The 72,089-nt window shown below is 44.9% G+C and overlaps 2 long non-coding RNA genes across 2 annotated transcripts; one reads left to right on the top strand and one right to left on the bottom strand.

The window, feature by feature from the left end:
* Positions 1-27,752: 27,752 nt before the first annotated feature.
* LOC117068295 lies at positions 27,753-28,702 on the top strand. The gene is made up of 2 exons (XR_004431057.1): positions 27,753-27,809; positions 28,241-28,702. It is a non-coding gene; the product is annotated as an uncharacterized LOC117068295 (long non-coding RNA).
* A 6,047-nt stretch (positions 28,703-34,749) lies between these two features.
* On the bottom strand, positions 34,750-52,150 carry LOC117068883. Its single transcript, XR_004431270.1, has 3 exons — positions 52,022-52,150; positions 49,889-49,966; positions 34,750-35,049 (listed from the first exon to the last, which is right to left on the bottom strand). It is a non-coding gene; the product is annotated as an uncharacterized LOC117068883 (long non-coding RNA).
* Positions 52,151-72,089: the final 19,939 nt, after the last annotated feature.

The raw sequence follows: 72,089 nt of genomic DNA, 5'->3' as shown, positions 1-72,089 counted from the left end.
CTCAGCCTGGAGTCTTTCCTTTTAGTAATAAAGGGTACAAGTAAACCCAGTGACTTTCTCTGTTGCTGGAAGTTCAGCAGGAATCATTGCAGAAGCACCCTTCACAAATCACAGATTCGTTACTAAACATATTTCAAAATAAATGTCCGTTTTCCAGTCCTAGAATAGAAAATCAATACCACAGTCGTGCTCAGGCAGATGGCTGATTTAGGAGCTGACTTCGTCATATTCCTTGATCAGAAAGGTCACTCAGGAACCTCCATCATAAGCACACCCCCTCTCCAACCCAAGCTGGGGAGGGATGAGAAAGCGGTAATTTATACATGTAATTATCCTCATGCAGTGAACAGATGGGAGATTTTCTCCAGGGGACATGGTGTACAACATCTCATTTCTCATGGGGGCAGCAGGGACAGTTCCAATTAGCCAACTTCCCGCGAACCGGCCCCCAGCAGAACTCAGAGGAGGGAAAGGAAAGAGAAAAATGATCAAGGCTTGCATTAGCTTCTGTCATAGTGCAGTGCCTACTTGAAAGCTTAATGTTCTCGCCACTGTCAGAAGCAATGTTCTTGGGTTTTTAGAGTCAAAAAGAATCTGCAAACGGTGCTCATGTCAACTACAGCCCACAGTGGCCTGACCTGTCCTCTGCTAGGAGGCAATTGTGATGGGTCCTTGACAGGTTTCTCGGCCTTGTAGTGGGAGCACAGGAATCAGTTCTGACCTTGGGGACTGTATGGTATAACTGGGAGAGATGTGTTATCTCTCTCCCAGTTAACAGGAGAACTTTCCATGATCATTCAGTGATCACTTACTCAGGCTACCTGGGTCTTCCATGAGAGCACAGTGTAGCGGAGAGGGCAGACAAGTGGAACAAACTCAGGTTTACATTCCTGCTGAGTCTCATAGTTAACCATGACCTTGGCAAGTCATTACTGCCCTCTGAGCCTCAGTTTCCCTGACCTACCAAGATATTCTGTCTGCAGCACCATGGCAAGGTTTTGAGCTGACATAAGTAAATCATTTCATTAGATTCTTTTCTTCTCTTCCTTTTTCACTTTAGTTTCTCAGAAGGGGACAGGCAGCCTATGCCCTAGGGATAAAAAGGGAAGGATGCTGTGGTGTGCAGTGAGTCGAGCCTTAAAGAAAGGCATGGCAGATACTGCTAGTTGCCCAGTATCCACTTCTTTCTTTCAACCAAAGGACCCAGGCTTTGTTCGAAGTGACAAAATGCCCAGCTAAGGCACTCACTTTCCCAGCCTCCCTTGCAGCTAATGGTGGTCACATGGCCCAGTTCCAGCCAATAAGATGTAAACAGAGAGCTGCAGGAAGGTTCCTGAGAATGCCTTCCTACCCCAACTCCCTTCTTTCTCCTTCCTGCCTACAGGTGAAGCAGCCATTTTAGAACCAGACAGCAATGCACCTGTGGGTGAAAACCAGTGCACTGAGGATAAAGAGCAGTAAGACAGAAAGTCCCAGGCCCCTGAAACATCAATGATTGACACAGCACTGGTTCAGGACTGCTTGTCTCTGGGTTTCTTTATTTAAACCACCTTTAGTTGGATTTCCTGTTACTCGCAACTAAAAGGATTCTAAATGGTGAACCATTATGATATTTAGAAATAGGTCAAGCATTCTGCAGGAGGAATGACTGAAGCAAGTGGAGGAAAGTAGAAGAGCACAAAGCATGTGCAGTGGCCAGGGCTGTTGGCTCCCCAGTATCCAGTCGGTGCCAGATGAGACCAATCATGGCACCCTCACCACCCTTCCTGCCCATGACTAGGAAGGTGTATGTGACCCCATAGTGGCCAAGGAGACCCAATGCAGGATCTTCTGGAAGATTCCAGAGAATATTTTCAGGCTTCTAAGAGGATAACCAAGAAAGACCAACTCCTCCTTTTTCCTCTCTCTCATACATTTCTCACATCTGGATCTGCCTGGAACTGTGATCAGCCATCTTGTCAACAGAAGGGTTGGCCTGTGGATGGAACTGACGCCCCAAAGATCACAGAACAGAAAATGAGAAAGAACTAAGTTCTTTACTTATGTCTTTGAGCCCCTGGATTAACCAACCAGCAGCTACCTGAACTCCTAGGTGAGTAATACTAATCATCAAAGTCATGGTTGTTGAAAACACTTTGAGTTGGGTTAACTGTTATTTACAGCCAAGATCATCCTAATTCCATTTATTTGAGGGAGAAAAGCTTGATTGATCATCATCAGTTAACTAAGCAGATAGCATGTGTTTGTCTTAAGTTCGTGCATACATGGCTTCTTTTTAATCTCCCAGAGTAAATCACAAGCACTTGCTTCAGGGCAAGAACCTATCTGTCTTTGATTAGATCTATATCATATTGGCAGGCAGTACAGCATGACAGTAAGAACATCAATTGTAAGCCAGACTGCTTAAGTTTGAATTTCAAGTTCTGTGACCTTGAATGTATTATTTCAACTCTCTTTACTTTGCTTATTTTAAAAAATAGAGATAATAATAGCACGTTCATGGTGGGTAGGGTGGTTGTAAGGATGAAATGAGTGAGCCCACGTGATGAGCAGTTCCTGGCATGTGGTAAGGACTGTGTAAGAGCTAGCTTCTGTCACACTGATACACAGGCAAACAGCATTGTCGATCCAGTATGTCCTCCCACTGTTACAGCAAAAATATTCCAATCTTGCAGATAAGGAAATGAGGCACAGAGCATTAAAGTTCTTTGTCAAAAGTTCACACAACTGGTAAGCGGAGAAGCTTGGATCCAAGCCCAGGTGGTGGGGCCCCAGGTCCCGATTTCTTAACCACTGTTCTATTCTAGATCTTTTTCACGGTGGTCAAATTGAATGAACCAGGCAGCTCACCGAGGGGGCTCATTAAGCTGGCTGGAATCCATCTTGCTTTGCTGGTCCGTGAATACAGCTAAGTACCAGTGGCAATGGTGTGCTCCTTCTTTGCCAGGCTGCTTGCCATCTCCCAGCTCCAGTCATTTCAGAGCACCATTATCATTTCTCTCTTGCACTTTGGAACCTCTGAATGGGTCAGCGGGCTTGCAGATACAGAGGGAGCTCCGCCAAAGCCCCACCATCTGGCACAGGCTGAGAGATCGCATATGCCATGGCCTTCTGCGTGAGGTATCCTTCGCAATGAGTCCAAATGAGGTCCTAAATGCTCCCGATCAAGGATCAAAGCGGGTGGTCCGCAAGGCCCCTGTTGAGAAGTGCCAGCTCTCCACAGATAACAGTCCCCCAGGCCCTAGGCCTTCTTCAGCTCCTGGGCCAGCAGCCCAAAAGAGAATCAAGTGTGGTGGGCGACAATCTCCTACTTCTTCAGCCTGAAACAGCGCCCTTCAGGTGGGAGGCAGGAAAGAAACAATTCACATGAGAGCAGACCACAGGCGCAGGGCACCTATGTGGCAACTCACAGGACCAGGCACTTGCACGGAGTGCCAGGAGCACAAAGGTAAATAAAGCCTGGTTTGTGCCCTGAAGACACTCACAGTGTTGAGCGTAAGACAGGCAGTAAACAACTAAGATGAGCCAATGTGTATTGATCGCTTCCCGTGTGCCAGACACTGTTTAAAGGATGAACAGATTGGTTGGATCTCCACACCTACTCCATAAAGTGGCTCCTATTATCATCTCCATTTTCCCCAGGAAACTGAGGCACACACAGAGAGGTTAAGTCACTAGCCCAAGGTCACACAGCTCATAAGCAGCTATAGCCAGGGAATGAACCCAGTCCTTCTGGTTCCAGAGTCCAGCCTCTTAAGCACCCACTCTGCTTCCTGCCTGTAGCACTCAGAAGAGGCGTGGCATGTGCTTTAAGTAAGGACTGGGTGCAGGTGCCCTGGGAGCCCCAAGTGGAAAGCAATGATTCCTCCTCCCACTGGAGAGAGGATGCCCGGAGGGAACAGGAGCCATGAGAGGCGGACAGACATGGACTTTGCCAGATGATGATGATAATGATAAAAATAATAGTAGCTAACATTGATCGTGTGTGCACTAAGTGCCAGCCACTCTTCTAAGTGACTCATCCGTGTTTTTCTGTTATTCCACTCAACACACGTAAGGGGCTACCATCATCATCTTAATATTATAGACAAGGCATCTGAGCCACAGAGAGATTTAGTGACTTGCCTAATCTCAGAAGAGACAGAGTCAGGATTTGAACCCGCGGAGTCTGTCTTCAGAGCCAGACTACAGAGATGGGGAAGATGGTTTGGGCAGAGGAAGCTCCCTGGGCAAAGGAGGGTGCGTGGGGTGGTGCCTGAGCCTGGAGAGGGAGCATAGCATAGGCACGGTGTGGTGCAGAAATGTGCTGTGGGCAAAGGGGCATCGGGGAAAGGGGGTTTGAGAGGATCTTTCATTCAGCACGAAGGAGAAGGGGCCTCAGCCTGAAAGTGGTTGAGTGGTGTTGATGCTTCCTCCAAAGCAAGATGGTGTGTTTGATGGAAGGGCAGGAGACTGAGTCCTGATCCTGGCTCTGCAGCACCATGTAACCATGTCCACGAGACTCAGCTGTCTCTTCTGAGAAGTGGGCACATCACAGCCAGTAGTAACATAAAAATTTCAGTATACAGAATAGCATAAAAGGAGGAGCAGTGAAAACCATACAGTTGGCATATACTTGGAGTACAAATGTGAAATGAGGGCACCAGAAGGAGAGGCTAGAGGGGCGAACAGGCAGGCAGGGGAACCAATGAAAACTTGTACATAGGAAGAGTTTGTATAGGAGAGTGATGTGATCTGTATCAATCAGTCTGCTTCACTGCAAACAACAGAATCCACTCTGGCTTATGCCAAACAGAAATTCATTAAAGGGTAGCAGGTGGCACAGAGACTTCCAAAGGGCCAGAGCATAGATCAGGAAACACACAGCTAGGAGCTGCATCCAACCACCGGGCACTAGATGCCAGAAAGTGCACCCGTTACCCCAGAACAACCAGATGCTTCCACTCCCTTGCTTTAAGAAAACCTCAGTTCTGTCTGTCTAAGCTGGCTCCATGTTCCCTCCCAAATCATAGCCTCAAATGAGAGGATATGACTGGAGAAGCCAAAGTCACATGACTGCCCCTAGCAGCAAGGGAGTCTGGATGAATGTCTTCTGGTTTCTCTCCTGGAGAGGTAGAAACTGCACCATGGGAGATTATCTCTACACCAGGTGGACATTCAGAAGATGCTGGGCAGCTTCAGAATGTCTCAAATGTCCCTTACATGGTTCTATTTGCATTTTAGTTGGATTTCTCCAGCAGGATCCTGGAATTGGGATTTTAGGAGAAGGCTGGAGACAGGGAGATCTGCAGCAGATGGCAGCAAGAGAAACAGGAATCTGAATGAGGGCAATGGCTGCAGAGAAGGGGGTGCACATAGGAAACATTTGGGAGGCACAAGTATCGGGGGCACAAGTGGAATCAAAAGTATCAGCAATATCTAAAGCATTGTACCCCTATTTATGCAAAACCAAACTCTAGGGAAGGATACAAACCATCGGCAAGGCTGCCTTTCAGGGAGGAGAGTGGAAGTGAAGGGGAAACTGGGGCAAAGAAGGGCTTTCATTCATGGTTTTATTCACAGGACATTAATCTTATTGAGCTTCTTTGATTCCTTTGCAACAAGACTGTGTGCTTCTTTTTTTTTTTTTTTTTTTTTTGACAAGATCTCTGGAAATGGGATTTTTAGGACAAGACCGGAAACAAGGAGATCAGTAGCAGATGACAGCAAAAGAAAACAGGGACCTGAATGAAGGCAGTGGTCGAGTGCAGTGGTGCAATCTCAGCTCACTGCAGTCTCCACCTCCCCGGGCTCAAGCAATCCTCCAGCCCCAGCCTCCTGGGTAGCTGGGACCACCAGCATGCACCACTAAGGTCAGCTAATTTTTTGTATTTTTTGTAGAGTCTGGATTTTGCCATGTTTCCCAGGTTGGTCATGAACTCCTAGGCTCAAGTGATCTGCCTGCCTCAGCCTCCCAAAGAGCTGGGATTACAGGCGTGGGTCATCACGCCCAGCCAAGACTGCTTCTTAGTTAGCCTTCTTTAGCTGTTCTACTCAGATGCTGCTTTTCAAGGAAATAAAAGCCATAGGAGCTTGGTTGGAATGGGCACCAAAATCTCTGAGGGGGCTGAGATCCATGTTTTGTTCACCTTTTAGTCCCAGAATCTTGGCATGAGGACTGACCCACCACTGGCACTCAGCAATGGCTGATTGTGGATTGCCACATTGGCTTGAGTTAGAGCTTCAAGAAGGTCAGTCACATTAGAGAAATAAGAAGGAAAGAAATGTTGTTCTGTGTCCCTGACCATCCTTTTAGGCAATGATGTTCTCCATATATTCACTCAATGAGGTTTTATGACACCTCCTCAATAAGCCAGCCAGGGATCTGGGTGGGGTAGAGGCCACAGGACAGACCTGTCCTCATTAGCTCTGACAACTACGAGATTTATATTTTTTCAAACCACTACAGGATTTAAGCTTGGTGGTAAAATGGAAGTGCAGAAGGGCAGAGAGTTCCTAGCCTGGGAGGAAGGGCGGGAGTTCCAAGCCTGGCTCGATTGTTTACCAGGAGTGGGACCTAGGCAAGTTGATTAAACATCCCTTGGTCTCAGTTTCATCCTTTGTAAAATGAAGAAGAAAATATCATGCCCACCTCAGGGGTGAGGGTTAAAGGATTTGACACATAGGAGTGCCAAGAACCATGCCTAATGCACAGTAAGAACGCTGTGTAGCTCTTAGGATCATACGATTTTTCTTAGGAGATTGTGCCAAGCTTTCCTGCCTCTGGGATTTTGCCCCTGCTGTTCCCTCACTGTGAAAGCCTTTCCATGCAGCTTCCTCTCCACTTGCAGATTTTAGCTCTGATGCCAGCTCCTCTGACCACTCAGCATAAACTAGCCTTTCCCACAGTGGGCCTGCTTGCTTTCTTCAGAGGACTCACCACTCTCAGAAAAATATCATCTTTTTTGTTTGTTTGTTTTTAACTTATTGTCTGTTTTCCCACATGGGAACTGCCAGCACCAGAAGGTAATGCTGACCAGGTTGTTGCATCGCCTTATCCTCAGAGCAGGAACAGTGCCCAGCCAAGGGCAGGCTCACCTTGCCTACCTGCTGAATGGGTGGGCAGAGCTTAGACTCCATTCCTTCCCACCCTAGGTCCCAGGAGTCTGCCTCTGTGTCTTGACTTCATTCTTCTGAAGGGCACTGGTGTGTTTGAGGGGAATTCTCTGGATTCTTCCTCCAACCTGGAAGAGCTGATCTATAAGTTAGGCTGCTGCTGCAAAGACCCAAAGTGACATCAACATAGGTGGTAGGGCAGCTCCACTCTGCAATGGAGTCAGGCAGGCACCAGGCTCCCTCTGTCTTGTGGTTTCTGTCCCTAGGGTGTGCCCCTCTTCCACATGGCCCATGACAGCTCCCTGATGTGTCTGGGTTCCAACCACATGAAAGGGAGAGCTGCCATCCTTGCCCTTTGAGGGCTCCAGAAGGGAGTCACATTCACCACTTCTGCTCAGTCTCATTGGCCAGAGCCTGGACACATGGCCACACCCAGCCCCGAGAAGGCTGGGAAATGTAGTCTTCACTCTGTGCAGCTGTACCCCCAGCTAGAATTCAGGAGTGCTATTATTATGAGAATAGTGAAGAATGGAAGACATTCCTAGTTTCCAACCCACCTACCCCCACCTTCTTCCTTGGGCCCTGTAAAATCGATGTGCTTGTTAGAAGAAAGAGGAGAGAGGGAATGAGCCCAGGAGAGGGTCCCGAGGAATCTATTCCCACTTTGAAGTTGTGGGGGGATTTGAGCTGCCTCCTTGTGTCTTTCCTCTGCCCCCTCTTACTCTCACCCACTCCAGTCATGCTTAAGGATTGTATCTGAGTTTCTTCTGCTGATGGAGTCAAAGTACAGTTGGTCTCCCCACCAAGGTGCTGATGCCCTGGCGTGCCTCAGCCGTGGCTGCCTGGTCTTGCTTTTCACACCCAGTGCACAGAGAGGCTGGCTTTGTATGGCTCAGAAGGACACTGGGCCAGGTGTTTCACACTCAATCCCACTGGGTCACGCCACTTGGCATGGACCTTGAGAAGCTCTCAGCTGCTAGTACTGGCAGCTCTGCCAAATGCCAGTCTCCTGGCCAGAGAGAGAGGACAGTGCCACCACTCAGTCTCCTTAGGGCAGCAAGTGGGCTGCTTGTCCGTGAGGGTGTGGGCATGCGGTCATCTCACTGGGTTGTCCAAGGATAGAGGGAGGCTGGGCTTCCTATCACTGCGGACATCTCCTGCCAGCCCTAGGTTCAACCTGGCTGGGTCTCGAGCCCCTGCCTGTGAGGCCTCACTGCCCTTTCAACAGGCGCAATACCAGGTCTGCAGAAGGATCTGGCCAAAGGTGCCCTGTCCCCCATCATTCCTTGGAAGCTACACAGAACAGGTTTTCCATCATCTGTTGGCCTCTGCCTCATTCTTGTGCCTGAGCCCAGGAACCTGGTGTCGCCTTGTCCAGTGGGTCTTACGGGGAAGGAGCACTGGCATGGCCTTCCAGGTTTTGTCTGCCCTGCATGCATTCTGCAGCTTATGGCAGCAGCAGTTGTCTTTCCCTCTGGAGAATCACCTCTTCTCCCTGTAGTTAGTGTGGGGCTGACCCCACCCTTGGCCCCAGGAGTGGACATGTGACCCCAGCCTGGCCAACCAGAGTCATTCATTCTGCTGGGCAAAATTTTGAATGGAAGATGGTCACATGACCATGCCCGGCCAATGAGAGTTTGCACTGAGAGGTTGGCCAGCACTCAGTGCTCTGAGCATCTGGGCTCGCTTCCTTTTTTTTTTTTTGAGATGGAGTTTCACTTGTTGCCCAGGCTGGAGTGCAGTGGCACAATCTCGGCTCGTGGAAACCTCCACCTCACAGGTTCAAGTGATACTCCTGCCTCAGCCTCCCAAGTAGCTGGGATTACAGGCACCAGCCACCACACCTCGCTCATTTTTTTTTGTATTTTTAGTACAGATGGGATTTCACCATGTTGACCAGGCTGGTCTCTACCTCCTGACCCCAGGTCATCTGCCTGCCTCAGCCTCCCAGGGCTGTCTTTCATACTTCTGAAATTGCTGGGCTGTAAGATGTAGCCTAGAGCTTCTTGTGACCATCTCTGCCATCATGAGGGAGAAACCTGCCTACAAATTAAGCGAAAACAGTGGAAGAAAAGCAGAGGGATGGAATGAGAGAGGCGGATTCCTGAATGCAGCTGTACCCAAAGCCTGTCTTATTCCTTGATGTCTCAGTCTCATGAGCCAATGAATTCCTTTTTGGCTTGCAGCAATTTGAGATAGCTTTCTGTCTCCTGAAACGAAAAGATTTCTTGCCTATGATCTTCTTCCCAAATCCACAGAGCAGCCCTCGATGGACAAGGCCTAGGCCCACGCCAGGCATTGGGAGGGAGGCTGGGCTTCCTATCACTGTGGACGTCTCCTGCCAGCCCTAGGTTCAACCTGGCTGGGTCTCAAGCCCCTGCCTGTGAGGCCTCACTGCCCTTTCAACAGGGCTTTGCCCCCAGCCCTGGCCCAGCTTCCTTTCCCTCCGCCCTGGTCAGCCGCTTCTGGCTGTGTTTCTCACTCTCTTTTCTCCCTTTACATCTCCTTTGTCTTTTTGAAGCTGAGACCCCTTTAGCCAACCCCTGAAATAGTCCCATAGTTGCCAAAGACCACTATTGTGTTTTATTTTACTTTATAATTGTGGCAAAACAATACGTTTAAAAATTAACCATTTTCCCTGTCTCTACTAAAATTACAAAAAAAAATTAGCTGGGCATGGTGGCGGGCACCTGTAGTCCCAGCTACTCGGGAGGCTGAGGCAAGAGAATGGTGTGAACCTGGGAGGCGGAGCTTGCAGTGAGCCGAGATCACACCACTGCACTCCAGCCTGGGCAACAGAGTGAGACTCCATCTCAAAAAAAAAAAAAATTAACCATTTTAACTTTTTTTTTTTTTTTTTTGAGACAGAGTCTCTCTCTGTCACCCAGGCTGGAGTGCAATGGCGCGATCTCGGCTCACTGCAACCACCGCCTCCCAGGTTCAAGTGGTTCTCCTGCCTCAGCCTCCCGAGTAGCTGGGACTACAGGTGCCCACCACCATGCCTGGCTAATTTTTGTAATTTTAGTAGAGACAGGGTTTCATCATGTTGGTCAGGCTGTTCTCGAACTCCTGACCTCGTGATACACCTTCCTCAGCCTCCCAAAGTGCTGGGATTATAGGTGTGAGCCACCGCGCCTGGCTCATTTCAACAATTTTTAAGTGGACAATTTGGTGGCATTAAGCACATTCCCATTGTTGTGCAACCATCACCACCATTCATGCAGAGAATCCCTTTCATTTGCAAAACTGCAACTCTGTATTCATTAAACACTAACTCCCCATTGTCCCTTCTCCTGGCCCCTGGCAACCACCCTCTCCTTCCCGTCTCTATGAATTTTCCTGTCCAGGTACTGCATATGTGTGGAATCATCAGCACAGATGGTCTCGACTCACAGGATTTTTCAGCTTTACAATGGTGTGAAAGTGACACCTATGCAGTAGAGCCCCACTTCGAGTTCCCATACAACCATTCTGTTTTCACTTTCAGTACAGTGTTCAATAAATCACATAAGATGTTCAACCTTGTATTATAAAATAGGCTTTGTGTTAGATGACTTTACCCAAAATTAGGCTAATGTGAGTCTTCCAAATAAGGTAGATTGGGCTAAGCTATGATGTTCTGACACTTAGGTATATTAAATGCATTTTTGGTCTATGATATTTTCAATGTATGATGGGTTTACCAGGACATAACTCCGTTGTAAGTTGAGGAGCGTCTACATTTGTTCCTTCATAACTGATTTCTTTTATTTAGCATTATGTCATCAAGGCTCATCCATGTCATAGCATGGGTCAGAATTGCCTCTTTTTTTGAGACTGAATAATGGTTCATTGTACGTATATACCACATTTTCTGTATTCGTTTGTCATGAGTGGCACAGGTCAGACATAACCAGGTCAATGCATGCTTGTGTCTTTCCACAAGGTCAGACTTTTATTGATCCTATGTCAACCACAAAAGCCAGAAGCTACATGGAGTTCCCAAGGAGGCAATTCTCCTTAGTACCCCCACCCTCCGTTCACTTGGTCATCAAACCCGTGGACACACACATTGAAGACGATTCGCACATCAGTGAATATTACAAGCCGTACATAGTAATATACTTAAATATATAAATGCTATAGGTTAAATATTCCACATCAAACAAAATACCATTTGACATCAAGAGAAAAGGGGATGGGGAAAATGGTTAACAAACCAGTCCAAGGAGAGTGGCATGGACAAGAAGAGTGTCCTGGCCTGATCTGGGCGGGTATCAACATCTTGCAAAGAAGAATCTTTGATTTAGGCAGTCCTTCAGGGGCAGATCCTGGGTGCTGATCACAAGGGACAGGAAGACAGTGCCTATTAAGATGGCTATCTTAAGCTGGCGAAGCCCTGCCCTTTTTACAGCTCCAGGGTCCCCTGGTGATGATAGTAAAAGGGCATGCCCGGTTATGTTCTTATCTGATTGGGGACAGTCTCTATTTATTAGGCAAATATCTGGTCCCTGTTGACACGACACTATTTGAAGTATAAGATGGAGTCTTTTCCTAACATGGAGTCACTTATGTCAAGGGTGCTGTCTACCTGGTTCATTTCTCAATAGACTCTTGTGTTACTTATACCTTTTGCATATTGTAAATAATACTGTTTTGAACACAGGTGTACAAATCTCTCTTCAGGTCTCTGCTTTCAGTTCTTTTGGGTACATACTCAGAAGTGGAATTCCTGGATCATACAGTAATTCCATTTTTAATGTTTAGAGGATCTTCCATAGTGGTTTTCATTGCAGCTGCACCATTTTACACCCTCACCAGCAGGGCACCGGTTCCAACTTCTCCTCATTGTCACCAACACTTATTATTTTCTGTTTTCTTGTTTCTTCCTTTTTTTATTTATTATAGCTATCCTAATGGTTGTGAGGTGGTATCTCACTGTAGTTTTGATTTGCTTTTCCCTAATGATTAGTGATGTTGAGCATCGTTTCTTGTGTTTTATGGCCATTGGCACATCTTCTTTGGAGAAATGTCTATTCATATCTTAGAGCGTTCTTTACTCATTTTATTCATTCTGTAGTTTATTCATCCATCAGTATTTCTCGAGCGCCTACGATGTGTCAGGTATTGCTCTGTGTGCTAAGCTACAACGATGACAAGACAAAACAAACAAACAAACAGAAAACAACCAAACAAAAAAGAGCTGCCAATCTTAATCTATTTATAACATAATTCTTACGTTGGAGGGTTTGTCACGAGAATGAAATAAAGTGATGTCTATAAACCCCCAGCAGAGGATGGGGCCTCAGTCAGCTCCTCCCTGCATCTCTTCCCCTCACTTCCAGGATGTCCACACTCTCTCTCTGCTCTTCCTCCATTCTCTCTGCCGACTTCTCTCCCCACCTTGTCCTGCATTTTTCCTTTATTGTGTGACTTTCAGTATCTGGTGCATCTCAGCGCCAGGGCCATCTCCAGGGTCCTGGTGGGGGTTTTCTGCCCCTGCTTCAGCTTTTCTTCTGAAATATCAGAACACATTTTCAAAATACCAAATGTTCATTGTTAACCCTTCCATGGAACCACTGTATGTCTAAGCCCAGATGGAACCTCTATGAAGAAAGCTGCCATTTCACGATAACAGACTTTTTCTTGATTCCTGATACATGTATTAGGAATCTTTGATGAAGCAAGAGATATGTTGAGGCTGGAAACAGAAGAGAACTCAAATATCTGCAAGGAAGATGGATGCAACGTGTGAATGGGAGCAATGGAGCATTGACCCTGAGTCATGAACAACTGGCTAAAATGCAGGCGACCATCCATCAACTACTGGAAACTTCTTCCAGTGGAGTGGGTCTCTCAGCAGTGGCCAAACAAGTCTTCTCGTGTCCTTAGGAAGAGGTGAACAGGGCCCTGATAAATGGCCCCTTCTTCTCCAAACTTCTCCTTGGGGCTCATTTCCATGTGTCTAGTGAGTGGACGGGCCTCAGAAGCTGCCAGGTTTCCCCTTTCTCTGGAGGGGTGCATTCCACACTGTCTGCTACTCCTGGACAGAGAAATTCGAGACGGGAGGGAAAACATGTGAGGCTGCCAGCCCTGGCCTCCTCGTCCATCAGGAGCTCCTCAGGCCCCTGTGTCCCGGCGCCAAGCAGCCCACACAGATGGGTTCTGTTCGCTTCTCTCCGGGCACACAGGCCCCAGATATTGGATTCATCACTAGCTTTGATGGATGGTGATGGGAGCTGGGACTCTGCCAGCCACAGATGACTTGGAGGTGTTCAGATGACAGACGACTCTGGGCCTGGGACGGGGCAGGCATGAGCCCCACAGTGCACCTTTCTACTGGAACAGGAGCATCCCCAACAGTCTGAGCACAGCAGAAAAATGCATCCCTCTGTGAAGATGTCGGGGAGGGACTGTGGCTGCAGCATGTCCCCATCATACTTCTCTTCATGGCCACCTCCCAGCCTCCTTCTAACAGCCTTGCTCCCCACCTGTCCCTCCACCTCCAATTCCCAGTTTCCTGGGGTCCTGATCTTTGTCCCTCCTCCTGGGCTGCCCGTCCTTAGTATGAAAGTTTCCTGCCTTCTGCCCCATTGAAACTTCTGTTTTCTTACATCTCGTAAAAAAGACAGATGCTATTGTTAGAGCTTAACTAAACTGGTAAGCGAAGGTTCACCAAGTATTGAAAGATGCATGGCTGTGCAGTTGAGTAACTGGAATTCTTGTTCAGACATCATCCCTAATTAGCATGAAAGATTAGGAAGCTATTGTTTCCTATGATGATAAGACATTGTTCGCACCCTACTGAGCATCTCTTATTGGCTTAACCAAAAGGATGGAAAGGAAGCAGAGAAGGAAACAAGAAAGATGGGAGCTTCATCAGTATGTGGTCCACAGTCTTTTTTTTTTTTTTTTTTTTTTTTGAGATGGAGTTTCACTCTTCCTCCCAGGCTGGAGTAAAATGGCGTGATCTTGGCTCACTGCAACCTCCGCCTCCCGGGTTCAAGCAATTCTCCTACCTCAGCCTCCTGAGTAGCTGGGACTACGGGTGCATGCCACCATGCCTGGCTAATTTTTGTATTTTTAATACAGACAGGGTTTCATCATACTGGCCAGGCTGGTCTCAAACTCCTGACCTTGTGATCCGCCCACCTCTGCCTCCCTCAAGCAGTCCTCTTGCCTCAGCTTCCCAAAGTGCCTGGATTACAGGCATGAGCCACCACACCTGGCCCAATTGTGTTTCTGACCCTAAATTCTGATGGTAGGAGGCAGAGTTTTAGCAAATCTCCAGATTCAGGTACCCACTTGAAGCTGGGCAATCCAGACCCCACCAGAATAATTGCAGCTGCTGTGTATTGAACACGTGCCATGGGCCAGGTCTTATGTCAGGCACCAGGCGCTCTAACATACATATCCCACTGACCCTCATTATAACACTGCTGAGATTCAGATTTATCAGCCCATTTTTCAGATGGGAAACTTAAGTTCAAGGGCTTGCCAAAGGCTGCACTGCAAGAAAGGGGCCTGGGCAGGTTGGAGCCTCACTGGACTCACACGACCCCAGGGTCTGTCTTCTCTCTGTGGCCCACGCTCCTTCCTTCTTTGTGCTGGACTCTCCATGTGGTGAGAATGTGTGTTCCAAATAAGCCCAGCTTGAGGCTTTGCCGTGTTTGTAAAGGGATTTTCTCTAAGGCTTACAGAGAACTATATTTTCTTAGAGGCCAGAATTGCCGTATCTCCTGATGTATCATTTGACCACTCAGCATGCTCCATCGTCATCCCTCCTTGCCTTTCCGCCTTGTCCTCTTCTCTCCTGACCACCCAAATAAAAAGATTCTTTATTACAAGAAGCAAAATCTCCAACCCAAAATGATTTAGAAACCTGTGAAGAGAATTGCTGGCTTTTGTCATTGAAAGCTGCAGCAGTAGGGCTGGCTTCAGGTGCAGCTTGATCAAGTTGTTCAATTGATGCCATCAGAATCTGGCATCTCTATGTCTTAGCTCAGACAGACTTTCCTTTTGTGGCTATAGTATTTTTCATCTCTTCTTGGATTCAAGGCTTCTGGAAAAGAGTGATTATTTTTGTACTAGAATTCATTTATTGATTCATTCATTCAACAAATATCTAGGGAGTGTTACTTTGTTCCAGAATTTTTCTAGGTGCTAGGTATACAGGAGGTAAAACAACTGAAAATCCCTGCCCTCCTGGAACTTTTGGTCCAGTTGGGGGAAGTAACAATAAATGAATTGACAAATAAATATATCAAAGATGTTGCATTTGGTTGGTGAAAAGTAATTGCTGTTTTTGCCATTGCTTTTAATGGCAAAAACCACAATTACTTTTATACCAACCTAATATTTGTCCGTTTTCACACTGCTATAAAGAACTGCCCGAGGCTGGGTAATTTATAAAGAAAAGAGGTTTAATTGGCTCACAGTTCAGCCTGGCTGAAGAAGCCTTGGGAAACTCACAATCATGGCAGAAGGGGAAGCAGGCACCTTCTTCACAAGGCGGCAGTGTGAGCGTGAGGAGTGAAGGGGGACGTGCCCCTTATGAAACCATCAGGCTCCTGGGAACTTACTATCACAAGAATAGCATGAAGGAAACCGCCCCCGTGATCCAATCGCCTCTGGCCAGATTCTTTCCACGACACGTGGGGATTATGGGGATTACAATTCGAAATGAGATTTCAGTGGTGACACAGAGCCAAACCATATCATATGTGAAGTGTAGCAAAGAAAATTAATGCAAGGCAAAGAAAAGAAGGCGGGGTGGCTATTTTAGAGTGATCTGGAAAGGCCCCTTGACGAGGTTAATTTTCAGAAGAGACCTACCTGAGATGAGCCCTGTGGATGCTGACAAAAAGAACATTTCAGGCAGGGGGCCAGCATCTGCGAAGGCACAGAGGAGAGACCATGCTTGGCTCATAAGCCTGGAGGTGGGTGTGGCTGGGGTAGGAGGCCAAAGGGGAGGGTGCCAGGGGGGTGGAGAGTTGGGCAGGAGGTCGATCTACATGGCAGACTCTGAAGGAGTCTGGTGTTTATTTTAGGTGTTGAGTGAGTAACCAATGGAGGAGAAGAGCAAGTGAGAAAGTCTCCTGTACACCTAAAGGACCCTGACTCTTACCAGCTACATGGTCATTTCTGGCTCCACTCAGGACGTGAGCCCTGGTGGGTCTGAGCTGAATAGTGGGCAGAAGGGATTCTCAAGAGAAACATCCGTTACTGCCAGCAAATCGCAGGGCTCTGCTCCAGCAGCCCTGGTGCCCACTCTGGGGTCTCACCTCCATGGCCCTTCATGAGACTCCCCTCTTCCTTCATGTGGACCCGGCAGGCTCATACAGATGGGGCCACCACAGGCAACATAAGGCAGCCATGGCCTCTGTTCAAACAGCCGTGTCTTCTTGTCATCTCTGCTAGATCAGGAATTGGCCAACCATCTCCTCAGGCTAAATCCAGCCCACTCAGCCCATTTTTGTCCTGCCCCTGAACTAACAATGGTTTTCACAACACACACAAACACACACACACACAAGAATACATGGCAGAGACAACACGTGGCCCTCAAAACCTAAAATATTGGCCGGGTGTGGTGGCTCACGCCTGTAATCACAGCACTTTGGGAGGCCAAGGTGGGCGGATCACGAGGTCAGCAGATGGAGACCATTCTGGCTAACACGATGAAACCCCATCTCTAATAAAAATACAAAAAAAATAGGCGGGCGTGGTGGCAGGCGCCTGTAGTCCCAGCTACTCGGGAGGCTGAGGCAGGAGAATGGCATGAGCCTGGGAGGCGGAGCTTGCGGTGAATCAGGATCGCACCACTGCACTCCAGCCTGAGTGACAGAGCGAGATTCTGCCTTTAAAAAAAAAAAAAAAAAAAAAAAAAAAACTAAAATATTCACTATCTGGCCCTTTACAGAAAAAGCTTGCCAATCCCTGCCCTAGATTATAAGCTATTTGGGAAGGACCCTTTTTTCTCCCCCATCTCTGTGTCACTAACAGAATTGGTTCCAGTGGCAACATCTGATTTTATCATGATACGATCAGCCTTCCGTGATCATCAGTAATTACACAGTGTTTTAGAGAGTGCAGAAAGAATCCTGTTTTGCCGACAAGTCTTTTGTACAAAGGAGCCATAATAAATGGTTGACCTTGAGAGTTAAGTTGGACATCTGCCATTTGTCTCTGCACAACATCCCTTCTATTTCTCTGGATCACAGCACCCCCAACCCCAGCACTCATTCTACCTCTCTGGATCACAACACACCCCAACCCCGTTTCAGTTGAGCAATACCCACTTCTCTCAGCATTTGAGTTTCCTGGGGCATCAGCCGAGGTTCCAAAAGGGAGTCCTAGACCCACACTGGGCCAGTGAGCTGAAATTCTGATTTCTATTGAAACTCTTAGCCAGGAGATGTCTCTTCTAATTGACTTTGGAAGTGAAAGGAGCTCAGCCCGGGCAGCCTGGGGCTACAAGTTCCCCCTCTGGAGTAGGACCACCTGAAGGTGATCCCAAACAGGAAGGCAGAGTTGAGAGATGGAGAAGGAGGGAGACAGTCTAGTAATGTCATCGAACCTCATAAGTATGTCCTGGTCATCCAAGCTTCTCTTCCTGGCTGTATGACCCTAGTAGAATGATGATCAAATCCATTGACTAAATCAGACCTCTTTTGAGAATAAATGGGGGTGTTCTTTATCATTACTTTGGACAGCATTATGTTGGGATTGTCCCAGGGAAGCCAGGAGGGATGGTCAGCCTAGACCTGGGCAGGTTACTTTAGGTCCCTTTATCACATATTCTTCATCCAAAGAAGACCGATCTCCAAAGGGATGTGGTGAGGATTAAATTAATGGACACAAGATCTTAGAAGACTGCCAGGCATTTAATAAATGATTGAAGTGTGTTCGCCATTGTTGTTAATATTGTCTTTATTATTGTTTGCCCCCACTTAACTCTCCTCTCATGTTTACAGAATTTTCCATCTTATAATTTCATGTCTTTCTAAATGAAAAATTAGCGTCCAATAAGGTATTTTGTACTTAATGAGCTAGATTGAGTTCTCCTGCTTGTAACTAAGACTCATAATGGATAAAACCCCCTAGATGCAAACATGCCTGCAATTGTCTTCTGGACTTTTTATTTGAATAAACCAATCATCCACTTCCATCTTCTCTTATCTTCTAATGCAGTTTGATTTAGATTCCTGCTACTTACAGCCGAAGCTTACTAATGAATACACATACATGCTCTCAAAATTGGGCAGGCAGGAAAGGTGCTTGGAATAGAAAAAGAAAAACATCATTCTTGTGGCCAGGCATGGTGGCTCGAGCCTGTAATCCCAGCACTTTGGGAAGCCGAGGCAGGCAGATGACTTGAGGTCAGGAGTTCGAGACCAGTCTGGCTAACATGGTGAAACCCTGTCTCTACTAAAAATACAAAAATTAGCTGCTTGTAGTGGTGTGCACCTGTAGTCCCAGCTACTTGGGAGGCTGAGGCAGGAGAATCGCTTGAACCCAGGAAGTGAAGGTTGCAGTGAGCTGAGATCGTACCACTACACTCCAGCCTGGGCAATAGAGCCAGACTCCATCTCAAAATAAAACAACATGGCATTATTCTTGCATAAAACTTTAAACTGCAGTTCCTTAAACACCCCTCTCTCCATTATTTAATATTTCCACCCTCACTCACCAGCCATTCAAACAGAGTCCCTAGCTACCTAAAAACAAAGCTAAACATAGGCAACGGGTATTTCGTATCTTACTACCTATATTTCTTTCCTGATTGCTGGTTGAGAAAATGTGAATAAAGACTCTGGTCTGTTGCTGTTTCCTTTGGGAGGACTCTATGAATACACTGAATCTTTGTGTATGCTTTGAACAGTGATTGTCTTCTCAAGAGCCTATCTTCCTTCTCACCTTGGACTTGCAGTTGCCCGATATCCAGAGTGCTTTGTGAATACATAAAGGGAAAAGAAAATACAGCAAATTCAAAATATCATGTAACCCACTGGCACCTCCCACTCTCTAGAAAATGCACAGCCCCAAGAAAAAGAGGTTCTCTGAATTCAGACCTTTGTGAAAACCCCTAAGACGTATCCTCTTATCAACATCCCCAAATAATTTATTTGGATATGATTGAGGGTTTCAACCCAAGAGAAAAAATGTATAAACATCTCTGGAAATAGAATTCTCATTCATGCTCAAAGTTGACATTCTAACATTATTTCCATATGCCCGGTCAGAACTAGGAGGAGAAAGAGGAAGAAAAACGAGGCTTTAAAACCAGGACTTTGCTTGTACTGTACTTTTATAGGCAGGAACAGTGTTCAATACCGCCTTTGAAGTGAGGGCTGCTGGCCTATCCTTCTGCAGAAATCCAGGCCATGCCTGGGTGAGACTGGGGCCAGTGGGGCTGTCCTTGAAAAAAATAAATAAATAAAGGGAAACCCAACTAACGCTTTCAGAGACATCAGTTTTGTGTGTGTGTGACCTTAAATGCTATTTAAAAAATTATTATACAATAAAACTGACCTTTGTGTGGTGTGCAGTTCTATGAATTTTAATGTGCGTATAGGTTTGTGTAACCACCACCATGATTAGGATACAGAACAGCTCTATCCTCCCCCCAACCAAAAAAAAAAAAAAAACACGGCTAGCTTCTCAAAGTCACCCCATCCTCTTTCCCATATAATCTCACACCCTTCTTGTATTGTATGGTTTCTTTCTCCTTGAGAAAGTCCTATAAATGGAAATGCACAGTAAGTAATCTTGAGACTGTTTTCTTTCATTCAACATAATGCCTTTGAGAATCAAAGAAGTTGCTGTGTGTATCAATAGTTCATTGCTTTGTATTGCTGAGTGCCATGACCCCAAAAGTATCTGAAACAGATCTCAATCAATTTAGAAAGTTTATTTTGTCAAGGTTAAGGACGTGCCCGTGACACAGCCTCGGGAGGTCCTGATGACACATGCCCAGTGTCATCAGGGCATAGCTTGGTTTTATACATTTTAGGGAGACATGAGACATCAATTAATATGTATAAGATATACATTGGTTCTGTCCGGAAAGGCGGGACAACTCGAAGCGGGGAGGGCTTCCAGATCATAGGTGGATAAGAGACAATCGGTTGCATTCTCTTGAGTCTCTGATTAACCTTTTACTGAAAGCGCAATTCACGTGTGAGAGGAGGGTAGAGGAATAGTCACTTATGCCTTAGTCTGGCTTAGTGAAGTCATAGGGCAGAGGAAGCCATCAGATATGTGTTTATATCAGTGAGCAGAGGGATGACTGAGTTCTGTCTGATCTTTGTCCACAAGGAATTTCCTTGTAGGCAAATTGTGAGGAAGGTGGGCAGGCTTTCTTTTTTTTTTTTAATCTTTGTAGCGATCGTATTTAGGAACAAAATGGGAGGCAAGTTTGCCTGATGCAGGTCCCCCAGCTTGACTTTTCACTTTGGCTTAGTGATTTCAGGATCCCCAGATTGATTTTTCCTTTCACAGTGCTCTCACACCTGCTGTTTTTACCCTAGCACCTGATAAAGGCCATTTGGGTTCCTTCCATGTTTGAGCAATTACGCAGAGAGTTGCTATAAACATATGTGCACAAGTTTTCATGTGGATATAAGTTTTCTTTTCTCCGGGGTAAATAGCCAGGAGTGGGGTTACTGGATCAACTGGTAAATGTATGCTTAACTTCATAAGGAGACGCAAAGCTGATTTTTCACAGTGACTGTACCATTTTGCATTTTCCAAAGCAACGCATGAGTTCCAGTCGCTCCGTAACCTCTCTAACACCTGGTGGTATCAGGATTTTTATTGCACCCATTCTAATTCTAATAGGTACGGAGTGGTATCTAATTTTGGCTCTGATTTGCATTTCCCTAGTGATTAATGAGACAGAACATTTTATCATGTGTGTGTCTGCCATCCATATATTCTCTTTGATGAAGAGTCTATTCACATCTTTGCCTCTTCTTTAATTGGGCTGTTTGTTTTCTTATTGCTGAATTTTGGGAATTCTTTACACATTCTGCATTCAATTCTTTGTCAGATACATGATTTGCGAAGATTTTCTCCCAGTTACAAACTTGACCTTTTATTCTATTAACAGAGTCTTGCATAGAACAAAAGTTCTTAATTTTTATGACAAATAAATATTAATTCTATCAATTTTTTAATGGATTGTGCTTTTGGTATCATGTCTAAAAGTCATTTTCCTAACAGCAGATCCCAAAGATTCTACCTGTTTGCTTAGAATCTATGTTTCCATTTGTTCCATGAGTGTTCATAATTGCTTACTGGAGGATTTTTTGTTTGTTTGTTTGTTTGTTTTTGAGACGGAGTCTCGCTCTGCCGCCCAGGATGGAGTGCAGTGGAGCGATGTCGGCTCACTGCAAGCTCCGCCTCCCGGGTTCACGCCATTCTCCTGCCTCAGCCTCCCCAGCAGCTGGGACTAGAGGGGCCCGCCACTACACCCGGCTCATTTTTTTGTATTTTTAGTAGAGACGGGGTTTCACTGTGTTAGCCAGGATGGTCTCCATCTCCTGACCTCGTGATCCGCCCGCCTTGGCCTCCCAAAGTGAGGATTTTTATAATAGCTGCTTTAAAGTCCTTGTCAGAAAATCTCCATGTTTGTGTTATTTCATTATTGGAGCCTATTAGTGACCTTTTCCCATGAATACTGAGATTTTCCTGGTTCTTAATAAGCAAGGAATTTTGGATTTTATCCTGGACATTTTATATATTATGTTATGAAACTCTGAGTCTTGTTCAAATATTGCCCATCAATATCATAAGGTTGCTTAAGAGCTTGTGTGTTCAGAGTTGGTTCCTTCCGATGGCTTCGTGATCTCACTGATTCAAGAATGAAGCCAGGGACCTTCGCAGTGAGTGTTACAGCTCTTAAAGGTGGCCCAGACCCCAAGAGTGAGCAGCAGCAAAATTTATTGTGAAGAGCAAAACAACAAAGCTTCCACAGCATGGAAGGGGAACCCACCACATTGCCCACGCTGGCTGGGGTGGCCAGCTTTTATTCCCTTATTTGTCACTGCCCATGTCCTGCTGATTGGTCCATTTTACAGAGTGCTGATTGGTGCATTTACAATCCTCTAGCTAGACACAGAGCAGTGATTGGTGCATTTACAATCCTGTAGCTAGACAGAAAAGTTCTCCAAGTCCCCCCTCCATGGAGGAAGTCCAACTGGCTTCACCTCTCACTTGGGCATGAGGGAATGGAGAAAAGAAAAAAACAACGGAGATGTCCATGCACTGAGTGTTAAAAGTTCCCTGAACCAGAACTAGAGGACATCTCCAAAGTGCCCCTGGAGCTCTGTCTTTGCCCCAGTGCTCACTTCTGAGTTTCAGGATCAGGTCCAGTGACACCAAAGAGCAAAACACGGCAAATTCACCACCAGTGCATATGGTTTGGTTCTGTGTCCCCACCTTCTCATGTTGAATTGTAATCCCCAGTGTTGGAGGTGGGGGCCCGATGGGAGGTGATTGGATCATGCCGGTGGTCCTTCATGAATGGTGTAGCACCATCATCTCGATGCTGTTCTCGTGATAATAAGTTCGTGGGTTCTCATGAGGTCTGGTTGTTTAAAAGTGTGTAGCACCTTCCCCCTCTCTCTCTTCCTCCTGCTCCTGCCATGTAAGACGCGCCCGCTTCCCCCTCACCTTCCACCATGAGCAAAAGCTCCCTGAGGCCTCCCCAGAAGCAGATGCTACCATGCTTCCTATACAGCCTGCAGAACCATGAGCCAATTCTTTTCTTGATAAATTACTCAGTCTCAGGTATTTCTTTATAGCAGTGTGACAATGGACCAATACAATCAGTTTAGTGACACTTCACATTCTGATCTTATTCCGTGATTCACCTGCAACTATTTACTTTTCAGAGCACTCGAATTACTTCTCTGTGCTGTCTTTCCAGGTTCTATATCTTCATTTGGTGGGAGAAACATGGTAGAGTGTATATGTAACATCTTACCTCAACCAGAATCTGTAAATATCAGTTTTTGATATAGAACTTTTTTTTTGAGTTGGGGTCTCATCTGTTGCACAGGCTGGAATGCAGTGGCACAATCATGGCTCGCTGCAGTCTCAAACTTCTGGGCTCATGCAATCCTCTTGCCTCAACCTCCCAAGTAGCTGTGACTACCGGCGTGCACCACAAGGCTCAGGTAAGTTTTTCTATTTTTTGTAGAGACAGAATCTCACTATATTGGCCAGGCTAGTCTCAAACTCCTGGCCTCAAGTGATCTTCCCACCTTGGCCTTCCAAAGTGCTGAAATTACAAGCATGAGCCAATGTACCCAGTCAGTTTTATAGAATAATGATTCATTCATTTATTTAATATGTTTATTACAATTATCCTTGCGTCACAACCCCATGTATGTGTGCCACCTCTACCTCTGGGATGTGAGCTTCTCCAGTTCACCTCCCTGGTTTCATTCCTTCCAAGTCTATCCCAGGACTAGGCTTAGGATGAGACTTAGAATAAACCCTTATAATAGTACTTAACATTAGTATGTAGCAAAAGTCAGAAAATCTAACTCAAACTTGTTTAAACATTTTTTTCTTTGCACTCATAACAGAGAAGTCCAGAGGTAGCAGGCTTCATGACACGTCGAATCCAGCATTGTACATGTTTTAATTTCTCTCCTTCATCTGTTTTCGGCAACATTGGCTTCATCTGTGGACTTTAACTTCGCACAATTCTGAGTTGTCATCTGTGGCAATAAAATGGCTCCTGGATGTCTAGAATGCAGATCTTCACACCACAAAAACTAGGGGAAGGAGAAGGGTCTCTTATTGTATCTACTGCATAAGTCTTGAAATTTTTACCATTTCGATAGCCTTAATTGAGTTTTGTGTTTATCCCTAAACCAATTATCAAAGCCAAAATAATAGAATATGCTGAGTGGTTTAAGCTAAACTGTCATATAGAGCTTAGTGTGGTAGAAGGCCCACTCAAAAAATGTGCCTAAGAATATAGGAAGTTTACATTTCCCAAAAGAAAATTAGACAATAAGCAATGGCAGAAAGAATAGATGGATGCTATGGAGTAAATCATGTAGATTAATTTTGAATGTCAACATCAAAAATATTAACTCGTCCTGGCTTAATTATTTTAAGTAATCTATTGGTTCAGGTAAACAATAAGTCCAGAAATTTGGACATCAGGAGCAGCTTGATCAAGTTCCCTCTCCAATTTATCTTTTATCCTCTGTATTGGGCCCTTCTCCTCATCCTCAACCTGGCTTTCCAAAATGACCCAGCGATTCTGGGATCCAGATAACTGTGTCTTTCACATTCAGAAGGAGATTTCCAAAGAAAATATGAGTTTTTCACTGATTGGGCCACCCTGTGGGAGAGTATTACATGTTGATTGGATAAAACCTGGTTTCACTGAATGAATCATTGGTTCATTAAAGTAGGATTACTCTAGTTATCTTAGACCAATCAGGGTATACTGCTGTAGTTGGGGGTGGGGTCAGTTCCCCTCTGAGACATGGGCTACCTGGAAGACAGGTGAATATCCACAGAGAGTATTACAAGGAAGGGGCATGGGTGATTAGATACAGGGTAGGCACATAACACACATAGAAAAACTGTGAAAACTACCAAATGTAGCTACCACATCTTTCCAAAGCAGATAATAAATCTTGTTCATTTTGAAATTCCAGAATGTTCTGTGTATGGCACTTAGTAGGCACTCCATTAATTTTTGATGACTGAATTAATCACTTAAAACAACCAGGCTCTAAGGAATAAAATTCTAATCACAGTTAAAAATAGGATTCACAGTTCTAGGACTAATTCCAATTATAGGCACTATCACTGAGAGACATACTTTGCTATAGCTGTGTCTATGAAGAACTGTCAAAATATTTTGAAATTAGGTAATAATTTGATATCTATTAAGATTCTATCTTCAAAAGTCTTTTTTTAGTGAATACAGAGTATTGAGGACAAAGCAAACCAATGTAAAAACATTTATTTTATGTCATCTTATCTTGGCTTCCAGGCTAGGGGCTATCATAAATTGACACTTGTCACAAAACTCAAAACATGGACAGTTCTTAGGAAGGAAGATGATGGTCATTTATAACACTGTGCCCAATAATGGATTCTGATATCAAAGGCCATAGAATTCCAAAGAGGGTAAAAACTCTTCAGAATTCTTGGTCAAGGTAAGATTTGAACAGAGTACTGAGGATCAGTAAGATCATCCTTAAAGTCAGGGCTGGTGTCAGGTGTTAGATGAGATGAGGTGTTGGTCCAAAGCAAAGGCTTAGAATCCAGAAAAGGCAAGGCATGTGGTACCCAAGACCACTCACAGGACTGATGACTGACTGAGGATTCACAACCCTCAGCGTGCTATCATCCTCTTGACTATGATGTATTGCAGAAAAAAGCAAAATCAGCAAAGAAAAATGGTGCATGGGTGAAGTCTGGGAGAAGTCAGGCCCAAGCTTCCAAGGGTCTCTCCCACTGAAATCACACAAGATGTGCTAAATTCCCCCAGCAATGAGGTGTGGCAACGCCTGGAAAGTGTTGTCCACCAGGGAAGATGATTAGAGACTTGGTGCCTGGGATTTTTACTGGGGGCTGGTTATGGGGCAGCCTCAGCCAGGGATGTACCAAAATTCCAGACTCCCAGAAGAAAAATGTGTTCACCAGGAACCATGCTGTTTTGTGTAAACAGTTTAGGCACAGTGAGATGTTTCAAATGTCACATGCTGCCTTGACATCGTTGAGCCTCACAGAAACCCAAAAGCCTGACCATGAGTTCTCCTGCCCTCACCAGATATGTCGCCCACCCAGAAGGAAAGAGTCTCTACCCGGACAGTTCCCCTACCAGCTCCACCAGCTGTACCCCATCTGGTCCTCAACCTCATGGATGCACCTCCCTGTCAATCCACAGAATTATTGAAACAAGCCGAATGCATCCTCCTGCAGGGACCACGGGCACCTCAACCTCTTATTGCTACAAAGCCTGCCACCCACAGCCCTGGCTGGTTTTATTTGCTCCCCAGCATAACGCTGTGTGGTCCTGCATGGCGTGCGATGTCCTCCTCCCCCAGGGTGTTAGTAGACATGACCGATGAGCTGCCGCCAAGGTCATCTGCCCAGTGTTGGGCACCGTGTGTTCAGTCATCTCATATGCTTTGGGATGGGACATCCCTCACTAACCAGTGGGATACATAAGAGGTAATTAAAACAAGCACTGTGGTTGCCACTTGGATGCAGGGTGTTCCTAGGAGCGCACGTCATCACATGGGGTGGGTAATAGATGGGAGGACTCATCTCTTTATTTCAGGACAAAGGCCAGGGGTTGAGGGTGGTGGTGATCAAAGTTCTTTTGTGTCCACAGCACAGAGTGGTGGGAGGAGTCAATAAAAAGTCTATTTTTTATGTTTGACTATTGGGGGGAGGCAGGCACCATGATGGGGCGACAGCCTCCCCCCCCGTCTCTTGTCCCACCCCAGGAATGTCATGTCTGTGGAGCCCCAGCAGGTGGTCCTGCCCAGCCCTGCTGGTGAATCTAGCCATGTCATTGTCAAATTGCCCTTCGCTTTGATCCGCTTTAGTTGCCTTCAGCTACAAACTCTTGGTTCTAAAGATCTACTTTGAAGACAATAGGGTGTCTCTTGTTAAATTTTTATTCAAAAGACACTGGGTTTCATGCAAGGAGTTTATTCCTGGGGCTGCAACAAGGTGCAGGATGAACACAGAGCATGTTGCTCTCCTGGGTGACTCCAGGAAGTAAACACTCTGTTCCTCATCAGGCCAGGCGTGGTCTTGCCTCGGGGTCTTTGTGCAGCTGTGCCTTTTGCCTGGAGCACCTTTCACTCTCTTATAAGCTTGGTTTGCTCCCTCCCTTCCTTCAGGTCTGTACTTGGCTGTCACATCCTCAGAGTGGCCTTCCCCAGAGGAACCCCCCAGCTACTCTACTTAGCTTTCCCCTAAAGAGCTCATGGTCACCGGATAGAGTGTGTGTCATTCCTGATCTCTGTTCTTCCACGAATCCTGAAGAACAGGAAATGCATTTCTTCACTGCTGTATTCCCGGCACTTGCCACATCACGGAAGCTCAGCAAACATAGGCTGAAGAAAGGATGAGGCCACGATGTCTGAGCCAGAGCCCCCTGTTTTCAGAGATAGGAATGGGGGCTTAAAAGCAATCCTCCAGGGAAGTGGCGCTTGGAGCAAAGAGAAGGACATGGGACTGAGATTCGAGAGATCCGAATGTGGCTCCTGCTCCTGCCTTGGGCCAAGAATTGGGTAAATTGTTGTTATCCTCTGTGATGGTTGAGTGTCAACTTGATTGGATTGAAGGATGAAAAGTATTGTTCCTGAGTGCATCCGTGAAGGTGTTGCCAAAGGAGATTAACATTTGAGTCAGTAAACTAGGAGAGGTAGACCCACCCTCAGTCTCGGTGGGCACCATCGAATCAGCTGCCAGCTCGGCTAGAATAAAACCAGGCGGAGGAATGTGGAAGGACTAGACTGGCAGAGTCTTCTGGCCCCATTTTTCTCCTGTGCTGGATGCTTCCTGCCCTCGAACATCGGACTCCAAGTTCTTCAGCTTTGGGACTCTTGGATCTTCTACTACAGACTGAAGGCTGCACTGTCGGCTTCCCTACTTCTGAGGTTTTGGGACAGGGACTGGCTTCCTTGCTCCTCAGCTTGCAGATGGCCTATTGTGGGACCTCACCTTGTGATCATGTGAGTCAATACTCCTTAATAAACTCCTCTTTATATATACATCTATCCTATTGGTTCCATTCCTCTAGAGAACCCTGACTCATACAGATTTTGGTACCAGGAGTGATTCTAGAGGAACAGAATATTAAGGATGGATTTCTTTTGTTGATTTGGGAGTTTCTGGAGTTGGCTGCTTAATATGATTAGACCCAAAAATGCTAAGGACTCTACTTCTAATAGTATGGAGAACACTGATAGTCCTTGCCAAATAAATGCATTTGATACTCCTGATTCACTGCTCATGAGAGGCAAGGAGTTTAATGACTCTATACCTAATATCTTTGACCCTCCGTGGAGAACCAAGGAATATATTGAAGTTGGTTGGTTGCTCCTAAGTTCACTGGATAAAGTGATGAAAGAAAAACAGCCTCATTTTCTTTATCTGAAAACAGAAACAAGGTCAACCAGCAAGTGGCTGAGCTGGTTATTCTACAAACAATGAACCCAGGCAAGATGTGACAGACCTGCGCCTCCGGGAGGTGATGATCATCGCCTTGTGCCTGCTTCCTCCTCAACAGCCCCTGATTTAATGCAGAGATAGAGACAGGGGAGCATCTGAGTCTGTTCAGGTAGCAGCAAGACTCCTTCCCACCCACACCAACCCCAGCTAGCCTCAGAGAAGGCTATACAGCCTTGCAGAAAAGGAGAAGGGGCTGTGAAATTGGCTGGATTTATTCCTTTCAAAGCACTTTACCAGTGTGCACACACAGTCCCTCCATTCTCTCAGGAAGATCAAAAAACAGCCCGGATGAGCTGAGAGGGATGAGTCTCGCTAGAACAGTGCACAATACCTAAGGTGATCAATACAGTGTTTGTAGAATAACCAAGTGAATTAATAAATAAATGTGTGAATGAATGAAACCATTTTTTGAAAATGACTTCCATTGAGTTCCACAGAGCAGAATTTGAAAACTCAGTGATTTGTCAGTTGTTGCCAACCCATCTCCGTCGTTCACAATAAGTACTAATTCTCACACGCACCGATTCACGGATGGCTCATGGCTCTGCGATCCAGGCAGGGCTGTGCTGGGTAGGGTGCAGGCTGTGGATTGGACTCAGATCTTCTCCACACGTGTGCGCACTGGACCCAGTATAAAGGGACAGTAGCTCTTGTTGTAAAGAGAGCACACACTCATCACAGCAGATTCCCAGGAGCAAGAGCGAGCCAAGCTGCACATTTAATCCCTTTGCTCTCATCACTTCTGCTGACTTCCAAATGGCTAAAGCAAGTCACATGGCCAAACATCAGCAGGGTGGGAAGTGTTCTCCACCTGCAGTGTGAAGGGGAGGGAGTGAATATTTGCTTAATGATAATCTAAACTGTCACACAAACCCTGGCCCTAGAGAGTGGCTCGACCAGCTTTAATGTTGTGATAGGTCATGATCTAAGAGGCTCTGAGATTGCTATAGCTTTAAAATTAATTAATAAATGAAAATAAATGCCAGAATCCGACATACCCTGAGGGATGAGTCACAGTGACAGCTAGTGCAGGCACACCCCACAGCCATCTGCCAGGAACTTCAAGTCTCAGAGGCACCAAGCATGTTGGGCAATTGACCTTGGGGGTTCTGGCCAACTCAGGGATGGGAGATTTGAGATCGTCACTTACCTTCTGCAGGTGGATCCAGCACATGCTTTAGTAATTCCAAATTCAACTTTAAACTGCAGCTGCTGACATCACCTGGGGACCCTTATCTTTTTACATGTTATTGTAGATCAGTTGCCCGCTGCTGCAACAAAGAATTCCCAACGGGTTGCCTGGAATTTCTAACTCAGTGCTCAAAACAACCTGGTGGGTAAATCAGATGGGCTTTTGTTCAAGGGTGGTTGGTGCTAGATCAAGCAGACAATCACGGGGTCTTGGCTTCCTGGAGGCAGCCCCCACGGCACCCATGAGCTCAAGGGAGCACATTTGCCTCCCCTGCAAATGGGGGCAGTGTTGGTGTGACCGGGCAGTAGTAGGGATGGAAGGTGCTGGACAAACACCATGCTGTATCGTGTTCACCTGTATCATCTGGCATTTGTGAAAAGGCATTTGCCAGCTTTCTTTCATGCTTGTTTTGTTCCCAACCATGTCCTTACCACTGTACAGTGAAGGGAACAGGGTGGTTGGTCAGGCATTAGATCAGCCATCATCTCATAATCAAAAAATCAAAAAATAATAGATGGCATGGATGTGGTGAAAAGGGAGCAATTCTACACTGCTAGTGGAATGTAAACTAGTGCAACCACTATGGAAAACTGCGGGGGAGATTCCCTAAAGAATTAAAAGTAGAACTACCATTTGATCCAGCAATCCCACTACCCGGTATCTATCCAAAGGGAAAGATGTCATTATACAAAAAAGATACTTACTCACACATGTTTACAGCAGCACAGTTCACAACTGCAAAACTGTGGAACCAACCCAAATGCCTGTCAATCAATAAGTGGATAAAGAAACTGTGATATACTGTGAGATATATATATATATAGTGTGTGTATACATATATTTATGTGTATATATGTATATATACCACTCAGCCATATAAAGGAATGAATTAATGGCATTTACAGCAACCTGGATGGGACTGCAGACTATTGTCCTAAGTGAAGTAACTCAGGAATGGAAAACCATACATTGTATGTTCTCACTCATAAGTGGAAGCCAAGCTACAAGAATGCAAAGGCATAAGAATGTCACAATGGACTTTGGGGACTCAGGGAAAAGGAGTGGGAAGGGAGTGAGGGATCAAAGACTATATATTGGGTTCAGTGTATACTGCCAGGGAGACGAGTGCACCAACATCTCACAAATCACCACCAAAGAACTTACTCATAGATCAGCCATCATCACATTGGAGTACTCACACCTGGCCATCATCACATTGGAGTACTCACACCTCGCCATCATCACATTGGAGTACTCACACCTCTGGCCATACATGACAATTTTTTTTTTTTTGAGATGGAGTCTTGCTCTATTGCCCAGGCTGGAGTGCAGTGGCGCAATCTCAGCTCACGGCAAGCTCTGCCCCCTGGGTTCATGCCATTCTCCTTCCTCAGTCTCCTGAGTAGCTGGGACTACAGGCGCCCACCACCATGCCTGGCTAATTTTTTGTGTTTTTAGTAAAGATGGAGTTTCACCATGTTAACCAGGATGGTCTCGATCTCCTGACCTCGTGATCCACCTGCCTCAGCCTCCCAAAGTGCTGGGATTACAGGCGTGAGCCACCGTGCCCAGCCTACATGACAAATTTTTAAGGATTCACAGGCATAGACAGTTTTAAGATCATCAATTTCCAGACCCTCTACCCACATGTATCCTATTTTTCACTTCCTCCTTCACAAATACCCTCTTTCATTATATTAAAAGTGGGAGTTGAACAATGAGAACACATGGATACAGAGGGGAACATCACACATGGAGCCTGTCGGGGGGTTGAGGGTAGGGGAGGGATAGCATTAGGAGAAATACCACATGTAGATGATGGGTTGATGGGTGCAGCAAACAACCATGGCACGTGTATACCTATGTAACAAACCTGCACGTTCTGCACATGTACCCCAGAACTTAAAGTATAATTTTAAAAAAATGGATTTATCAGTCAGGATACTAACACAAAACAGAAAGCACACTTGAATTGGGTAATTTGAGGAAAGTTTAATACAGGAAATGTTTATAAAGATGTGGGTGAAGTACAGAAAGCCACAGAGGATAGTGCAGCTCTCTGGGGATAGTGGGGCCCTGTGCAGAGTTAGAGAAGAAAGAGGTTTCTAGAATCTGGAGACAGGAGAGGCTATGTAGAAAGTGAAGGAGCTGTGACCTTCCTGAGAGAGATGCAGCCACCCTGGGTCACCCCACAATTGGAGCCCAACTTTATTCTTCCCTGCCCTGACCTCCAGCCACTGTCAGGGACCATAACCTGGAGGCAGCAGGGAAGGGAGCCCATGGCTGTGGTCCATGCAGCCAGCCTCCCAGGAGAGAAGGAGGATGGGGAAGGGTGGATGGTGGAAGACGTCCTCAAACAGAAGCCATCACCCAGCCTGCATCTTACAAAGGCGCCTTCCCCGGCTGGGAAAAGTCCTTCAGGGCACCAGGCAAAGACACATTTTGAAATATTAGCAGGCCAGGCGCGGTGGCTCAAGCCTGTAATCCCAGCACTTTGGGAAGCCGAGACGGGCGGATCACAAAGTCAGGAGATCGAGACCATCCTGGCTAACACGGTGAAACCCCGTCTCTACTAAAAAATACAAAAAAACGCTAGCAGGGCAAGGTGGCGGGCGCCTGTAGTCCCAGCTACTCGGGAGGCTGAGGCATGAGAATGGCGTAAACCCAGGAGGCGGAGCTTGCAGTGAGCTGAGATCCGGCCACTGCACTCCAGCCTGGGAGACAGAGGGAGACTCTGTCTCAAAAAAAAAAAGAAAAAAGAAAAAAAAAAGACACATTAGCCTGGGCATTGAGAACACAAACCCCTCTGACAACTGGGTATCCCATCTGGGTATATAACTGGAACCACATCCCTTTACAGTCAGATTGTTTTCAACTCTTCACTTTCACTGAAACTGAAGAGGAACCTAATAGGGATGTCAGCTCATAGATTATCGAAAATATTGTTATGATAAATCATTGTGTGATTTTTGGCACATAACCTGGAAGGAGTCCAAACAAGTGCATGGCTTCCAACCGAAGGCCCCCCTTTCCCATCTGCCTGTTTATGTGAACAAATGCTCAGTGCTTACGCCAATAAAACCAAAATGGTGTGAATAAAATTGATGATGAAACTGCCTCCTTAAAATAACAAGTAATATTCATGAATATACATTAATGGCAAAAAAATCCCACCTCTCATACTAAGAGAAGAATAGCCAAAGAATTTTACTTTTTTCAGATTAATAATTCTTTATCCAGTGCTCTGCCATACTTATGCTGCTTTGATCAACTGTGCTATCTGAACAACTGGAATGATCATCCATAATGATAAGTTTTTTTAAAAAAAACTTATTTTAAAATGTAAAGACTTATAGTCAGAGACATTTTTTAAATTTAAATTTAAATGTATGAGCATATTTTTGTTGCAGTCAGTGGTATGTGATAGAGTAATCAATAAAAAAAAATTCCAAGAATAAAACTATGATACATTATGATCAAATTCTTCTAGGGCAGTACAAGTTCAAGGGGAAAAAAGAACAATGCAAAGTTCCTAACCATGTGAAGCTCCTGTGTGCACTTTTTAAAAAATCATTTATGATAGGTATCAAATCACATCGGTATTGAGCCTCAGTTGGACATACTTTAAGTTATATTACAGTTTTCTCTTAAAATATCCAGTTTTTACAACATGCTGGAAATTTCACCCATTTATTTATTTATTTTACATAAGTAAATATCTTAAAATATATAATACATATGTAATTTATAAATATATAATTATATCCAAATATAAATTTAAACTTATAAAAAATTTAGTTGCTAATGGCCGGGTGCGGTGGCTCACACCTGTAATCCCAGCACTTTAGGAGGCCGAGGCAGGCAGATCACAAGGTCAGGACATCGAGACCACCCTGGCTAACACGGCAAAATCCCGTCTCTACTAAAAATACAAAAAAATTAGCTGGGCGAGGTGGTGGGCACCTGTAGTCTCAGCTATTCGGGACGCTGAGGCAGGAGAATGGTGTGAACCTGGGAGGCAGAGCTTGCAGTGAGCCAAGATCACGCCACTGCACTCCAGCCTGGGCGACAGAGCAAGACTCTGTCTCAAAAAAAAAAAAAAATTTAGTTGGTAGCTTAGGAATGCTGGAGTATAGACATGATTTTTCAAGTTGAAAGAGATGCTAGGAGATGTGTCTGCAGAAGTCAACAGGGTCAGATCTGTTTTTTGAAGGGCCTTGTTTGCCCATTTCTTGCTGGGAAAACAAGGAACGAAATAAGATAAAAGTCACAGAGGATGTCAAAGGATGTCTACTTCAAGTGCCCAGCGACAAGGTACTAATGTGCTGTCGGAGAAGGAAAAGATTGCCGTGGACCAAGGTGATCACAATGGGAGGCGAAGGGGCACTGAGGTTAACCCAGGACTTGGAGGAGCATTGAATCGATCTAGTCTTGGAGAAAAAGTTGCCAGGGAAGTGGAGAAAAATAGAAGTGACTTAAGGATCCTGGAGTCCTCTCACTGGCAAGCAGATCAGCTGGTTGACACCCAGTTACTCTCAATTGTGATAACAGTAGTAATATTACTAGTCGATATTTATTGAACACTGTTTTTAGGCATTGGCCTGAGACATCTGGATATACAGATATAGGCTCTGGGATTCTAGCACCCGTCCTTGGCCGCTATTCCACGCTACTTCTCTTGTGTTTCCTGGGCTGTTGTTGATGAAGTCTTTCTTTCTTTCTTTCTTTCTTTCTTTCTTTCTTTCTTTCTTTCTTTTCTTTCTTTCTTTCCTTTCTTTCTTTTCTTTCTTTTTCTTTTCTCTCTCTCTCCCTCTCTCTCTCTTTCCCTCTCTCTTTCTTTCTTCCTCTTTCTTTCTTTCTTTCTTTCTTCTTCTTTCTTTCTTTTCCCTTCCTTCCTTCCTTCCTTCCTTCCTTCCTTTCTTTTCTTTCTTTCTTTCTTTCTTTCTTTCTTTCTTTCTTTCTTTTCTTTCTTTCTTTCAACAGAGTCCCACTCTATCACCCAGGCTGGAGTGCACTGGTGCATCTTGGCTCACTGCAACCTCTGCCTCCTGGGTTCAAGCAGTTCTCCTGTCTCAGCCTCCAGAGTAGCTGGGATTATAGGTGCCACAAAATAAAAATTTTGTATTTTTAGTAGAGACAGGGTTTTACCATGTTGGCCAGGCTGGTCTCAAACTCCTGGCCTCAAGTGATCTGCCTGCCTCGGCCTCCCAAAGTGCTGGGATTCCAGGCATGAACCACCCTGCCCAGCCCCTTTTTAATTTCTTTTAGCAAATAATTGTGTGTGCAGGGGCCAGGCAGTTGGATATATTTATTCATCTTAACTGTTGGCAAGTTCTCATCTGCATTGATTTCCTTGCAAAAGCCTCATTCTTGGCATGGTTTGATTCTCCCTTCTTGCTTGGGAAAGAGTGGCGACTCCCTTCTCCCAGCCTTGGAAGGAAGCCATGGTCTCTCTGCTCCCGCGTCCAACCCATCCTGGCTAGTTCTTTGAGTGTCCACTGTAGAGGGGACAAAATTCCACTTTCAACCTCTAGGGCTCCAGCTGGGTTCTAGAATGAAATCGACATGAAATAGATTAAGAGGAGAAAAGCAGACAAATTTATTTAGTACAAGTTTTATGTAGCATGGGAGCCGTCTTAAGGAAATGAAGACCCAAAGAAGCAGAGAGAGTCAGTCCCTCAACTACTGAATTGGGCAGATAATAGTATGTTGTGAAAAAGCAGCTCACTCATGTGGGGAGGCTGAAAAGATAAGAGTTGTTTTAACAAGGTCTGTACAGAATTATCTCGGCTAGGACTCCCCATCGAAGAATGTTTCTTTTCTCCTGGCACAAAGAGGGCATCTTTCACATGGGAATTTTTATCTCCCGTCTTCAGGAAGAAAATGTGAGATCAGAACGCCCTTCTTGCATCTGCTGTTTTTCAAGCACCTTTTGCTCAGAGCAATCCTCAAGTTGAAGCAGCATATTTGGGGTAGCACACTCTCTCACCCTTCACCACCTTTCTCAAAACCCTGAAACCTCTTCCAGTCTGCACCACACCCTCCTGCTCAAAGTTTATAAAGTTTTGCACAGGACTTCTAATCATATTGGACACAGGAGCTACCTATTACACTTCTGAATCTCCCCAAGATTTCTAGCTCAGAAACGCCCTCTGAGATGAGATTTGAGATCTTGTTCAGTTATGAGTTCCCCCTGAAATGGACAGTACCTTAAACAAGATAAAGTGTCCTTCTGTCTTAGGTAAAGAAGGACAGTCTAAGGCTAATACAGCGGCCCCCATGCCGTCGAGGAGCCAGGCTCCTTCTAGCCTGACACTCTACCATGATCAGCAAAAGGTTTCTCACTCATAGCTCAAGGTGCCGGCTCCAGATCAGATGCCTGCGTCTGCATTCCAGCCGGCAGACGGACAGAGGGAATGTTTTCACTCCTTAAGATACCTCTCAGAATCTGGACACAACAAATAGGTTTATATTCCCCCAACTAGAACTTCATAGCCACATCAACCAGCAAGCCTGAATGGAAAATGGAGTTTTTATTCTATATGGCCATATGCCAAGTAAAATATCTAATAAAAAAAGAAGGAAAACAGATGGCAAGGAGGAGCCACCACAGTCTGCCATAGCATCTCAACACTTCCTCTCCACCTTGACTTGACCCATCTTTCCAGCCCAGTCCCATCCTCTGATTCTATTTCCCCCTGAGACTTGGAGATCAGGGCACAGTCTCCCTGTCTGTGAGCAGCCCTCCTCCCCATCCCCAGGAAAATTCTGTCTTAGGAGTTACTAATACCAATACTGGGTATTTCCCAGGTCCTTGTTCTTCTCTGACTTGTAACATTCAGAAATTGTAAGAACATGTTCACAGATGGGCCTTTCCATTAATTTATAATCCAATTCTCATCTTTTGAAGCAAAAATAAAGGGTTTCTGCTCAGTTAGTCTGTCAGCTGTCACCAGGAGGTGGGCAGGAAGGGTCCTTACATGTCAGATGCTTGGGTGGTGGCTACACAGCACTCAACAGCTGTTGGAGCACGAAAAGGATGAGTTCATGACTGTGCAAGGTCTTAACCAGAACATCTGCCAGGATGCTTGCAGAAAAGGAATTTAGTCAACGTCATGTTGGGGATCCTCTGGAAGGAACAGTAAATCAGGCTTTTTGGTGTCTCAACAGCTGGGAATAATACTGTGTGTGCCATCCTATAAGGTACTGACATTTCCACTAAAGACACAGGAACTATGAATTGGAGCAGAAACTGTGAGAAATTCCAAATTTAAAAATAATAATAATTTTTAAAAGTAAGCAGCTTAGGTGGTGATAATCTGAATTAGCTCCAATTTTGATCTTGGAGCCCAAAGTGGAAGCATTGATGAACTCAATGTACTAATAATCTTAAATATTTAGTTGAAGTACCAGCCAGACACGGTGGCTCACACCTGTAATCCCAGCACTTTGGGAGGCCAAGGTGGGTGGATCATCTGAGGTGAGGAGTTCAAGACCTGCCTGGCCAATATGGCAAAACCCCGTCTTTACTAAAAGTACAAAATTAGCCAAGTGTGGTGGTGTGTACCTGTAATCCCAGCTACTTGGGAGGCTGAGTCAGGAGAATTGCTTGAATCCGGCAGGTAGAGGTTGCAGTGAGCCAAGATCATGCCACTGCACTCCAGCCTGGGAATCAGAGCGAGACTCCATATGAAAAAAAAAAAAAAGAAATTTAGTTGAAGTAATAGTATAAACACCCACACTGCACCCAATTGTTGGACCACAGGGCATTTATTCTAATCAGTTGGTTAGAAAGAAATTTAGACTTTAGAAAGGCCCCATTGAGCTATTTATAAGCTAGGAACTAAGAAACAAACAATTATAAACTAGAGGTCAGTTTATTCCTCCAAGTTACCATATACCTTATTTACTCTGAGTTTATCTACATTGTTTTTTTCCAAGGAAAACGTCGAATAAAAATTCCTCAGATCATTTTTTTCCCTTCTTTTTTCTTTGGTTGTGTGTGGTAAATAAACTATTGATTTTGTTTTCATGGAATTTAAGGGATAGTTCAGCTCCATTTGATAACTAGCACCTTAATGTATTCAAAATAAACAAATTGTAGGGTTTCAATTAGTTATTTTTGCCATCAAAATCGACCACATCATGACAGGCACTGCGGAGATTGCTGTGTGGGCTGTTTGGGCCCTAAGTTGTATGTGACATTAATGATTTGGAGACCAATTGCCAAAAGGAACACTTGGTATGAGACGCCAGGGAGACTCATCCAGAGTTGTGTGCTCTTCGAGGGTAAATTAACATTGGATTTCTTAGAGAAAAAAGTGAATTGGAATGTGATTTTGGGGAATTCAACATAATTGGTTCTACTTAGGCCAAAAACATCTTTCGAATGTCTTTGCAGAGTGAGCATATTACCGGTTCACTGTGAGGGAAAGAACAGCAATCTTTAAAGAGGCACACTCTGTCTTTGAGGACAGGGGTCCCCAATCGCTGGGCACAGACAGATGCCAGTCCATGGTCTGTTAGAAGCCAGGCCACACAGCAGGAGGTGAGCGGCGGGTGAGTGAGCATTACCCCCTGAGCTCCGCCTTCTGTCAGATCAGCAGAGGCATTCAGGCTTGCCCAACCCACTGCCCAGAGCCAGCATGCAGCCCAGGACGGCTTTGAATGCGCCCAACACAAATTTGTAAACTCTTCTTAAAACATTATGAGATTTTTGTTTGCATTTTTTTTTCTTTTTTTAGCTCATCAGCTATCATTCATGTTACTGTATTCTATGTGTGGCCCAAGACAATTCTTTCAATATGGCCCAGGGAAGCCAAAGGCTGGCCATCCCTGCATTAGGTTTCCACAGGAGCCTTCACCCTGTTGTGAACTGCGTGTTTGTGGGGTCTAGGTTGTGGGTTCCTTAGGAGAATCTAACTAATGCCTGATGACAGGAGGCGGAACAGTTTCATCCTGAAACCATCCCTCCCCTCCAACCCCCATGCATTGAAAAATTGTCTTCCATGAAACTGGTCCCTGGTGCAAAAAAGGTTGGGGACAATTGTTTTAGAAGACATTAGGTTGCAAGTGACAGAAAACCCATGTCTGACTAGTTTAAACAAAGGAAAGGAATGTATTGCCTCAAGCCAAGAAAAGGCCAATGACAAGCTGGCTTTGAGCATATCCAAATCCAGGGACTATGACTCTTTTTCTCTCCATCTCAGCACAACCTTTTTGACATCACCCTGAGGCGCTTGTGACCCCCACCCAGGTGGCTCCCAAGGCAGAGTCCCTAGCAAGGCCCAGGGTGAGCTTTGATTGGGTCTGACTGGGTCACATGCCATTCCTGAGCCAATCATTGTGGCCAGCGGGATGTGGAGCCTCATTGGTCAAGCCGGAGCCACATGATCATTTCTGGAGCTGGACTGAGACCAGCAAAGCCATGGTTCCCAGAGCAAGCTCAGAGAATGGCCCCAGAAGTATGGGAGTGAAGGCTGGGCAGGCACAAGGAATCTGACCACCAAACGTCCATCCAGACAAACACCTCATTGGCCTCCAGAGTCAACCTAAAGTCATTGTGCACCTTAGCCCTGTTGGCCTTTGGGTGCTGGGCCTCATTGCCCCATCTCTGTCCCAACCACAAACACAGGGTACCCCCTGAGCCTCTGCTTCCAGAGCTTGACTTTGCCCACATCCCTCCCTTTCAGCCACTTTGGTTCCAACTCCTGGAAATGTCCCACATGCCCCCTTCTGACCCCAACTCACTCTGCTTTCCTCTCCGATGTCCTGACTGGGTTTCCAGCTGCATCACCTTTCAAGCATCTGAGCTCCCTAAACCATGTGTCTGTTGTCTCGGACATCAGCTTGTCAAGGGCCAGTGAGCACGTGGGTGAGACCCCCCTGCGGAGAGCAGCCCTGCTCCCTTGCCCACATCAGGAAATACCAAACATGAACCCACCATTTTTTTCAATCATTAAGTGGCCTTGGGCCAAAAGCAATAAAACTCTGACGCAATCCAAGTTTTCATGGGAATGAAACGCAATGGTGACTCGCATGTATGGATGTATTGTGTAAGTGTGTAATTTTGAAATAAAACGCGAGGTTATTGTTTCAGTCAGATCACACATTTTTATCGGCATTGGAAATGTAGTACAATACTACTCATGTGAAACAGATATGCACACACAAATAATACTTTATATTTTCTGTGGGTTGGTCACATCGTCATTATAACTAACATTTTTGTGTATGATCACATTTAACTCTCATGACAATGTCATGAGCAAAGCACTGTTTCTGTTTTCGTTTAACAAACAAGGAAACTGAAATACAGTGAAATTAAATGACTTTCCCACGATCAGATGATCAAATAGTGAAGTCAGGTGTGTAGTTGAATTAACCTTTTTCTTCTCAGTGAAGATGGGGGTGACCAGTGACATGAAAGAGGAAGTGATAGGTGTCACTTTGGGGTTGATATCTTTAAGAAGCAGCGTTTTGTTGTAGTTGTTGTTGTTGTTTTCCAGGCTTTCCTCCTTTTTCCAGATTCTTGATGGTGGAGGAAGTGCTATCACAGGTATATGAGGGTTTACTTAAGCACGTAATACAGTTTATTGCTTTAAGCTTTTGAGATTTGAACTAATACATTAAGACATTAATAAGTTAGGGCATTCTAGAGATCTGTGTGTTCTTGATGGCTAATTGTTAAGAATTAAAATTTTATTTCACATTTAGAAAACGTGGGCTTTAAATCTTTTTAAAAAGTTTTACAGATGTTCATTATTCTATTTATTGTTCTATCATTTTAACATCTCTGATTTTTTAAGGTAAAATATACAGCCATAGCTCCTTAGGTAGAAATACTGAATGTAATTTTTCTTAGTTGTTCATTTCAAAAATAATTTTTTTTATTATTATCAAAGGATTTCTGGAACCTACTCTGTGCCAGGAACTATTTTAAATGTTTTACAGATATTAACTCCTTTAAAGTTGACACTAACCCTTTGGGTCAGGTGTTATACTTAACTTTCCCATAGTTAGTGAGTAATGAGGCTAGGATTTGACCCCAGGCAGTTCGTTCCAGAAATCTGCCCTTAGCATCTATTCTATCTTCACTCTTCAGGCCTCAGAGACTTTAAGAGGAGCCTGGCACATAATAGGCCTTCAGTAAATGTGTTGAATGTATGAATGAATGAACGCATGAATTCCACTTCACAAGGGCCATCGTTAGATTATTTCATTGGAATACCACGCCAATCCGTTGCCATGCTTGTTATTTCTTTTTTTTTTTTTTTTTTTTGAGACGGAGTCTCGCTCTGTCGCCCAGGCTGGAGTGCAGTGGCGCGATCTCGGCTCACTGCAAGCTCCGCCTCCCGGGTTTACGCCATTCTCTTGCCTCAGCCTCCCGAGTAGCTGGGACTACAGGCGCTCGCCATCTCGCCCTGCTAGTTTTTTGTATTTTTTAGTAGAGACGGGGTTTCACCGTGTAGACCAGGATGGTCTCGATCTCCTGACCTCGTGATCCACCCATCTCGGCCTCCCAAAGTGCTGGGATTACAGGCTTGAGCCACCGCGCCCGGCCCATGCTTGTTATTTCTATCCTCGTGTCACAGAAAGGAAACCGACTCTGGCAAAGTGAAAGGCAATGTGACCCAAGAAGGTGGAGAGCTGCTGTCCCAGGCCTTAAAACCAATAAAAGCAAAGAAAAGAGCGTATTTTCTTCCCTTGGAGGGAACGGATGCTCCTGTTCCTTCCTCTGAGATGACACAAACGTGGATGTCTGCACTGAACATGTATTTCCTTGCTCTTTCTTGTTGCTTGAGGAATATTCTATGTTCTCTCTGTCTTAATAAGGCATGGAGGAGGCCTGGAACAGCCTGTTCTGGGCCCCTGCCTGCTTCAGGAAAGAGTGCCCCCTGAAGGGAGAGTTGCTGCAAAGGTTGCATGAGGTAGCATGCGCTGCACAAGCTCAGAACAGAACCTGAGACACAGTAAGTGTGCAATAAGTTTTTGCTCATGAAAGAATAAATAAAAGAATTAAAATACAGTACAGGCTGGGCGCGGTGGCTCAAGCCTGTAATCCCAGCATTCTGGGAGGCCGAGACGGGCAGATCACGAGGTCAGGAGATCGAGACCATCCTGGCTAAGCCGGTGAAACCCCGTCTCTACTAAAAAATACAAAAAAAGGAATCCAACTTACAAGGGATGTAAAGGACCTCTTCAAGGAGAACTACAAACCACTGCTCAGTGAAATAAAAGAGGACACTAACAAATGGAAGAACATACCATGCTCATGGATAGGAAGAATCAATATCGTGAAAATGGCCATACTGCCCAAGGTTATTTATAGATTCAATGCCATCCCCATCAAGCTACCAATGAGTTTCTTCACAGAATTGGAAAAAAACGGCTTTAAAGTTCATATGGAACCAAAAAAGAGCCCGCATTGCCAAGACAATCCTAAGTCAAAAGAACAAAGCTGGAGGCATCACGCTACCTGACTTCAAACTATACTGCAAGGCTACAGTAACCAAAACAGCATGGTACTGGTACCAAAACAGAGATATAGACCAATGGAACAGAACAGAGTCCTCAGAAATAATACCACACATCTACAGCCATCTGATCTTTGACAAACCTGAGAGAAACAAGAAATGGGGAAAGGATTCCCTATTTAATAAATGGTGCTGGGAAAATTGGTTAGCCATAAGTAGAAAGCTGAAACTGGATCCTTTCCTTACTCCTTATACGAAAATTAATTCAAGATGGATTAGAGACTTAAATGTTAGACCTAATACCATAAAAACCCTAGAAGAAAACCTAGGTAGTACCATTCAGGACATAGGCATGGGCAAGGACTTCATGTCTACAACACCAAAAGCAATGGCAGCAAAAGCCAAAATTGACAAATGGGATCTAATTAAACTAAAGAGCTTCTGCACAGCAAAAGAAACTACCATCAGAGTGAACAGGCAACCTACAGAATGGGAGAAAATTTTTGCAATCTACTCATCTGACAAAGGGCTAATATCCAGAATCTACAAAGAACTCAAACAAATTTACAAGAAAAAACAAACAACCCCATCCAAAAGTGGGCAAAGGATATGAACAGACATTTCTCAAAAGAAGACATTCATACAGCCAACAGACACATGAAAAAATGCTCATCATCACTGGCCATCAGAGAAATGCAAATCAAAACCACAATGAGATACCATCTCACACCAGTTAGAATGGCGATCATTAAAAAGTCAGGAAACAACAGGTGCTGGAGAGGATGTGGAGAAATAGGAACACTTTTACACTGTTGGTGGGATTGTAAACTAATTCAACCATTATGGAAAACAGTATGGTGATTCCTCAAGGATCTAGAACTAGATGTACCATATGACCCAGCCATCCCACTACTGGGTATATACCCAAAGGATTATAAATCATGCTGCTATAAAGACACATGCATGTATGTTTATTGTGGCACTATTCACAATAGCAAAGACTTGGAATCAACCCAAATGTCCATCTGTGACAGACTGGATTAAGAAAATGTGGCACATATACACCATGGAATATTATGCAGCCATAAAAAAGGATGAGTTTGTGTCCTTTGTAGGGACATGGATGCAGCTGGAAACCATCATTCTTAGCAAACTATCACAAGAACAGAAAACCAAACACCGCATGTTCTCACTCATAGGTGGGAACTGAACAATGAGATCACTTGGACTCGGGAAGGGGAACATCACACATCGGGGCCTATCATGGGGAAGGGGGAGGGGGGAGGGATTGCATTGGGAGTTATACGTGATATAAATGACGAATTGATGGGTGCTGACGAGTTGATGGGTGCAGCACACCAACATGGCACAAGTATACATATGTAACAAACCTGCACGTTATGCACATGTACCCTAGAACTTAAAGTATAATAATACAAAATACAAAATACAAAAAAAAAAAAAAACTAGCCAGGCAAGGTGGCGGGCGCCTGTAGTCCCAGCTACTCGGGAGGCTGAGGCAGGAGAATGGCATAAACCGGGAGGTGGAGCTTGCAGTGAGCTGAGACCCGGCCACTGCACTCAGCCAGGGTGACAGAGCGAGACTCTGTCTCAAAAAAAAAAAAAAAAAAAAAATACAGTACAAAATGTGTTTATACTGTAGGAGTAGACTAGACCAAAACAAAATTTAGATATTTTTTTCCTCAACTTCCTCGAATAGACATGATTCCCTCTGAGGAACTCCACCCTATAGTTCTATATAAGTGGTAGAATTCCAGCCACTGTCATCACCAGAAGAGTTTTATTGTGTTTTCTGCAGATGCCGCAGAGTTTTATTGTGTTTTCTGCAGAGGCTACAGGATGCAGAGTTCAGTGTGTGGCTTCTAGAGCCAGATACCTGGGTTCAAATCCTGACTTGGCCACTAACTCTATAACCTTGGGTAAAATACTTAGCTGGGTTTCCCCATTGTGAAATGAAGATAATCATGCTATGAGAACTAAAGTAAATATCTGTAAGATATTTGGACTGAAGCTGGAACATCTATCCAAGGTACCATTAACAGAGTTAGCTTCATATTTTAAAATGCTTTGCAAACTGTCAAGGCTTGGTGGAACTGTGTTGTTGGTTTTATTCTTATTCCATCTATATGAGTTTATGCAGATAGGACAATCATTATCAGCAAAAACAGGTCATGTTTTCCTGGTTGGTTTCCTGGCCTCACGTATTTGTATACTCCTTCATTTTCTGTAATCCAGATTTCCCCAAGAGACAGCAAGCCAGACCCTCCCCATTTTCTCCTTGCCTAATAGGAAGTTCAATCTTTTCCTGGGTTCCTAACCCCAGATGATGTCACAGAGCTTCTCTGTGACCTGCCCTCCCCAGGCTCCAGCCTGCCATCCTGGTGCTATCCCTGTCTAGTTTCCCTCATGAAGCAATGACCACAACAGCTCCAACCCCCTCACCTACACAACACGCATGCTTCTTTATGCACAGTGGGGGTGGGTCTCAGAGCTTGTTCAAGCTGACAGAGCTGGCAGCAGAGACAGGGCCAGAACCTGGGCCTCCCATCTTCCTAGGGCTGCATTCTACAAAACACAGTCCGCATTCCAAGAAGAGTACTGACATAATGGGAGAGGCACTGCATGGCCCTCGCTCATTCGGCCAGTCATGGATTCACTAATTATTCAAACAAATAGTTACGATGCCTGCTGTGTGCCAGGCACTGTTCCAGGTAAAAGGACATTGGCACTGTATTACGTAAAAGGAAAGGGAAAAAAATTGGTTGATTTCTTCTGGAAAATACATTTGTTCCATACTGTGAAAGCATTAGTGGCTCCAGAACTTTTTGCAGGAGGGTCTCAGATGTGGCAATGTTCTGGAAGGAAGAACGATGGAAACATTGAGTACTCACGCATATCTGCTCCTCCCCTCCTTCTGGAAACAGAAGGAGAACATCCCCTGTGTTAGTCTGTTCTCACCCTGCTAATAAAGACATACCTGAGACTGGGTAATTTATAAAGGAAAGAGGTTTAATGGACTCACAGTTCCACATGACTGGGGAGGTCTCACAATCATGGCAGAAAGTGAATGAGGAGCAAAGTCACATCTTACATGACAGCAGGCAAGACAGCTTGTGCAGGGGAACTCCCCTTTACAAAACCATCAGGTCTCGAGAGATGTATTCACTAGCATGAGAATAGTATGAGGGAAACTGCCCCGATGACTTAATTCTCTCCACATGGCCCACCCTTGACACGTGGGGATTATTACAATTCAAGGTGAGATTTGGGTGGGGACACATCCAAACCATATCACCTTCCCTCGCCTTGAAGTTAGGTGGGGTCCTGGGGCATGTTCTAGGCAACTGTTGTGGATGGAAGAAGATGAAGGTTTCACTTCAGAGTGAAGTGTTTCTGGGGCTCTCTGACCTGCACCGTGACGGTGCCAGAGCTGCCAGGTGGACACTGCAGGATAGAGGCCACCTGGATGGCTGAGTCCACACGGAGGATGCTGCCTACGAGAGTCATCTGGACCCCCAGTTGCTTTTTTGTGAAAAAGAGAAAGAAATGTTGCTGTGATTTCTGCAATTTGGCTGCAATTTGGGGGTTGTTATTAGAGCATTGCCCAGTCTTTCCTGACTGATGTGGTATCGGGAGAAAGGTTAGGATACTGGTCTTGAAGCTGAATTTGCAGAGTGTCACACTTTCTATTTGGAGTGCAGGTCCCCTATAAGGAGCAGCAAAACAGTTTCCTAGAGATTTTCTTACATAACTTTGCTTGTATATTTTTCTTAGTATCCTCTGTGGCAGGATATAGAGAGAACACTGCCTGGGATTATAAGTGGACTAAAGCTTCTCTTTCCAAGTCATTCCTTGGAAACAGTATTAATTAAAATAATAAATAATAATAGACTCAGTAAATACATTTTTACAGTAAGGAAGGTTAAACATTAATTAATAAATAGGACTTGATGTTTAAGGGTCTCTTTTTTATTTCTTTCTTTTTTTTTTTTCTTTGAGATGAAGTCTTGCTCTGTCGCCCAGGCTGGAGTGCAGTGGCACAATCTCGGTTCACTGCAACCTCCACCTCCCAGGTTCAAGCAATTCTTTGCCTCAGCCTCCCAAGTAGCTGGGATTGCAGGTGCCCACCACCATGCCTGGCTAATTTTTTTGTATTTTTAGTAGAGATGGGGTTTCACCATCTTGCCCAGATAGGTCTTGAACTTCTGACCTTGTGATCCACCTACCTCGGCCTCCCAAAGTGCTGGGATTACATCTTTTTTTTTTTTTCTTGAGACAGAGTCTCACTCTGTCACCCAGGATGGAGTGCAGTGGCACCATCTCAGCTCACCGCAACCTCCACCTCCCGAGTTCAAGCAATTCTCACGCCTCAGCCTCCTTAGTAGCTGGTATTACAGGTGCCCACCACCATACCTGGCTAATTTTTTTGTATTTTTAGTAGAGACGGGGCTTCAGCATGTTGGTCAGGCTGGTTTCCAACTCCTGACCTCAAGTGATCCACCCGCCTCCGCCTTCTAAAGTGCTAGGATTACAGGCACGAACCACTGTGCCCGGCGTGTTGAAGTGTTTCTTAAGGGCCAGCTCTCACAGTGACTTAATTAAGCAGCTCAGCTGAGAAGCATCGGGCTATTAAATGGAGGTTGACGGAGCCCTGGTTGATTCAGGGCAGGATAGAGACACCGCCTTTATTAGTCTTCCTCGCTTCTATGAAAGCAAAGCAGGTTTGTATTCCACTTTGGGACTAATCCATTTGTCACTGTGAAGTCTCTAAGGACAGGGATGTCCATTTCAAACCTCATTTGCAGCTGCTTTTTAGTCTTAGTGGTTTTGGAATGGAATTCATCTGCTTTGACCCCCTGTGTATTTGGTTACCTCTTATCTAGTGCCCACAGTGAAATTCCAATATAACATTAACAATTTGTTTTCCCTGATATCGGCTCTGTTTGTCACAGGCTGGAACCCGGGCCCATAAAGAAATGTCACTTTTGGTCTCACTTGTAAGAATTTTATGCAAATAACATGATAATGATTTCAAGGAGAAAGAAGACTGGATGGAGAAGAGGGGAATGGCAGGAGGGGAGTAGAAGGAAAAAGAGAAGGAGGGAAAGAAGGGGCGGTGGTGAGGTCATGGAGCCATGGAGAGAAGGGAGGCCTGGGGAAGCGCATGGGTGTCCATGAGCAAATGAAAACACACCTCTGCCTCTACAACATGGTGGGGTGGTGGTCGAGTCCAGTTGCCCGGAGTAGCTTGGAGCATTGTCAGGGACAGACACGATGGGGTGTGAGCAATGCTATGGAGAGGACCCAGTGCTCCTTACACAATATTAGTGATTCCAGTGCCAGCAGGGGACAGAATGGCAGCCAGTAAGAGAGCAGAGAGAAGGTTTTTGAATTCAGATCAACTCATTCCCGAAGGGCATACAAACACCGTGCAAGGGTACCTGGGTATGGACCTCAAACTCAGTGTGTTCTCATGCCCTGCAGTGCTCACTCTGAGAACGCTCTTACTGTTCCTTCCCATCTCCCCTTTCATAATCACCCTTTTCCCTTTTAGAAAAAAAAGTACCATCTTCACTTCATCAGAGCCTTCCCAGAGTGCTTTGCTTTAGGCATGCAAATCCCCCCACCCCATATTCTACAAGGGGACAGCCTGTAAGAGTGGGGTCTGGGACAAGTGTCCTTTAATTAAGACTCTACAACCCCCCTCCATCCATCTCCTAAAGACTTTACTTTTAATAAAATATCGCTTTGATGCTTAATAATTATTTATCAAAATTTACTGTGTGTTTGTGTTGTTTTGATCACTTGGGTGTTACAAATAACACTGATGATAACTCAGTTCAGATGAAATTGTAAACATAGTATATTTAAAAGTAAAACAATTGATAGCATAAAAATAAATTGAAGTAAGATAAAATTATCAGGAGGAAGTAGAAGGAGGAAAGGAAATGATACACATTTCTAACTATTAAGAAAAGCTTAATATATCTTAAAGGATCACGCGTATTAATCAAGTATGATATTTAGCTTCCATTGGATGCATTTCAAAGGATGATGCAACAGTTTTATTGCAAACTGTCAATATTTACACTGCTCTGTCATTTACACAACCTTGTCATTTTTGTCCTTTGTATTTTACTCTCTAATTTTTTTCCCTTGCTCTTTACTTCCATGACCAGAAACTGGCTTTCTCATCGGGGCTAATTTTTCACAAAGAATCTGCATTTGAATCAAGTCATGAGAAATATACAAGGCAGATGAGACAGAAGCCCAGGCTCTCCTGGCACCCACATTCTGAGTAGTGGGCCAGCCCTGCTCAGCACCAAGCAGACTGGGTCCACCCACCAGCCCTGCTCCACATTTCTGCATACTATGGAGTATGGTGGTCGTGATTGCTGCTCACCAAATATTCCCCTGTCCCTCCAAACACTTTCCCACAATCTTGGAAGGTAGGCGCAGCCATATGACTGACTTTGCCTATGACTTGTGGGAGGAAATGGTAGTGTTGCTCTTGGGCAAATATTTTAAAAGCCAATCTTTATGAAGCCGTATCTTCCTCCTGCCACAGTGATTATAGAAGGATGTGCCAAGAGGGAGGTGCTGCGAACCTGGGTCCCAATGTACAGAAGTCTCAGCTGACCCTGTGGTAGCAATGCAGCCTTCTTATTTAAACCACTGATATTTTTGGTCTTATTTGTTACTGCAACAAAACCTCACCCACCCTGAATAGCACCAGGAGTCAGTTGAAACTTCAAATGTTAACTCTGTGAAATGCAGTTAGTCCACATTCAGCTCCTCTTTATAACCATTTATTTTTATGTACAAAACCCACCACGCTTTGTCAAGTCAAATTTTTGGATCCGCCTTTTTGAAATAAATTTCTCACATGGACAAATCTGCATTTTCTCTTCTGATTTGACCTCACGACCTCAGGACCTTTGACCAAGGACCCAGGGATTCACCACTCATCCTGCTGAGTTTTGCTACTTTCCATGGATCTTTGAGCTTGAGGTCAATAGTGATCACTTCTTGGCTCCTGCCTTCTATGACTCTTGAGACATTTCTTTAAAATTCTGTTTCCTGCTCTGATCTCAGGTCAAAAGCTCTTGTGCATAAGCAGGCCTGGTGTTCATCAACATTCATGATCAAACCAGAATGTCAGTGTGAAGGCCTTTCCCACAGAAACACCAGGTGCAGCTAAGGGAAGCCGGAGGAAGTGGGTCACTAGCCCAGAAGAGTGAAGGAAACTGATCCGTGAGTCAAAAGGACATTACCCACTGTTCCACTAAAGAAGACACAGACTCGAACCCCGTTCTGCATTTACCAGTCCACTGATGAATGACCAGCTCTGAAGGCTGATGGGAACCTTTGCCCCTTTAAACCAACCAAGAGGTTCATTTACACATTAAAAAAGAAAAAAAAACTCCATTTTAGACAATGATTTTCTGGCTTAATGGTGGTAGAATAACTGTGATTCTCACTTTGTAACTAAAAAGATATTTTTTCCTCCATGCACGTAAATGTTTCTCCATCTCTCTGGGGTCTTGGCAGATCAGGGATCCAATAGTTTTTAAAGTAGAGGAAAACCAGAGCACCCAATCCAGCATCAACGTCCTAATTGAGGTCAGCCCCTCCTGGGTAACCCTTAAGCCGCACATCATCATGTTCCAGTGGTTCAGTGGTTCTGGTTTTAATGTTTTCTTAATTTCTCCATTGTAGGCCTAAGTAGCATCAAAGCTACTTAGATGCTGTGTCTTAAAGGTACAGAAGGATGCTTGCAAGAGAAATAAAGGAGAAAGCTGATAGCTTGATAACTCTTCTTGCAGAACCAGCTGAATCTAGAGACTAAGGAGTAACCGGCCATCTGGTATGATTTCAGGGCTCTACGTACCATTGCCTTCTTCCTGGATTGCTGTGTGCCTTCAATCCTACCATTACTGCTCCTTTCAGGCTGAGACACCAAACACTCCTTTTAAAGTAAAAACAGCATATAATTGGAAGATTGAATCAGTCAGCACTCTTGGTTGCATGCAACAACAAAAAAACCTAAGTTAAATAGCTTTAAATGAAATAAATTTATAATATCAGATAACTAGAATGTGCAAGGAGTAGCTTGTTAGTTTCAGGCACAGCCGGATCCAGAGGCTCAAAGGTCAGCAGTTCCTGATGAGTGTCTCTTGATCCCTCTGCTACTCTTTTTCCCTCTCAGGGCCATTCTTAGAGAGCATCTGCTGCTGTGGCTGCAAGACAGACTAAGCCTCGTAGAAAAGAGCCTCTGGCACTCCCAGAAGCCACAACAAAAGTCTCATTGCATCTCATTGGACCTAAGTGTCACATACCCATCCCTAGACCAGTCAGAGTTATGGAAGAAAAGAGCCTGATGGTCTTACTCCACCTGACACAGAGGGTTGGTCCAGCCATTGGAGGGTGGTTACCCAGGGGAAACTGGGATTCAGTTACCCAAAGATGGTACAATAGATTCTGGGTAGCCAAAAATAAATACACTACAAAGTTCATATTCTTTAAAGAGATTTATAAACAAGAGTGAGATGCACAGAAGCAAAGTTTCACTATCCCTGTCTGAAGGTGAAACTAACTTATTACCTGGGTTGACACCTCAGATTAGGTACCTGTGACCTTGGAAAGAGAAGTCCTACTAGTGTTGGGACACAAACCAGGAAAGTTTGAACTGAGGAAAGGAATTCAAAGGTCCTAAGGTGGAGAACTGGCCAAGTGAGGCACGAGGGAATGGAGGCAACCAGCAGAATGGAGGGAGGTTCTGGATGGATCCTCGATACAAAGAACAACGTAACAACAATGAGGGCAGTCATGGATGAAGTGTTTGCTATGTGCCAGGCACTATGCTAATCACTCTCTGTGTATTAACACGTTCACATCTCACAGCAATTTTAATGTTTATGAAACTTATTTCCATTTTACAGTAAGACAACTGAGACATGGAGGGCTTGATAGAGCTAGTGATGGTGATGCTGAGACTTGAACCAAGACAGTCTGTTCCAAAGTTCACATGCTCAGACAAGATATTGAAGAATCGCCAGGAACCAGAGCACTAGAACGGTGCTGCTGGCAGTAGATGCTGAAGCTCCTTAGAGCAACTGTCTCCTCATGAGTGATGGGGAAACTGGGGCCTCTATAATTGGGCACTGTTCTACCCCAGGATATTAGTTAGGACCCCTTCCTTCTGTAGCCAGCAACAGAAAATGTAGACCAGACTTGTTTCAGTAAGAAGGGAATTTGTTTTCTCCCAAAACAAAATAACAAAATATCTAAGTATTGTGCTAGTTTCAGGGACAGTCGATTCTGGACTCAATTCAGCTTGACTCAGTTTCCCTGATGCCTTGACGCTATCGTCAGCTACGTTAGTTTCATTCTGCGGCTCTAAGTAGCAAGTTATGGCACCTCCAGCCTCATCCAAGTTTCAACCCTTCAGAAAAGGGCCACAAGCTTCCAGGGAAGTCCAGAGACTCACTCTGATTGGGTCACGTGAGGTCATGTGCTCACTCACCCCTGATAAATTGCTGTTGCCAGGGCACACCACGTGGTGATTAGCTCAGCTCTGGAAAAGCTACATACCGATTGACTTACCTCTGGAAAAGCTGCATGCTGATTAGCTTAGCGCTGGAAAAGCTACATGCTGATTGGCTTAGCTCTGGAAAAGCTATATGCTGATTGGTTTAGCTCTGGAAAAACTACATGCTGATTGGTTTAGCTCTGCGTCTTGGGCTTGAGTTCTGACTGCAGGTCATATAGATTGAAATATAGAGGGGAGATTTTTCAAATGAAAATGGTGAAGACGGGAGTTTTCTGTTTCTAAAATAAAGTGATAGAGGTGCAGGGACTAAAGAACAGATGTTCGTAATACCCAGTCTCCTATGTAAGAAAAGTTTATTTTTTTTCTTAGCTTATATTGCAGCAAATTCGAATGCATGTGACCCACAGTGACCTCTTCCAGGCTGTTATCTTGTAAAGTGACCCATATCCTTTCATCTATTTCCATACTCACCTTTGTGTGTTTGGAAAATAGATTCGCGGTGGCTCACGCCTGTAATCCCAGCACTTTGAGAGACAGAGGCGGGCGGATCACCTGAGCTCAGGAATTTGAGATCAGCCTGGCCAACATGGCGAAACCCCGTCTCTACTAAAAAAATACAGAAATTGGCCGGGCGCGGTGGAAGGCGCCTGTAATCCCAGCTACTCAGGAGGCTGAGGCAGGAGAATTGCTTGAACCCGGGAGGCGGAGGTTTCAGTGAGCCGAGATCGTGCCACTGCACTCCAGCCTGGGTGACAGAGCCAGACTCCATCTCAAAAAAAAAAAAAAAAGGAAAGGAAAGAAAAACAAAAGAGTCGAACTCAAAGGTACTATGTTAAATAAAACAAAGCAAGTTATAAAAAGGATGCTTTTAGTATAATACTGTTACTATAAATATTTGAAATATGCCAACAAATAAATATAATATTTGGGACTATTAAAAATTTCAGTAAAAATGTTACTATAAAGATTTGAAATATGCCAACCAGTAAATATAATATTTGGGACTATAAGAAATTTCAGAAAAAATATACATGAGCAAGTCAAGAAAACAAAGTTAGGAGATGACTACGCCTTGGGGAGAGAGCAGGAAATCTAATGGTAGAGGGGTCCCCAGGAAGCCTCAGATGTACTTCTGAAGTCTGATTTCTTATGGTGGAGGGATAACTGCCCAGGTGCTTATTAACTAACATTTTGTTAGTCTGTTTGTCTAAAAGTCTTCTCAAAAAAACGGAAAACAAAAATCAAGTAGCAAGTGCATGGCCCATGACCAATGCATCATCTTTGCCCTGAAATGATGTGATGTCTGTCCCACATGAGTATGAATCTTCTTAGATAACTTCAAAAGTATGAGGATGCTCAACTCGTTCTCCTCAGCAGCAGGCTCCTGCCTGCTCCGTGCTCCTGGATCCCTTTGGATTTGTCTTGCTGGGTTTTGGGGAGTGGAGACGCCCTCCTCCCTGCAGCGCTTCCTCACATGGTGATTTGTCTATTGAGCATCAGTCAGGATCCCAGGAGGACCTGCAGGAGCGGCCGCCTCCCCACAGGGGCGGAACCAGGTCCAGCTGCCCAGAACCAGGAGACCCAATGTCAGGTGCGATTCTGTGCTGGGATCCGAGTGGAACCACAGGTCTGTGCAGCAGGAGGCAAGAAGCTCATGACTACAGAGAGAGGCATGGCTGGGGACCTGGTGCCTCTGCCCCGTCTCCATCTCTGCACCTCAGGGCAGCAGAACACTCCAGGCCTCTCTCACAGCGACCAGTGTGACCTGAGGCTGCCCATCTCCCCGCCAGCCTGTCCTGAGTATGAAATTCCAGCATCGGAGAGTCCTTCCTTTTTGGTGTTCCTTCTTTCCCTTTTATAACTGAGCATCTCCCAGGCAGGATGGCTGATTGAGCTCTACCTGTCCACCTGCAGCAGGGCTGCTGGCTGGCCGATGAGACATGTCTCTGGGGTACAGCAGAGCTCAGGGTGGGGACAGAACAGGGAGAGCTGGGAGGCAGGAGAAAGGCCCTACAGGAGATGCCCCACAAGCTTTCCATCCTGCCTGCTTTTCCCTGGGGAAACCCAAGTCTCCGCTGGTGGCAGGGGCAGGGGAAGAACTGCTTTATCTTAAAGTTAATCATTGATGACACCTCCTATCACTGAGTATTGATTAGTTAGAGTGGGTCTAACAGATCAACGATTCTTAAGAATTCAAGTTTAGCAAGTCATTTATAACCAGAAGCTCCTGCATTACTTACAGAAAACAGATAACAAGCCTGCGGCAGAGGCAAAAGATCAAGTACCATGAAGGAGGAAAAGATTTATGCGGCCCTAAGTCAACAAGAAAAACCACAGTGAGAATCAAAGTGTCAGCGTCTGCGAAGAAGATTCCCTCAGAGCTCTTCTCTCTGCTTCCAGATAAATAGAAGTGAGAAAAGTATATCTATTAAAAGGCGTTGGCTGTCAGCAACCAAAGACCTGATTAACAGACTTGAAGAATCATGTAGATTGTCCCCTATAACAGAGGGGATGATGAATGCAGCTCAACCGTATCTGTCTCTCTACTCTGCCTTCCTTAGCAGGTTGGCTTGTTCTTAAGCATGGCTCCTCATGCTCACAGAAAGGCTGCTTCGGTTCCAGCATGCTGTTCTCAACCAATTCTTTTCAAAGGCAGGAAGGAGAGTTTCTTCTTGTGCCTCCATAGCATGACAGAAGAAAATTTTTCCTTGAAGACTCTTCCCACCTTGGAGCATTGACTCTCCCCTTGCATCGGTCAGGTTTGGGTCCCATGGCTGCTTCTGGATGCAAAGGAGGCTGAGCAAGAAGCACTTTTTGGTATATTTGGGCTCTAGAGGAGGAGAAGCAAGCACCATGCAAGACAGAGGTAGGGGGCTGGGGCTGCAGCGGGGCACAGTGGGGGTGACCCTTAGCTCCCGCCTCGGAAAGACAGGTAAAGCCTTCTGTCCAGTTTTGTTGTTTGTTTTGTTTTGTTTTTCTCCTGGGGGCTACATGGCCATTTGGACAGGATTGTGTGTCATGCATTACCATCCCTGAACCCTTACAGTAAATTCTAGAAATGACACCCACCATGAGTTATTGTGACAATGCAAAACTCCTCTAGATGTTTTTAAATGAGCAGAACTGTCCCCTATCTACCCCAAAGATTCTTAACAAATGTGAATTTTGTTCAGGCCAGTGTGGTGGCTCACACCTGCAATCTTAGCACTTTGGGAAGCTGAGGTGGGAGGATGGCTTAACTCCAGGATATGGAGACCAGCCTGGGCAACATAGTGAGACCCTGTCTTTACAAGAAATCAAAATATTAGCCAGACATGGTGGCGTATACCCTATGCTGCCAGCTCCTCAGGAGACTGAGGTGGAAGGATCACCTGAGCCCTGAAGGTTGAGGGTGCAGTGAGCTGTGATCGCTCCACTGCACTCCAGCCTGAGTGACAGAGAGAGAGAAAGAGGCTGCTGGGCTCTTTCTCAGCAGAAAGAGGGGAGGGTTTCAGGGGATGTAACGTGTTTAAGGTATCACATGGAGGACCCACCCCCAGTTTCAGCCAGAGCAACTGGGTTTCTGGCCAGTTTTACAAATTGAGATTTTGTAAAAGTCTCTCTTTGCAGAAAATATTTACATTTGGAAATAGTTGAGAATGACTATTTGAGTCTCAGCTGGAGTTGGGTGAATTCAAACTGTCTTTTTCAGGAGAACAATCAGTCAACATGGTTATTTTACTCAGCAAATATGTCAGAGTAAATTCGTGATAGTTGATAGAATAAATTGTGGCTAGTTGACAGATTGCATTTTCTTCTGTTTCTTACTTTCAGGGGGCATCTGTTTTTCAGATTCAGCTTTTATTCTCACCAGAAATGGATCTTAGAAACCCTTGTGTGTGCTGGCCTTAGAGTCATGGAAAACATTTCAGGCAAAGTAATCCTGGCTGGTGGCCAAATTGTTTCTTTTTGTTTGGTGTTTAACACATTTTTTCTTCTAATTCATGCATCTATGGTGTGTTAAGGAAAATGGGATAATTTAGGTTGTCTTTTTTCCTTCTTCTTCCTTTAGAATGCAAAAATAAAACTTGGCTAGAGTTTACTGTCTCCTAATCCCCAGTAGGAACCTGACATTTTTATGTTGCTTTTTCACCCTCTCCAACCTGGCCTGAGGTGCAGGTGGGGAGCTGCTGGTAGAGTGTTACCATAATCCCACCCAGCAATGACAGAGACCTGCCTGAGGGCTTCAGGGGAGACTGAAGAGTCCCAAGCACATCTCTTGTCTAGGGTGATGAAAAGCTGATCTGGGCTTGGTACCAAATGTTGCTTATCAGATTCCAAGTGGCAGTGTCTTCATGGCACCTGGTCCTGCCGGAGTGCTTGTTGAGGGTGGGCTCCATTCAGAGAGCAGGAGGGGCATCTGGGAACCGGACAAGGTGATTCAAGACCCCTGGTGCAGGTCCTGGCTGTGACCACTGTTTGGTTCTGGCAAAGACCAGGGCACTCTGGAGATGGGGAAACAGAAAAGAAAATGATTCATCTGGCTGAGAGCCCAGAAAATGTATGCTAATGCCTTTGTACAGGCAAAAATAAGATTAGAAAGAGACATTGAAAAAAAAAAAAAGCCCAACCTCAATCCATTAACGTGGAGATTAATAATGTGCTGAGATTCAAAGAGTCAGAGAGAGAACCATCACATGAGTCGAGTTGTTTATGAAGTCAATTCTTTCCTGTCCACATCCTATTCTCCTTCTTGGTAGACATTGCTGGAGCTCACAAATGCCCGTAGCCTCCTACTTCTTCCAGGCCCACAGGATGCATACACTCCTCTACCCCTTCAAGTCACGAATAGGTATGTGACCTCTCTCCGTCACTGCAATCTGAGAGAAAGCAACAGGTGCTATTTCCTTATGATTGCAATTTTATTATTCAGGATACAGATCAGGACCAGCCAAATGAAGAGACACGTAGTGCAAAGTCTCAGAGGGTCTTCAACATGAAGCTTCTGTGCCCTCTCCATGGAACCAGGGCACCTCACCTTGCCTGGCACATCCAACCGGGAAGTTCCACTGAGCTTCTAACAGGTGTTAGTTCTAAGGAGAATCATTTAAGAACTGCGGTGTGATTGGCTATGCTGTTTTTATCCTGTGGTTGGTTGGAAGCATGCATTGAGATAATGCAGCCTCCATCAGACTGGATCACGGAGCGACTATGATGAAGGGAGCCCTCCATAAAGAACCCACGTTGGACGTAAAGTATAAGTGGTTTTTAAAACATTTGTTATGTTTAGCCCTAGAGATTTGGGTCTTATTTGTTACTGCAACCTAATCTTGTCCATCCTGATTGATATGCTCAACATCTTCCACCAGAATATCCCACAGATGGACACATTACAGGCTCACGACTTCCTCTAAACCTATATCCCAAAGATGATCAGTTCTCAGCTTCCTCCAGGCAAAAGAATCAGAATTGTTAAATGAGATGGCTATTGACTTCAGCACATCAGGAATTGCTGCTCCAATACTGAATCTGATGAAAAAGAAAGGAGAATTTAAAAGTGCAGACATTGGAGAAAAATGCTTTAATGGTTATGTCAAAGGAGATTTCAACTCAAAAACAGAAATACAGTTGATCCTTGAACAATACAGATTTTAACTGCATGGCTCCACTTATACACAGTTCTTCCACCTCTGCCACCCCTGAGACAGCCCCACCTCTTCCTCCTCTTCCTCAGCCTACTCAACATGAAGATGACAAGGATGGAGACCTTCATAATGATCCACCTCCATTTAATGAATAGTAAATATATTTTCTCTTTCTTATGATTTTCTTCATAGCATTTTTTCTCTAGTTTATTATAAGAATATAGTATATAACACATATAACATACAAAATATATGTTAATCAACTGTATATGTCATCAGTCAAGCTTCTGGTCAGCAGGAGGCTGTTAATAGTTAAGTCTGGGGAAAGTCAGAGTTATACACAGGTTGACTGTGGGGGTGGGGGGCATTGATGCCCCTAATGCCCACATTGTTCAAGGGTCAACTGTAGTCTGGTGACAGGTGGGAATGAACCTGTGGGACTGGGTAGTGATGCTATTTGGGATTATCTGAGCTCAATAATTATTGTCATCCCCATTATGAGTATCTTAAATCTATTAAGAAGTGAGAGGAGAAAATATGTTGTAACAAGAGGCTGGACAACATGTCTCACCCACAGCTACCGAAATCAAAAGTCTCCAGTTGCTTTTATTCCTATAAAGGATGAGCTGTGGGCTGGGTGTGCTGGCTAACACCTGTAATCCCAGCATTTTGGAGAGGTCAAGGTGGACTGATCACTTGAGCCCAGGAATTCAAGTCCAGCCTGGATAACATGGCAAAACCTCATCTCTACAAAATAATACAAAAATTAGCTGGGCATGGTGGTGCCTGCCTGTAGTTCCAACTACTCAGGAGGCTGAGGCAGGAGAATTACCTGAGCCCAAGAGGTTGAATCTGCAGTGAGCCCTGATTGCACCACTGCACTCCAGCCTGGGCGACAGAGCAAGACTCTGTCTCAAAAAAAGTAACGAGCTGTGAAGATACGTAAAAAGGTTGGCAAACTGCAAGTATAACACACCAAAATCAATTTCATTTTATTAAAAAAAAAACTTGGCTCAGTGTAGTAGACAAGTGTTGATTTTGGCCCACATATACATACACACAAACATTATTTTTAGTTACAAAATATTCTCCATATATTTTCCAGGAGACCACCCCCTACCCTGCCGTTTCAAGCCAAGAGAAATAAAAACATATGTCCAAATAAATATGTGTCTATGAATGTTCACAGCAGCATTATTCATAATAGCCAAGAAGTGGAAACAGCCCAAACCTCCATCAATTAGTGAATGAATAAAAAAACAAACAGAACTGTGGTGTATCTATATTATCAGCTATTATTCAACAACAAAAATAAACAAACTATGATACACACCATGACCTGAATGAATCTCACAGACATTATGCTAAGCAAGAAAAGCTAGACAATAAAATTAATAAATAATAAATAATGTTTGTAAAAAAGAAAGACAATCAAGTTTAACAAGTCACAGACTTATGACTCCATTTATAATGACATTTTCGAAATGAAAACTATAGGGATTAGGGATCAGATTAGTGGTTGCCAACAGCTGGGGAGAGAAGATTGCCAACCAAGGGACCACATGAAGAAATTGTGAGGGTAAATGCAGCTGTTCTGTATCGTGATTTTGGTGACGGATAGGCCAGTCAACATATGTGTTATAATCTATAGGCCTATATGCCCACTAGAGGTCCATTTTACCATAGGATCATTTTATAAATAAAATTATATTTTAAAATCTTATGTAGATTAAATTGGGCTTTGGGCTCTAAAATTGATCTCCTGGGTCAGAAGCTCTTTGGATGATCCTACTTTTATTAAAGTTGAAGCTTTAAAGAAAATACACATATTCCATTCTTGAGCAAGCTGATTCCCTGAGGTTTTTTTAAAAGTAAAATTTAACATTAAGTTTTGATTTTGTTGGCATTCCAGCCACTTAGCATAGTTCATTAGAATGTTTGGTTCAATCCAGGTGACCAAAAGTGTTTATTTATGTAATTAAATACATACGTAAAAAAGTCACATTTCAGAAAATATGTAAACGCAATTTTTATAAAAGGAAGGTGCTTGATTTATGAGACTCATCTTTCTTCGGGAGCTCTGAAGTTTCAAATCCTTTTGCAAGATTTATTATTGTTCAGTTGTCTCTTAGAGAGGAGACTATGGGGTCTCTGTAATCCAGATCCTATTTACTTATTTTTTATTTAAATATAATTATTATGATGATAATTATTATTAGATATATCTTGCTCTGTCACCCAGACTAGAGTGTAGTGGTATGATTACGGTTCACTGCAACCTTGACCTCTTGGGTTCAAGGGATCCTCCTGCATTAACCTCCTGAATAGCTGGGACTATAGGCATGCACCACCAAGCCTGGCTAATTGTTTTTTATAATTTTTATTTCATTTTACTTTTTTCAAGATGGGGTATTGCTATGTTATCCAGTCTGATCTCAAACTCCTGGGCTCCAGTGATCCTCCCACCTCAGCCTCCCAAAGCACTGGGATTATAGTCATGAGCTAGTGTGCCCAGCCACAGATCCTATTAGATCTAATCATTTAAGGAATGGGAGGAAGAAGAAGTGCAGTAAGAAAGAAATAGATTGTGCCATGTATTAGTCTGTTTTCACACTGCTATAAAGATACTACCCAAGACTGGGTAATTTATGCACAAAGGGGATTTAACTGACTCACAGTTCTGCATGACTGGGGAGGCCTCAGGAAACTTACAATCATGGCAGAAGAGGAAGCAGGCACCTTCTTCACAAGGCAGCAGGTGACAGACAGCAAGCAAGAGCAGGGAAAACTGTCTTATAAAAAACCCATCAGATCACAAGAGAACTCCCTTCACTATCAAGAGAAAGGCATGGGGAATCATCCCCATGATCCAATCACCTCCCTTCATTGACACATGGAGATTACAAATGGAGGTGAGATATGGGTGGGGACACAGAGCCAAATACTGTCATGTTGCTTTTTGTCTTTGATGGAGGTTGAGCGATAATTTTTTTTTTTTTTTTTTTTTAACAAAGAAGACAGAGGAAGCACTGGCAAAGAGGAAAGGGAGAAGTCAAAAGCACTGCCGGGTCTTAGAGCAAACTCTATGCAAAGAGACACTAGGGTGCATCAGAGGCTCCAGACTTCCCTTCCTTCTTCCTTATTAACTGAACCCTGATGTTATTTGGAGAGACTGTATTCCCAGCTAAAAAAATGTCTCAGGCTCTCTTGCAGCAAATGTTCACGTGACATAGACCTAGCAAACAGTTACTCAACATAAGCTACTGGGCAGGACTTCCAGGAAAATGCTTTAAAAGGAGCTGACTCAGCAGACAGGTGTCTGTGCCGTTGCCTGTCGTGTTGGCTGGAACTGTGGCAGCCATTTTGATGGCATGAAGACAGGGCTCACAATAAAGATAGGGTCATGGAAATCCAGAAAGAGCATGGGTCCCAGATGTTATCATGGAACTACCGTTCCATCCCTGGACTACCTGCCTCTAGATGTATTTAACATGAGGAAAAATAGACCCCTAAGTTTCTTGGAGAGGGGTTAGGGGTCTCTGTGACGTGTAGAACTTGTAACCAAAGCAAGTCTCAAGAAATTTCATGCCTATTTTTCAACCACCCATAACAAACCACCTCCTGATGTGGCAATGCCTGTATCTCTCCTTTTTCCAGGGAGGCCCTTCCTTGAACTGAAATGATAGATATTTCTGCTGCTTTTCCATTTGCATGGAAAACATCAAATTATAATACATCATTTTCTCCTCACTGTACCATCAAATACTTCTTTGAAGTCAGTAATAATAAAGCTCATCCCAGGAGTAATTTCCTGATCATCAAGTTTTTGAATATACAGTTTAATTTGTTATCCCTGCTCACAAGGCAGTTGGTAGGTACGTTACACTCTGGAGATTTCACTGTTATTTTTCCAAAGGGATGCTAGTCAATCTTCAGATAACTTTCAATTGTATACATTATTAAGAGACATCATAGAATCAGGAAATCAAAGAGCTAGATAGAACTTCAAGAATAATTCTACTGAGATATTGCTTATTTAATAGGGTGAACATTTGCAAGAGTTGTCCACAAAGTAATCTGGTGGCAACCCAAAGCTTTTCTCAGTTTTATGAAAAACTGTAGATATTCTAGGACACATTGAGGAGAGTGAACTTCCTGTGCCTCTACCCAGCTGTCTCTGATTCAAGCATCTCTGAGGTCCCCATGCCCCCATTATTAATGCTGTGGATCAGACTTGGCTATGAGTTGCAAATAGCAGAATCTACTCTAACTACTTTAAGCCAACAAGGAATTTATTCAGCAACTCCCAGAATCTCTGCAAGGTCAGAGATCCGGCTTGGAGGCTATACAACAGAAAAAAGGCAGACCCACAGCTACTGGTGGTGCTGGGCACATCCCTGACACAGACAAAAGAGGACAGTGTGACAGCCTCCTCACCCCACCCCCACCCACTGCTCTGTAGCTTCTGCAAGCCACGTGTGTCTCTTCAGTACCCTCTGCAGAATGTTCTCTGCATGTTGCCATCTTTTACACAGCCTTCTCTTCTTAACAAGAGTCTAGTTCATGCCCGTCTGATCAGTGCACTCCATGTCGCATGTCTGCTCTCTAGCTGTAAGGCAGATGGGAATGTAGATTTCTGGCTTTTCTTTTGGGGATGTGCAGACACATCAGGGAAAAATTTCTGACATGTAAGAGTTTTCAAAAGGTTCTGGAAGTCCACAAATCATGACCAATGCCATTATCAGTCATTCTCCCAGCGCAGGTATTGTAGCTCAGCTCTTGACCACAGTAACATCGCTTCCCATTTCCAGGCTAAAAATTGGCAAAGGAACATAAGAAGAAGAAGAAGAAGAAAAACAGATTCAATTTTCCAACTGCCTAGTTGAGAAACACAAAGAAGGTAGCTAATGATTGGTAGAGAAAAGTTACGATATAAATTCCAGATGTTATTCCAGAAAAAGGTGTTTTGGGCATGAACTTGTAATTCTAACCTAATAAAAACCATTCTGTTTTAGAAGAAACTGTGTCTAGTTTTCCAAATACGTGCGTGTGTATCAAAGTATGATTCTCAAATGTTAAAAGCATAATTCTCATAAGCTGAATGGTAAGCATTTGTCAAATCTATTTCATTAATAATGGAACTAATAAGATGGCAAAATTGATTCAAAATAAGGTATAAGAACAAGGGTTCCATGCAGTCAATCAAAAAGAAGAAATGCTGCCTGACATTCAATTGCTGAGTTAGCTACAATCACTTCACTATCTTAATGGTCAATAACGTTATAACCTGGGGATTATCTTTAGTGCCATCAGAAAAGAAAAACATTCTACTTTATAAGTTTCCTATATCTTAACCTCTAACTTTCCAGAGTTATAAAATGTCTGGGCCCTAATCAATGGTAAATAGGAAGTCAAAGTCACATCTCATGAGGGGCTCAGGTCCCCCCACGTGGACTTGTTAGACTGCCCTACATCCTGACACTATGTGTCTCAATCATCTTTATAGCTTATTTTCAAGCTTTGAGTATTTTTTAAACATATATGAGCTTTTCCCCCATACCTCAAAGATAAATATATTGGTTTGACTGGGGCTTTTTCCCACTTAACACCTGTTCAATCACTCATTTATCCAGCAAACACTGATTGGGCTTCCATTCTGTGTCAAGAACTCACGTAGACAAAAATAAATTAGACATAATTCTAACCCAAAGAAACAAAAACCTGAAGTTAATTCTTACAAAGTTCAATAATGGAGTTGTTAAAAATAATAACAAAGTGCTGTGGGATGGGGGGGAGGAGGAAGCAGTTCTGCCTTAAGTTTGGAGGTCAGAGGTGCAAGTAAGTTAGGCAGCCTCGACGTTTCTTAAAAACCCACTAAGTGGGCCAGGCGCGGTGGTTCACGCCAGTAATTCCAGCACTTTGGGAGGCCTAGGCAGGTGGATCACAAGGTCAGGAGATCGAGACCATCCTGGCTAACATGGTGAAATCTGTCTCTACTAAAAATACAAAAAAAAATTAGTTGGGCATGGTGGTGGGCACCTGTAGTCCCAGCTACTCAGGAGGCTGAGGCAGGAGAATGGCGTGAACCCGGGAGGCGGAGCTTGCAGTGAGCCCAGATCACGCCACTGCACTTCAGCCTGGGCGACAGAATGAGACCCCGTCTCAAGAAAAAAAAAAAAAACCTACTAAGTGGGCCAGGCGTGGTGGCTCACGCCTGTAATCCCCACACTTTGGGACACTGAGGTGGGTGGGTCACTTGAGACCAGGAGTTTGAGACCAGCCTGGGCAACATGATGAAACCTATTCTCCAATAAAAATACAAAAATTAGCCAGACATGGTGGCACATGCCTGTAATCCCAGCTACTTAGGAGGCTGAAGCATGAGAATTGCTTCAACCCAGGAGGCAGAGGTTGTAGTGAGCCGAGATTGAGCCACAGCACTATAGCCTGGGTGACAGAGTGATACTTCATCTCAAATAATAATGATAATAATAATAATAATAATAAAGCCTACTAAGTGCCAGACACATCCCAGGCTATAAGAATCCCAGGATGCGTTGCTTGCACACATGGGCTGGGGCAGGCCTCTGGTGCTGTGGACAGGCCAGTGCCCATTCCCCACTCTTCTGCCCTGGACTTCAGGTTCCCCTCGAGGATCCCATGCCCACTTGGTCACCATCTCAGTAGAATGGATGACCAAGGTGCTTTGCCAGAGAGTGAGCGTGGGGCCCAAGTCCACACTTCCCTCCTGGGAAATTTTACCTTGAGGGGACTGACATAAGAAACAAGAGTGAGTAGGCCCCCACCTCACAATGTATGCCTCAAAGTGATGTCTCAGACTTGACCCAGGTCTAGTCCTTCTGTCACCTGGTCCCGTAGCCCTTCTGTGTTCTCAGAGCTACCCCACATCCATCCATAGATCCCTGTTTTGGTACGGCTGGCCAAAGCTAGCTTCCATTGCTTACAACAAAGGATCCTGGCTGGTGAATGCAGCAGCTGGAGGAATGTGCCAAGGAAGGGAGGTGGCCTTGCAGAATATCCAATACTGGCAACCCCTGCCCTGTCCACCCCTCGCCCTCATCCAATATGTTCACAGTCTTTACCATGGGATGGGACCATGGCATGACTCCCTTGAGAGACTGTCAGATCCCAGGTAGGGGAATTCACCTTCTCAGCCCCAGAGTCACAGTGTTCAGCCCCTTTTGGCCACCAGGCATCATGCCAGGAACAGAGGATGGAATTCTTGCCCTTGAGAGACTTCTGTAAACAAGAAACACTCACAGGAGGGACCCAAGTTTATCCACATGAGCTCGACGAGAACATGCTCCTATCCTGTGCATTTCATACCGGATAGAGTTTGGATGTTTGTTCCCTCCAAACCTCATGGTAAAATCTGATCCCCAATGTTGGAGGTGGGGCCTGATGGGAGCTGTTTGGATCACAGAGGCGAATCGCTCACCAAATGGCTTGGTGTCCTCCCGCGGTCATGAGTTCTCTTGCGATCAGGTTGTTAAAACGAGCCTGGGACCTCCCCAACCACTGCTCTCTTGCTCACTTTCTCACCATGTGACACCCGGACTCCCCTTCACCTTCCGCCAGGAGTCAAAGCTTCCTGAGGCCTCACCAGAAGCAGATGCTGGTGCTGCATTTCTTGTGCTTCTTGTACAGTCTGCAAAACTGTGAGCCAAATAAAGCTCTTTCTGCATAAATTACCCAGTCTCAGGTGTTCCTTTACAGAAACACAAAACAGACGAATACAGCATCAAAAGGAGAGAACTGAACTGACTCGGGGAAGCCCTTGCTTCCTCTGGAGCTGTTTCACTGGGGGAAGGAGCTCCCCTTGCTGTGAGGCAGGCACCGTGAATCTGTCAACATGGCAGACCGAGCCCAGTGCTTGAAATGTGTGGAGAGTTTGTGTCATCAGCATACGAGAGACCCATACAGGCCACGGTCAGTGATTTCCAATATGTTTTTCGACACCAAAGGATGATTCTCTTGAGGGAGGTTGTCATGCCTACCTGCAGTTTGTTACTGCTTCATGGAGCATCTGGAGCAATAAAGTGTATCCTATTTTATACAGAAGGCTGCCTCAGGAAAACTTGCTATTTGTCTTCTTGGTATTTATTCATTCAACAGATATTTAAGGAGCTTCCATTGTTGAGTATTATCATTCTAGATGCTCAAAATACAGCATTGAACAAAATGGACAAAAATCCCCATGTCAAAAGCACATGCCTTTCAGTGAGGGGAGTTTATGGCAGCAACTTGATTTTCATTTAGAAAACTCTCCCCTCCCCTACCCAGCCAATGTAGTGTGGAGAGAAAAACATCCCAGAGTCAGGGGCTGGGACCTATGATCCAGGTTAAACCTACCAGCATCAGCGTTGCCCCAGCAACAAGAATTTATAGCAGGTGGGCACGTGACCTAAGCTGATTCCATCTGAGTTAATCTCAGGCTTTTTGAAAGCTACTGGAAAACCAGCTGACCCTAACTCATTGTTTGACTACCTCAGTAAAATAGATCCTGGGCAATTTTTACATCCCTCTGGATGTACGCCAAGAGGTACGCCAACTCTAAGATGCCCTGATGACCACTGGATTTGCTATGCCTGATGATGATGCCAAAGATGACCAGATAACTTACTTGCCAACTCAGGCCATGTATAAGTGTGAAAGGCAGCACCATTCAAAATTATAGCAAAACAACCGGCATTGATGAGGACCATCCTGTGCAAACCAGGTGTGCTCAGCCAGTTCCTGGTTGATTTTTTTTTTTTTTCATCATATGAGGCAAGAAATTACCTCTTCATTCAGCCACTCAATATTCTTGCAATGAAGTTCCTCTGCTTAGGTAGGGAGCAGCACTGAGGTTTAGTGATAGGTTGAGGTCATAAGGAAATGCTATTAATAATTAAGGCAGCAAACAGGCACACACAGGAACTCCCCTGTTCAGACCAGGACAGAGGTTCACATACACACTGAATGTCTGCTAGGTGTTGGCACTGCACATACTGGGCGTGGAGGGTTCCAAGGTGATGGAGGCACAAGTACCTTCCTCGAGGAGCTCACTGTCTTAGTCAGAGACATGAATACCTAAACACAATGGTAGCACAAGATGCTGAGAGGGAGCCACAGGTGGAGCCCACCTGCTCAGCTGCCTCTTTCAATCAGGATCGTGTTTTCAGAGTTTGCCTTTGTTCAGTAAAACCCAGCAATGATGAATTGCTGGACAGAGCAACTGACTTGACTTTCTTACTTCCCCCAGCATTAACTGAAAATTCCAGCCCTTCAAGCAAAAATGGCAGGCCATCTGTGGTTTAATATTTGAGCTGCTTTCTGTCTCTCAGCTATTAGAATTTTTGCCTGGGAGATTTAGAGATGGAAGCCCCTCATCTTTGGGTCAAGAAGACAGTGGTGAGGGAACGAAGAGAAGGCTTAGCCTCTCCCTCCATTCTTGCCCTGGAAGGTTTGTAGGGAGAGGAAGTGTTTCTGCAATATCCACTCTTGATAACACTGTTCTTGGTGTGCAGGGGATTGCCAGGGTGACTTCTCAACAACTTTTATTATAAAATTAAAACGAAAGCATAATTTTCCAAAGACATCAGGTAGCACAGGCCACATGGCTGCATATGATCCATTTCCCTGGAAGGAAGCACGTGGCAGCGCAGGAGGGAGCCGTGGCAGCGCAGGAGGGAGCCCTGGCGCTGGTGTTCAGCATGGCTGCATTGGTTTCATTAGTTCGTCTTTTGTATTTGGAAAAATACAGAACATTTGGCCAAGGATCTGTCTTTACTGAATGGCCCCGCATACCGTGGTCAACACATCAAGCTGGCATCTATTCCAAAACACACCATGAGGAAAATCAGAGATACAACGTCTCTTATCTTCCTGAGCGGTACAAGCCATGACAAGTAAACGGGTGGGTTTGATGAAGTGTAAGACAGCTTGTCATCCAACAGCTAAGTGGTCTTGTTTCCTTTCCCTGGGATAATATTGGATTTCATACCGATAGCATCAACAAGAGAAAGGCTCGTACCTAACAGCTAATTTCTGAAGAACATATGTTTCTGCTCAATTTAGGCACCTTTATGGCCCCATGTGACATTGCAATGCTTTCTGCTGCAAAACAGACCTCATTCGACTCATCTGTCTTACATCTAATTCAAGTCAAAACCAGTAAAGCAAGCCAACTCCTGGCCTATTTGTAATTCTTCCACAAATTATTGTCACTGATTGTCGCGTGCTACAATTTTTTTTTTCAGGAACCAGCAGCTGAAAAAACAAATGCTGATCAAGTTGCAGATCTCATTTTCTTTTCTGTGTTCTCCTCCTAAAAGAGGAAAGTCACAAATTGGGATCCTAACTGGACAAGTCTCATCTGTATAGATAGTGTATTGTTATTTTTATTTTTTAGAAATCACAAACCTGGAACACCTGTCTACCTTTAACTCTGTAAACACAAAGCGAATCCTTTGGCAATCTGCACACTTCTCGATAAACACAATACACTCCCACAGCTCAGCATTCAGGGTGCACAGACCAGAAAGCTTGGAGTTAGCCTATATCGGGTTTTATTGTTCTCCTTCAACCCATTTTACAAAAACATCCCGTCCATTTTACAACCACTTCAACCACGCTTCAAACACTTCTGTCGCCACAACTGCTACTGCCGTGGTCCATCACTGCTGAAAAGGAAATCGTCTCCTCTCTGATTTCCCAGAGTCTGCACTTGCCCCTGCTGCTCCCCTATCCTATTCTGAGCACAATGGTCAGAGAAATCTTTCTAACTACAAGTCACAGGCAAGATTCCAAGATGGCTCCAGGATTCCTCTTCCCCTCCTTTACAGTCTGGGTAGAAACTGGAAATATGATGGAATATCATGCCATGGATTAGATTGCTAACCGACTGACTTCGAGTTAATCAAAGGAGAAAGAGTCTGGATGGGCCTTGCCTAATCAGGCAAATTATGGAAAGAAGCTGAGATCTTTGGGAAGGAACCATGGAGGGGACCATGTGGCGAGGGCCTGGGAGCAACAGCCAGAGGCTGAGTGTGGTGATGAGCTGACAGCTGGAAAGACACAGAGTCTTAGGCCCTTCGGCGCCAAGGAAGCTGATTCTGTCCAACAACCTGGGGAAGTTTGGAAGTGGATCTTTCCCAAGAGGAGCCCCTAGATGAGGACGCAGTCAACTAACATGTGGATTTCAGGCTTGTGGGGACCTGAGCAGACAGCCAGCTCTAACATGCTTGACTCCTTTACCCACAGAAACCACACAGTAATAAACCTGTGTCATGTTCAGCTACTAAGGTTGTGGTCATGTATTACACAGCAATAGAAAATGAATATTAGAGAAAATAATATTTCTTCCCTCTGTTCAAAACCCCTCAAAGTCCTCCTGAGTCACTAAGATAAAACCCAGATTCTCACAGCGGCCCATGAGGCTTTCTGGGTGCCTGGCCCCCTGCCTCTCTGGCTTCTCTGTCCATGCATCTCCCTCCACTCTGCTGTGGCCACACTGGTTCCTCACTGTTGCTGGCCCCTCAGGGCTTTTGCAATTGCTGTTCCCTCTGCCTTTCCCCAAGATATTAACCTGTCTCCCACCTTTGTGGCCTTCGGGTCTCTGCTCCATGACAGCATTCTCTGAGGATCCCCACTTCCACCCAACCCCCATTTCTGGCTTCACTTTCCCACTCAGCATCAGCCTCCTCCTGGTACACACAAGACACACTTTGTCTTTTTATTGGTCGTCCTTGACCAAAGCATGAGCTCCATAGCATCAGAACCTTGGTTTTAGATCACCTGCTTTAGACTTTGAGTGAAGAGCAGTGCCTAGCACATTGCAGACACTCAGTAACCTCTTGAATGAATGAATGCATGAATGAATGAGGGGTTAGTTGGGAAACAAGCAAAACAGAAGGTTCCTTGGAAGCTTAAATGCCGAGGGAAATGTGACACGTGAACCTCAGGGTGTCTATATACAGCAAACACCAAAACCACAGAGTTCCATGAGACTGTTTTTTTAGCACCTCACAATCTTTGTGCTTTTTAAAGAAACCAATTAAACACAGTTTCCACCTTGGCATGTGCCTTTTGTTGTTGTTTTGCTTTGAGATGGAGTTTCACTCTGTTGCCCAGACTGGAGTGCAGTGGCGCAATCTCGGCTGACTGCAACCTCCACCTCCCGGGTTCAAGCAGTTCTCGTGCCTCAGCCTCCCAAGTAGCTGGCACTACAGGTGCGTCCCACCACACCCGACTCATTTTTTGTATTTAGTAGAGATGGGGTTTCACCATGTTGCCCGGGTTGTTCTTGAACTCCTGAGCTGAGGAAATCCACACTTCAGCCTCCCAAAGTGCTAGAATTACAGGCGTGAGCCAATGCACCCAGCCTTGGGGTGGGGGTGTTTAATCAGCCTTTCTTTGCCTGCTCAGCAGCTACTGGAGCTCCTGGGTCCCCTAAATGCCCGACTGGTCATGGAGCCCTTTTCCCTTTGGAGAAAATGAGGCTGACATGAGCACTTGCTGTGCTGCCTTTGTCAGTCAGGACCAAGATACACAGCGCCAAACGCCAGCCAGTGATGAGATCCCTGCAACAAGGGGCTAATTGGTTGAAACATTTTGCGTAATTGGAAGATGAGGTTAACAGCAATAAGGAAAATTCAGGTGGACGTCCAAGGGTTTACGAAGCAGACGCTGAAAAATAAATAGATCAGAAGACATCCAACTAGCCCCCCCGACTCCACTATTTCTTGGATAGTGATGGCGCCACAGAGAGGATGTGTGTTTGCTTATAATCAAGGGCTGCAGAACTGGGTCAGGGACTTGGGTTGAAATCCAGCTGCCCGCTCTCCAGCTGTGTGACCTTGACAAGGCCCGCCCCTGACCTCTCCCCAGTCTATAAAGTGGAACAACATTCATAAGAAGTGTGACTGCCTTAGGGGCCTCCGGAGGGTCCATAACCCACAGGAGACTAGACAATTTGGGTATTTCCAGGCCACACACGCACAGGGCACTTTCTCACGCAGGGCTCTGCTGGCTGGATACTCATGTGCTCCAGGGAAGCCACTCACCCACCCCATGGGGTGGGTACTGTCACTCTCCTACCTTCCAGAGGAGGGAACCAGGCACGCAGAGGGAGCCTCTTGCCCATGGCACACAGCAAAAGCCCCAGCGTCCTGAGCTCAGGGGCCGGCCCTGTCCCACTGACAGCTTTGCTTCTGTGAAAGGATCATTTCCTCTCCTGCTGTTGGCTTGTGTGATCATCAGTCACTGATGTCTGGGCCATTCCTTGAGCCCTAAATCTGAGGAGTCTGAAAGGTTGATGCCCAGGCAGCTTGGGGGAGCCAGGAAGACCTAGTTTCCCTGACAGCCCACCCCAGACCCAGGCGGGGTGAACTGCCCTCTAAGGAGCCAGTGTCAGCCAAAGCAAAGACACCGTGGAGGCCATACTAGGGGTCATTGCTCAGTGACAATGTCACACGATGCAAAATTTACGGGATAATGGAAAAGAAATGTTCTGCAGGTCATGAGAGGTCAGCTTTTCCTGAAAACCCAAATGCAAAGAGAGGAGGAAGGTGGAGACAAAGGACAAGCAGCACTTTTTAAAAGAGAGGAAGAAAGAGAAAAACATTTATGTTACTTATTCCTGGAAGAGTTCATGAAATTACAGAAATTTTTAAGTCCCCAAAATGGGTCCTGGACAACAGCGCCCCTTCCAGGTTTAACTCCATGGTCAGAGGCTGGCAGAAGGCTCTCCCAGTTATAGGATCCGGCACTAGCCTGTCCTCAGTGAGACCTGCAGGGTCCGGGAGAATTCACCTTAGCCCTTGGTTGAACCCCGGAGTCTCAGCTGCTTCCAATGCTGCAGACACAGGCACCTCAGAAGATCCCTGGCATGAGGAGTTGGCTTCTTCAGGAAATGCCCTCACTTTCAGAGTCTGGTCATGCCACAGGTAGGTTTATGAACAAGATGATTTATACCAGAGAAGTCAGTGTTCTTGTTCTAGAACTTTTTTTTTTTTGAGACAGAGTCTTACTCTGTTGCCCAGGCTGGAGTGCAGTGGCACAATCTCAGCTCACTGCAGCCTCCACCTCCCATGTTCAAGCGATTCTCCTGCCTCAGCCTCCCAAGTAGCTGAGGTTACAGGTGCCTGCCCCCATGCCCGGCTAATTTTTGTATTTTTAGTAGAGACAGCGTTTTGCCATGTTGGCCAAGCTGGCCTCGAACTCCTGGCCTCGAACTCCTGACCTCAGGGGATGCTTTGGCCTTGGCCTCCCAAAGTGCTGGAATTGCAGGCATGAGCCACCGCTCCCAGCCTTGTCCCAGAACTTTTACCCTAGTTTAAAGCTTATGCTATCCTTTTATGTAGGTTATTAAAAGCTATCACTAATATTAATAATAAAATAGAATTTTTAAGGATGATAATCATTTCATTATTATAATTAATACCTAGATACTAATACATTAATTAATAATAACATAATTACTTTAATTCTTTACAAAATCGTGCAAAATAGCTCTCACAAACTGCATTTAGTTTGGTCCCTAACAGTGGACAAGGCATGGGAGGATGTTGGGGAATTCTTACAACTCTACCTTATTATAGATGAAAAAATAAAACTGGGCACAGAGAGGGGAAGTGACTTGCCTGAAGACACACAGCGAGTAAGGGACTGAGTTGAAGCCTGGGCCTGGGCTCCTCTCCTAAGTCCAGGCTGGCTACTGGTGGGAGGAGGAGCACTGGAGTGGGAGTCAGGAGCTCTGCATTCTCCCCAGCCTCCTCCCCAACTAGCCCTGTGGCCTTGGGTAGGTCACTCCTTCTCAGGCCTGAGTTGTACCATTCTTGACATGCAAGCAAACGAATCATGGAGCAACGTAATGCCCCAGGATATTTTTAGTTCTGTTATTCTGAGACACC

The sequence above is a fragment of the Trachypithecus francoisi genome, unplaced genomic scaffold (assembly GCF_009764315.1).
Source record: "Trachypithecus francoisi isolate TF-2019V2 unplaced genomic scaffold, Tfra_2.0 Lachesis_group21, whole genome shotgun sequence".
Classification (NCBI taxonomy): Eukaryota; Metazoa; Chordata; class Mammalia; order Primates; family Cercopithecidae; genus Trachypithecus; species Trachypithecus francoisi.
Note: the sequence above shows the minus strand (reverse complement) of the source record. Positions and strands in the feature narration are given on the sequence as shown.